This window comes from Herpailurus yagouaroundi, unplaced genomic scaffold (assembly GCF_014898765.1).
Source record: "Herpailurus yagouaroundi ecotype Mexico unplaced genomic scaffold, PumYag 180, whole genome shotgun sequence".
NCBI classification, from domain to species: Eukaryota; Metazoa; Chordata; class Mammalia; order Carnivora; family Felidae; genus Herpailurus; species Herpailurus yagouaroundi.
The window spans coordinates 6,292,849-6,358,223 of NW_024412411.1; the positions used below are offsets into that span (position 1 = coordinate 6,292,849).

Below are 65,375 nucleotides of genomic sequence, written 5' to 3' on the forward strand. Positions count from 1 at the left end.
CCTGCTCATGCTCTGTCTCTGTGTCTCTGTCTCTTTCTCTCTCAAAAAATAAATACACATTAAAAAAAAAAAGTGGAATTGCCAGGGGAAAGCATAAGCACATGTTTAATTTTGTTAGGTAGTGCTAAATTTCTTTCCAGAAGGTTGCACCAATTTGCATTCCGACCAGCTATGTACTCAAATGTATTCAAATGCCTCACCAACAGAATGTGTTGTGATGTTTTTCATTTTTTGTCAGTCTGATAGGTGAGAAATGGTATCTTTCTCAGAGTTGTTTTAATTTGCCTTTCTCTAATTTTCAGTGTCCTTGAACGTTTTTTTCCAAGGGGCCAATTTGTTTGAGGGCCAATTTTTATACCGTTTTTGGTCAATGGTGTGCCATGCCTTTCCCCTCAATTTACTATTGGGTTTTAGGTTTTGTACCTCAATTTCGAAGAGTTACTTATGTATTAGGGAGGTCTGCCTTTTGTTTGTGGTATGATGTTGTGAATATTTTCTTCTAGGAAGTCATTTGTCTGTGGATTTAGTTTATGGTGATTTGTGTCAGGCAAAGTTTTTTTTTTTTTAACTTCCATGCAGTCAAATTTGTCAGTATTTTCTTTTGTGGCCTCTGGGATTTGAAACATCATCAGAAAGTCTTTCCCAACACGACACCTAAAGAGGAAGTCACCCATGTTTCCTTCTAGTCTTTGTATGGTTTCAGTTTAACACTCAGAGCCCTAAACCGTGTACTTTCTTTTTATTGGGTGGAACATATGGTTCTATTTTTTTTCCTTTTTCCACGTGGCTACCCAGTATCATTTATGAGAAAGTCTATCTTTAGTATGTAACAAAGGTGCATCTCAAATCACTGGGATAATGATATACTTGGGTCTATTTCTAAATTTTTTAGTCTATTGCAATTTATCTATTCATGTGTCGGTGCCACCCATTTTTAATTACAGAAGCTTTTGTTGGTTTAATGTCTGCTACACATTTTTCTTAAGTATAGCCTCTACACCCAGTGTGGGGCTTGAACTCATGACTCTGAGATCACGAGTCGCGTGCTCTACTGACTGAGCCAGTCAGGTGCCCTGGAAATTCCATTTTTTAATGTCTGGTAAACCCTTACCGTGTTTCTTTCCCAGTGTTTTCTTGCCTATTGTTGCGTGTTTATTTTTCATATGCCCTTTGGCATCAACTCGTCTCTCTTCATAAAATAGCTTGCCGTTATTTTTAATGGGATTGTATTGAAATTGCAAATTAACATAGCGAGAACTAACATCTTTATGATGTTGACTCATCCCTCAGAGGATGTCTTTTCAATTGTTTTTCTTTAGTGTCTTTCAAGAATGTTTCAATTTTTCCTCCTATGGGTCTTATACATTTCTAATTAAATTTGCTCCTAAGCATTTAATCTTTTTTGTTGTTGTTATCACAAATAGGGTTTTCTCTCCCCTTAGGACCTCTATTTATTGTTTGTATATATAAAAGCTATTGAATTTTATATTTTAACTTTACATCCTGCTACTTTACTGAACTCTTTTACTGTTTGAATTAGTTTTGTCATTGCTTCTCTGTGGTTTTTCAGGTAGTTTTGTTTCTTCTTTACTTATCGTCAGGCCTCCAATTGATTTATCTTGTCTAATTGCATTGGCCAATACCTCTAGTACAATGTGGAATAGTGGTGGAGTGAGTGGCCATTCTTGCCTGCTTCCTCATCTTCATGGAAATGCTTTTAGTGTTTCTTTGATGAAATAAGATGCTGGCTTTAGAACCACATTTTATCATTTGAAAAAGTATCCCTCACTTCCTATGTCGCTGAGTATTTTTATCATGAATGGGTGTTGAATCTTGTTAAAGGCTTTCTTGGTGTCTATAGAGAATATCATATGGTTTTCCTCTTAGATTCATTAATATGGCACGTGCTTATTATGGGTTCACTTGCATCCCCCAGAAGACATTGAAGTCTAACCCCCAGTACCTCAGAATGTAATCTTACTTGGAAATGGGTTCTTTAAAGAAGTGGTCAAGAAAGGAGGTCATTAAAGTGGGCCCTCCTCCAATATGACTGGTGTCTCTATAAAAAGGGGAAATTTGGACGCAGAGATAGATACACACAAAGGGAGAACACATGTGAACGTGAACATATAGATCAGGGTGTTGTGGCTACACGAGAAATGCCAGCAAGCCACCAGAAGCTAGGAGGAAGGCATGGAATGGATTCTCCTTCACAGCCCTCAGAAGGTCCCAACCCTGATGACACGTGATCTTGGACTTCTAGGCTCTAGAACTGTGAGACAATACATTTCTGCTGTTTAAGTGTCCAAGTTTGGGGAATTTTGCTATGGAAGCCCTAGCAAACTAACACAATGGATTCTCTAATATTAAACCAAACTTGCATTCCTGGAATAAATTCCACTTGGTTCTGGCTGGTTCTTAGTAATATCCAGGATACCAATAAAATAATGGCATTTTTCTCTGAAAAAATGTGTCAGAGAAGCATGGAATCAAGGGCAAATCAAAGGTAATCTTGCCCTCTGCATCGCCATTTTCCATGTGTCTGCTGGAAGTCCAACGTGACCCTCCCATCTCTTGTACTCTTTGGAGAATATACCATTAGCAACCATTCCCAGCCTGAAAGTTCTGTGTGTCTGACTCAACTCCCCTCCCTATAATCCTGACCCCATGGCTAGATGGCAGTAGGGGAAGTGGTTGATGCAGTTATTTGAATATTTCCCCCCAAGACACCAGCCACTCACCATGCTGAGGGGCTTCCCTTAGGGTTCTCAAACAATAGCTAACCAATTAGATGTGCTGAGATTTTTGAAAGAAATTATTATTGTACGAATTTCACCTGGGAAACCTGATTACACACAGGAGCAGTCAAGGTAAGGGATGTCTGGTCTGGAGCAGAGAAGATTCTGTGGCCAGGCTCCGGTGAAGTTGGGGAGAGGGGGGCGTGGTATGGAGACCTGCAGAACCATGGAGAGGGAGAAGGGTCAGCTTTGGGTGACAAAAGACTCTCCCCAGAGGAGTTGAAAGGGCTGTCCTGGGAGGGAACGAGCTCCCAGTTGCAGGGGGATGCAAGCAGAGATTGCATAGCCAATCAAGGAGCCCACAGAGGTGAATTTTCCCTAGAGGGAGAGAGGGGGAGGAGGAGGAGGAGGAGGAGGAGGGGGAGGATGGGAAGGGGAAGAAGGGGGAGGGCACAAGAGTGGCATCAGACAGGGTAGGTGTGGACCCCAGTTCTACCATTTCCTAATTGCATCGCTGGGGCATGTCTCTGAGGCTCAGTTCTGTCATCCGCACGATGGGCCTAACGAGGGCTTCTGCAGAGGGTGACCGTGAGAATTAAGTGGGAAAAGCACCTACACAGCAGGCCCCGTGATGGCACCGTTCCGTGACTCAGTTCGTGAAAACTGAGTGTCGCCAGAGCATCACTAGAGCCCCACCCCTTCCTCAAGCTTGCTGGGAGACCAGGTTTTTCCTGACTTGTCTGCAGACCATATACAACTCTCCTCTCAACAAGAGCAGGGCCAGTGCCTCCCCCTGCACCCTCAGCCAGGATGGGTGCCCTGGACAGGTCACTCTCTCTCTCTCTCTCTCTCTCTCTCGGCCCCTTTCCTCATCTGTCCAAGAAGGTGGGAACTGCCAGGGATGGGCTCTGAGTGGGCCCTTGCAGGACTGACCTTCTGGAAGGCCTGGCCTTCTAACCAGCCACGTGTACATGTCTCTGCTTCTCAGGACCCGGTGCCTGCACAGAATGAGAGGGGTGGACTGGATGAAGGTAACCTCGGCTGAACTGTGCTGAGCCTTGACTCTGAGCCCGGGGGCCACTCTAGGGGCTTTACAGGCATGGCCCGTTTAGCTCCTTCAACTCCATGATGTGAAGGCTACTATACTGATTTTATAGGGACGGGACTGTGTTGCAGGATTTTTTTTTTTACCACAATACCCGGGATTCATTGTCCTGCCACTTCGAAGAACGAAGAGGTGGACACAAAATGAGCAGCAGGCAAAAGTTTACTAGAGTCTAAGATTAGAAAGGGAGAATAGTAGGGAAGACCTCTTTCCGGAGAAAGGGAATGCCCGCGACAATAGGCAAGTGTCTTTGTTCTATAAGGTTTTGGTTAGCACCCCCCCCCCCTTCTCCCCTGTTCCCTCTCGGTCCCACCCTTATTGGCTGGATAGCTCTAGGTGCTGGGTGGTCCATTCCTGATTGGCTCATTTCCAATGTATGAGGGGTGGTCTAGGGCCATACCTAGGTCTTTCCTCAGGTGCCTGAGGGAAACTTGAGGGGGAATAGGTGGGGTCCGTTACATTCTTAAGAGGAACCTTAAGCCTGAGGGGGCTGCTGTGGTATGACACGTCGGCCATTGTTCCAAAATATGTGTTTTTCTACGTCTGGGTACCTCAGGTCCTATCCTTTCGCTCTCTGCCTATTTTATCCTCTTTTCCTACCATAACTGGAACACACAGAGGTCAGGTGCCTTGCCCAAGGTCACACCCCTAACACAAATTGAGGCAGTGAGTCCAAAGTTCATGCTTGCAATCATTACATGATACCCGCTCTGAAAACAAAAAGGGGCCCAGGCATCTTCTGAGCTCCACTGTTTGGCAGGCTGAGGCAAATGTCTTCTCACACATGACCCCCGGGCCCACCTTTGACCAGGTGGGAGTTCCCCAGCCCAGAGGCAATACTACCCAATACCCTACATGATGGGGCCTTACTGGGCCCCACAACTTGCCTGTACCGGATCATCACACCTTTCTGCTAGAAGCCCAGTTTACAGACAGGAAAAGGGACAGAGGAGTTGCCTGGATCACACGGCCAGTAACTGGCAGAGCGAGGACTGGAGCCAGACCTGCCTGGCTTCACCAAGTATTACTGTCTTCCCCAGAATGAGCCTCAGCCTCACAGGGAGGCCGGGAAGGGGGCCGAGACTCCACCACTAACTCCAAGAGAGGCAGCGTGAATTTACTGAATTTAGGGCCAGGCAAGAAGCACAAACAAAGGGTGCGAACGCTGAAGAAGGGGGGGGTAGGGCTTCCGAGTGGAGAGGGGCTTGGTGATGGAGGCCATGGCTCTAGAGGCTTGATTATCAGCACTTGCTTCCTGGAGGAAGGAAGAGCTTTCCAGATAGCGGCAGAGCAGCAAAACCACAGTCTGAGGGTGGGGGAGCCAACGGCCTCGCGAGGAGCGCTGAGAGCCTGGGGAGGCTGCAGCCCAGAGCACAGGCCCAGCAATGGGCTATGGTTGGGGGAGTCGGCACTGGGGCAATTTTGAAACATTGTTCTGTGGGTGGCCGGTCATGGTTGCATATTTGAAAGTCTTCCTTGTCTGGATAGGGACTAGAGAAGGGGAAAGGGGGGAGGTGGGGCTGGAGCTACATCCTGGGGAGAAAGAAACTTCTGGGAGGTCTGGGACCGAAGAGTGTGAGGCAGTGGCAGGGTAGTCTGAGTGCCTGAGAATTTAATGAGATCATTAAACGAGACTGAGAATCCGGGTGAGTGGGCCTGAGAATCCCGGTGAGTGGGCAGGAGTTTCTGTATCTGCAAAGTGGGCCAGCGTAGGCCTCGGACGAACGGATCAGTGAGGCATGTCTGCCAGGAGCTCTGAGCCCCTGTGTGCCAGGGTTGGTCACTCACGAACCTTCTCAACCTTACTCCGGAAACATACAGCTCCTGACGCAGTCCTATTGCACACGCATCAATGCTCAATACGGGCCTGGGGCCAGCTTTCCGCAATCTAAGGGCCTTTGTGTGTGCCTCCCCGGGCTCTAGAGCCCCCCTCCTCATCCCGAACCTTGGAAATGGGGAAGAGATGGGAGCTCGCCTCTTCAAGCCCCTCTTTTCCCAGGCCCCTGTTTTGGCCTTGCGCGACTCTCCACACAAGATGCATGCCCGAAGTGGGGGCGGCCTGCAAGCCTTGTGCGGGGCTGGCGCAGAACCTTCGAGCAGAGTAGACCTGAGTTCGGCCCTCGGGCGCTCCGGAGCTACTCCAGAGCAGAACTAGGGCGGCTGGGAGGGAAGGAGGGAGACCGGGGGCCCGATCTAGCCGAGAGAGGTCGGGCCGAGCCATGCGGCCCCCAGGTCCCCTCCTACCCGGGAGAGGGAAACCGGCGGCCACCCCCTAGCGAGCTCGCCCCAAGGCACCGCACCAGTTCGCTTGCGCAGCAAGCCTGGCACGCCCGCCCCGCTGGAGACCACGCCTCTGTCCCCAAATGGGCGGAGGCCGCGGGGCGGGGCGGGCCGCAGCCTGGGAGTCGGAGCTCGAGCCCCCGCCCCAGACCAGCCCCAGCCGGATCCCCGGCCCGAGCCGGAGGCCGGTGCAGCCTGGGTTCCCGCGGCCGCGCGGTGCCCTGCATCCGTGTCTCGCCGGAGCCGCGGCGGCGCGGCAGGTAGGAGGCGCTGCGCAGAGGGAGGCGTGTGCGAGCGCGCGTGTTCGTGTGTGTTTCGGAGGTGTGTGTGCGGGTGCGGCGCGGGCCGGTGCGTGCCCTGTGAGCACGAATAGGTGTGCCGGAGCGCCTTCCGGGGGAGGAAGGAGGTGAGCGCGGTCCTTGAGGCCCGGGGCGGGATGGGGTGGGGGTGGGGCTTCGAGAATCCGGGCCCCCCCCCCCCCCCCGCGGGGGGGGCGCCGCGGGCCCCCCCGCCGGGGGGGGGGGGTGGCCCCCCCTGGGGGGGGGGGGGGGGGGGGGGCGGGGGCTGGCGCCCCCCCCCCCCCCCCCCCCCCCGCCCCGGGCTTGACTGTCTCTTCTCATCTTCCTCACCATTCCTCTTTCCTCTTCTCTTCCCAGTCCTCCATCCGTTCAGTTCCACAAGCCCCTCTGGATGCCCCCCTCAATCTGGCCCTGGAGGCTTGGGAAAGGGGCAGGGCCCAGGCCGATTCCCGCCCTGACCCTCCCTGGTTCGATAAGGGCCTTTTCCTGGGCTGCTAGGCTTCCGCGTGTCATTCTGGGCTGGGGGAGGTGGGGAGATCTGGGAGAGAATGGATCTTGGGCTTCTCTGATCCTGCCTACGCCCCTCAGAGTTGGGGACCTGGGGAAACCCACCTGGCGTCCAGAGGTGAGGTAGGACAGGAGATCAGTAACAGGTGCCGTGTGTCCATGTTTCATTTCATGTGGAGCCAATCAGCCCCAGCCCTCACAGGGATGAGGAGGGTAGGGCAGAGGATGAAGTGAGCTAAAATTGTCTCTCAGGGCTGCTGAGCCAAGATTTGAACCTAGGTCAGCTTGGCTCACAGGTCAGAATCTTCTTCCTGTACTAGCGTTGGAGAATATAGTGCTGAGGCCAACCATTCCAGGGAAAAATCTGGGTAGACTTCCTGGAAGAGAGAGGTTTGAGAGTAGGGCTCAGCCAACCCTGAGTGTGAGGCCTCCTAGGGGAACCCACCGTGTTCTACTGCAAGGATTGAGACTTCCCAGGGACTTTGGGCCTGGTCCCTGCTCCAGTCCCCAGAGTCCTGGGGTAGGAGTGGGGAGGCCTGGCTGCTTTGCCTGGCTGAGGGACTGGGCAGGGTAGGGTGGACACAGTTGCAGCTGCCTCAGGCCAGTCCAGAGCTGGGTGCCAGGACATTGAGGTGGGGTCACTGCCCTGATGAGCCTCCCTTCTGACTGGTGAGGCAGATGGGTCAACAGATAAGCCCCTGTGAGCATACACCCAGTACTGGGGCCCAGGGCAGGGACCTGCCTGGGAGTTGGGGGAGATTTCAGTGCAGACACTTCGGTGCTGGGTCTTAGGATGAACAATTCAGCAAGCAGAAGAGAAGGGGCAGGCATTGCAGGCCCGGGAAAAGGCCTGGAGGTGTGAAACTGAGTGGTAGCCCTGTGGGGAAGGGCCTTAAATGGTCAGATGTGCCTCTGAGAACAAGAACGGTCATCCTTCTTTGGCTCTGTGCTGAGCGGGTTACTATAGAGTCCAGTGAGGAGGAGGCCAGGGCCGCGAGAGGCCCTCTCCCCACTCCTCTGCCTCTCTTCTGCCCAGGCCCCGCCCAGGGCTAGGGAGGGGATCTGATAACAGATTCCCAGAGCTGGGGTAGTGTGAATGTGAGATGCTCAGGGGGTGCACACGGCCCTCGTGCAGAGGGAGGGTGGGTCGGGGAGCCCTTTTGGAGATGGGGCCACCACCGGGGGAAGTCAAAGATGGAAGTTGACTGTGGGAGGCCTGTGGGTTTTGGGCGGCAACGTCCAGGACACTGCCCCCAGGCCTTCTGGCTGCTTCTGCCTTCTCCACAGGCTCTCAGGACAGCCCTGAAGCCCTGGTCCCTGAACAGGAGGCTGGCGTGGAGCCCACAGAGGGCACAGAAAAGCCTCTCTCTACCATCTCCTCCCTGCAGGCCTGTCCTTGTGTCCAGGCTTCTTCTCTGAGGCTGGTTCTGCCCTTACCTGTGCCCAGGGATGAATACTGCTTGATGACAGGGAGTCGATGACATCGAATGACGATGATTAAGGGAGATCGTGTCGCTGAAAGTGCTTCACTAAGGACCTGGTGTTTGATAGCCATTATAATAGTACAGTGGATCCTTGAGCAACCCGGGTTTGAACTGCATGCGTCTACTCCTGCATGGGTTTTTTACAGTACTGTAAATGTATTTTCTCTTCCTTAGGATTTTCTTAATCACATTTTCTTTTCTCTAGCTTTGCGTATTGTACATACAACGTATTATACATACAACGTACAAAGTATGTGTTAACTGTTTATGTTATTGGTAAGGCTTCTGGTTAATGATAGGCTATTAGCAGTAAAGTTTGGCGGAGTCCAAAGTTACACGTGGGGTTTTGACCGTGCGGGAATCGGCACCCCTAACCCCTGCTTCAACCCCCATCGTTGTTCAAGGTCAACAGTAATTGATATTTGGTATCGCCTAGTCCCTTCCCTGGGGGAGACAGCCCACACAGCAAGGAGGGGGAAACTCTGGGAGAAGGGAAAAGGAGAAAGAGTTCCTCCCATTGAAGTGGAAGCCCCTCCTCTCAGTCTTCACTGGGTGTGGAGAGCTAGGCTCAGAAGCTTCCAGTCAGTGGTCTTGCTGCCTATCTGCCCATCCAAGTCCCTGGGCCTCTCAAAGTCTCCTGTCCCCCTAACGGTCATACATAAAGCTCAGCAGCAGGCCTTAGGCTCCCCCAGCTGCAGAGGGCAGGTCTGCACCCCTCAGAGTTGGGGACCTGGGGAGACCCGCCAGCCGCTTTGGGGCCTGTGCAGACACATGGGGACAGCTGTCCACAGCTGGTCTTCTCTTAACCTCCCTACCCTTGGGCTGCCCCGTCCTCAAGTTTTAAGTGCCGTTAGAGCCCCTTCCCTCCACCCCTCAAGTCCCCCCGGAGACCTCTTCTGCCCCTTCATGCCTTGCTACTCAGGACAGTTCTTGGCTGGCAGTGGTCCCCCGGGCCTCTCCTTCAAGACCTGCCCCGGTTTGGTGGCTTCTTTCCCGGTTGATGGTGACGCCCTGGGACTGCATTCAGTTAGGCCAGGCTGCCCACTTCCCTTGGCCTCAGGGCCTGCTTTTCCCTGCTCACTAAAGGCAAAATGGGCTAAGGCCCTTTGGGATTTTAATCCAGGGTGTTGTAGGAAGCCCGCCCTCAGGCTTGGACACAGGAAGCTAATGGAATGTGAGCATTTGCTTGCTGTCCTGGCCTGAGTTACTGCTTCCCATTCTACTTGTTCAGAGATGTGTTTCTGGGGGCCCCAGCTCTCCTGGGGCAGGGCTGTAGAGGTCTGAGGGTGCCAGTGGCTGAGGCTGTGGTGGCCTGGGCGGCGGGGGGGGGAGTGCTGTGGTTTTCTGCCACAGTGGGGGCACACGTGGTCTTGTGGAAGAAGGGGCTAGTGGCCGGAGCAAAGCCCATCCATTGGTACTCAGCTAACCGTCAGTGATGGGGTGTGCTCAGGGGGTGGCCACAGGATCTTGTATCCTGGGGGACAAAAGGCAGAGAGAGCCTGGTGGCCTGCACCCGCCAGCGTGCTGCCTGCTGCTGTATCATTTATGCTGGTCAGGTGCGGTGGGCCCCAAGCGGCTTGTTACCAGTAACTAAGACACAGAAGTTTGGAGTGACTTTGTTTTACATTGAAGCAATTCAGGATGAGTATCGCTAGCTGATTCACTCACTCCCTTGAGCAGAGAGGTGTGAGGCCACATCCATGCCTGCCCACGATCTTCTTCAGGAATGGTATTTGTTTTCTTTTGCTGTGGTAACAGATGAATGCAGACCTAACGGCTTAAAACAGCACCAGTTCGTTCTCTTACGCTTTTGGAGGTCAGAAGTCTGAAATGAGTCGTAGGGGAACCAAACTTGTATCGGCAGGCTGGTTCCTTTTCGAGGCTCCAGGGGAGAATCTGGTCCTTGTCTCTCTCAGCTTCTAGTGGCTGCTGGCCTTCCTCTGACCTCATGACCCCAGCCCCTCTGCTTTCCTTGTCCTGTTGCTTTGTCCTCTTCTGGCGTCACATCTCCTTCTGTCTCCCTTGGATAAGGACACCTGTGATTATGTTTAGGGCCCAGCTGGATAATCCAGGATAATCTCCACAAGTCGAGATCCTTAATCACATCTGCAAAAAAATCTCTTTTGCCACATAAAGTAACATCGTCAGGTTCCAAGGATTAGGACATTGATATTTGGGTGGGGTGGCATTCTTCAGCCTGCCACTGGGACCGATTTCACCGTTGTGGCAGGCCATTCCAATGAGATGCCCCTCCCAGGTACCCACATACACTGGCTTCCCCCCTGTGCTCATCCTCGGTGTTCCATCTCCCCTCCCCCTCCTTCCCTAGCCTAGGAACTTTCGTGAGCAGAGCCTCGGGCTGCTGCACCTCTGGCCCTAGAGCCCAGCCTGAGACCATGGTAGCCAGAGCTCAGGGATTTTTGGAGGAGGGGAGTGTGCTGGCATGTCCCCGTGGGCTGCCCCAGTGACCAGACCCTGTCCTGCGCCTGACAGTACGTCAGGCCTTTCAGAGTGGTGCACATCTCATCGTGGTCATTTATTCAACAAACCCAGGGCTGTGGAGGGTCACTCGATCCTCACCATCACCCTGGGCCTGGTAGGAGCCCCATTTTGCAGATGAGTAGAGTAAGGCCAGTGGGACTGAGTCCCTCCTGGGGCAGAGGTGTGTGGGGGGAGCTGGGCCAGTAGAGCAGACCTTCATTTTACAGATGCGAAAGAACTCTGAGGCACGAAGAAGCGACTATCTCCCCATTTGAGGATGATGAGGGTGTGGATGGGACATTCTGAGGCCCATTCCTCCTCGGTCTGGGCTTTCTAGCAGGCACACGATGTGGTGCGGAGCCGTGCACAGACCCCGTGGGTGTTGCCGGCACACCTCTGCTCCGGGGTGAGGTTGTCCTCTACCTCTGCCTCCAGCGAGAGCCCCAGCCAGAGAGCCCCTGCCCTGCACGCTGCACACCCTGCCTTGGCCAGGGTCTCCCTTTTAACCAACCCCACAGCCAAGGCCGTGCCACAAGAGGCCCTGCTTCTCAGGGTCTGTTCCTATAGTCTGGTCTGTCTGCCTGTGTCCTGGCTTTCTTTCCATCCCAGCTTCCTGTGAGCCTTCCAGGTGCTCAGCTCGGATGCTGGCACCCTCCCGGGGACTTAGCCTGGCTTTCAGGACTATCATTACCCGGCTGTGGCAATGTTTCTGTGCTAGCGCCTTCTTCTCCCTCTCCCTCGCTCCTGGTATTCCAGCCTTGCCTAAATGGTTTCTTCCTCCCAGAATGTTCCATCTTCCTCTTAACCTTCCATTTCCACCTCTCGAAGTCACAGCCACCCCACTCTGAGATCCTGCTGAGATGCTACCTCCTCCGCGAGCCTTTCATGCCCTGTCTGAATGAATCCGTGCCCCTTTCTGAGCCAGATCTCTCAGCCTGGTACTGGGGGCACAGTCTCTCCTCAATCAGGTGGACCTCCCAGGTGGAGCCCTGCCTGATTCCTGCCCGCGTCCTTGGCCAGGCATCGGGCAGGTGTGGGGGAAGGTTGGGGAGGGTGCACTCACTGAGTGGAGCTCCCAGGGGCTGATGAGTGGGTCGCTCGCTGTCTTTGTTTGAGGGAGGGATGGAAGGCCAGGCGGAGCGTAGCCCTGACATGAGACAGGCCCCTGACTCGGTCCGGAATGCATCCTTTCCCTCTGTGAGCCCTAGACCTCATCTGCAATGAAGATAGTACAGCTCTCGTTTCTGAGGTCGTGCAGGAGCTTGACCTAGGAATCGAGTGTCAGTTTCCCCGTCTGAGAAATGGGTACCATCTCAGCATGTTTCCAGCTGGAGTCTTGGAGGTACGTGGTGCCAGAAGCACAGACGGCCTGTTCAGGAAGCAGGAAAAGAGGCTGTCCTGGTGACAAACTCCGCGGATTGAAAAAAAGCGAGAAGTGTCCCCTTTTCCCCCATGCAACAGTGAGAACCGGCAGGCCAGGGAGGGCAGAGGCTTGCCTGGGGTCACACAGCACAGGGGAGCCAAGGTGGCTTCAGTGACCTGATGAACTCTCATTCTGTCAGGTTGTTTCCCTTGTGGGGAGGGAGCTGCGGCTCCAAATATCACCCCCACCCAGGTAGGAGAGAGAACAGCCCCTGGTGGGTGGCTCCCAGCTGCATCTATGCCTCCCTCAGCACCTTCTCTCAGCAGGCAGGGTGTGGTGCGGGGCTGGGAGCTCCAAGCTAGGGTGACCAGTGGCCCTGGGGTTCTCAGTGCCCAAACCAGTGAGCCAGCTGCTCGCCCTGCCTGGAGCCCAGCCCCTGCCCAGGGAAGCCCCCGCCTCCAGGAGTGTGGCTCCTTCCTCTGTCCCAGCTTCCTCCTGTCCCCGCCCTCACCCCAGCAGAGCCCAGGCTGGAACCCCCCTTTTGGAGGTTCCTCTCCCAGGTGTGCCTGCTTGCTGGGGTGCCCGGGCTCCTCAGCACCCTGTCGAGGGACCCACGGCCCAGTGAGGAACAGCTATGCGCCGGAGGCCTCGGGACTCAGCCAGGACCACACGGCGAGCCAGCCCCGAAGCTGGCTTTTCCCTCAAGTGCACTGCCGGGGGTTCATCAGCGCCCCAGGACCAGAGAGAGACCCTGTGCCCCAGACTTGCCTGGCCCTGCCCTTTAGGCCCTCCGTGTACTTCAAGCATTGGGTTTCTGTGTTTGAAAAGATCACCACGGCTGGGTGGAGACTGGTTCGGACGCAGGAACGATAAGGGGAAGGGAGTGGAGAAGAAAGACAGGATTTCCCAGCCCCGGTGCCAGGCTGCCTGGCGTTGGCTGGAGTGACTCACCGGGCCCAGCCCCCTGGCCCTGCTGCTGGAGCCCAGAGCCCTCATGAGCGTGAACTGGAGTATGAACCTGTGGCCCAGTTCGCCTTCCTTACACACTCTCCCTCCCCTCCCCTGCCATCCTTTCCTTGGTCCCCAGTACCTGCCAGAGGCCAGAATACACACAGATGCCTTCAGCTTGTTAGTGAAATGGTAGCTCGGGGGGCAAGAGGAGAACGGGGGAGCGCTGTGGGATAAGAGGGGGTGCATACACGCACAAAGCTAAAACCATACAAACAACCTGGAGGTCACCAAACGCTGAGGCTCTCCCTTTCCAGGCTTCTCCCTTGCACCTGGCCTGCTCTGTGCCGGCTCAGGCCACAGCTGTCCCCGACCGGGTCGCTGCCTCAGCCTCTTTCCTCAGCGTCTACCCCCTCCGCCCCTCCTTGGCTCCCCTGTGGCCTCAGGATGAGCCCGAGCCCAGCAGCCTGGCATCCCAGCCGCGCAGAGCTGGTCCTGCCAGCTTTCCCCATTCACCACTCCACACCCTGGCCTCCCTCCGTCTCAAGTGCATCCTGCCTGCTCTCCCCATGCCTGGTGTGGCCCAGCCTTCAAGCCCTGCTCTGGTTCCCTCTGGAAGGGACACCACCCTTTTTCCTGTCCCTGTGAACCAACCTGCAGCACGCCTTAACTCCTGGGGGCACTGACCGCTGAGTATCTGGCTTGGTTCGTGGTATATGTCGTGTCTGTCTGTCTGTCTGTCTGTGCTCCTCCTCCCCTGGGACATCTTTGAGGATCTGACCCTCTTTGTTAGCTCAGGCCCAGCTGAATGGGTGTCAGCAAAGATCTGAACGTTGGCATTGTCTGTGTCCTTGAATCAGACGCAGCTGTTCTGTCCATCTTTGACCATGTGACGGGGGGGGGGGGGGGGGCCGCACCTGTTGCCTAGAGTGGGCTGTAGTGGGAGGTCGAGGAAGGGAGGTGGGGGGATGGATGAGAGGTTTTGGTTGCCGGGCTGTGGGTGTGGGCATCGTTGGTTCTTTTGGCTGGCGCTGGATGAAGCCCACTGTGCCGGGCTCAGGCTGCAGGATCGGGCTCCCCACTGTGGTGTATGGGCAATCACGGCTCAGAGGGGGAACCCCCAGCGGGCCTTCCTGTGTTCTCCCTTTCACCCCCACAACCAGCTGCTCACCAAGGAAAGTTGAGTCTCCCTCTCATGCAGCTCTAGAAATTGCCTTCCCTCCATTTACACACGAGTCTGTCGTTTCAAGTCCTGTGGCCTGCCTTCTCATTTTACTGCTCTAGCCTTGCACTTTTTTTTTTTTAACGTTTATTTACTTTTGAGAGAGAGACAGAGTGCGAGTGGGGGCGGGGACACAGAGAGAGGGAGACACAGAATCCGAAGCAGGCTCCAGGCTCTGAGCTGTCAGCACAGAGCCCAACACGGAACTCGAACCCACGGACTGTGAGATCACGACCTGAGCTGCAGTCAGACACTCAACCGGCTGAGCCACCCAGGCACCCCTAGGCTTGAACTTTGCTAGTGCCTTCTCCATGTGACAGCCAGACGGGTCTCAGGTCCCTCACCTGCCTCAGCACCTTCCTCACTTCTCTGTCACCTCAGAGGGAGCCCAGTGTCTGCTGATGTTCCAGGACCGGTGAGCCTCACCTGTGACCTCTTCCACCCACACTGCCACTCTGGGTTGACCCAGCTCCTTTCCCTGAGCACCTGCCCCGGAGTGTCTCCTAGGGTCCTGGACTGGCACCCCCTTCTCAGAGAGGAGACCTTGGAGGTGTGTGCCTGGTTGGGGTACAAGGGTACCAACCTCACCTTGTGGGACCCTCTCTTGGGTTCGAGCCCTCCCAGTGTCAAAGCCACAGTGTTCTGAAAGATGGAGGCAGAGGCCCGCGGAAGGTCACAGCCTGTGTGTAACAAGGCCAGGCCAGGACGCAGCACGGGGCTCCTTCCCTGCTCTCCACCCCAGGTTGTCCCACCCACACTGGGTGCCAGACCCCTCCAGGGGTCCAGACCTGGCAGAATCGGGGCCATTAGATTCAGCCAGCCCTTCTTCTTAGGGCCATTGCAGTGGCTTTTTATTAAACATCTTATTAAAGCATAACTGCCCTGTGGAACCGCATGAAGTTCAGGCGCACAGCCCAGTGACCACACCCATGCAGCACCACCCAGATCGAGAAGCAGTATTATCAGAGATCCAGAAGTCCCTGCAGGCCCCTTGCAGTCACTTCTCCCAGAGATAGCCACTGTCCTGCCTTGTAGTCACCAGAGATGGGTTATGCCTGCTTTCCAATTTTACATAAATGGGATCGCAGTGTTGCTTCTCTTGCCTAATGTTTTGCGTGTGAGATCCATCCCTGGAATTGCGTGCAGCAATCATTTGTTCATTTTCACTGCTGGATGCTATTCCATTGCAACGCTGTATTTATCCTCTCTTCTGTTGATGGACTTTGGGGTTTTTTTCCCGATTTTCAGCTGTAACAAACACTGCTGTGATAAACATTCTTGTACAGGCCTTTTGGTGAATAGGTGCTTGTGTTTCTCTTCATTGTATACTTACGAGTAGAATTGCCGAGTGATGCCTTTGTTCAGCTTTAATAGATAGGGTCAGGTGGTTTTGCAAAGTGGTTGTACCCATTCATACTTCCACCGTCAATGTGGAAGAGTTGTGTGCTTAGGAAGTGTGTGTGTGTGTGTGTGTGTCTGTGTGTCTGTGTGGTGGTTTTCCCTGTAGTCATTCTGGTGGGGGTGTAGCGGTATCTCATCGCGGTTTTAATTTGCATTTCCTTGATGACTAGCGAAGTTGAGGGCTTTTTCTTCTCATTTTATCAGTTGAGGGCTTTTTCTTCTCATTTTATCGGCCATTTGGACATAATCTCTTTCTTCTTTTTCTCTTCAAATTGTAATTTAAATTTTGGTTAGTTAATGTGTAGTGTAGTATTGTTTTCAGGAGTAGGATTTAGTGATTCATCATTTACGTGTAACACCCAGTGCTCATGCCAACAAGTGACCTCCTTAGTACCCATCATACATGTAGCCTGTCCCCCACCCAACACCCTTCCAGCAAGCCTCCGTTTGTTCTCTGTTGTAAAGAGTCTCATGGTTTGTCTCCCTCTCTCTTACCCCCCTCTTCCCATCTGCTCATTTGTTTGGTTTCTTAAATTCCACATCTGAGTGAAATCGTGGTATTTGTCTTTAACTGACTTTATTACTCTTAGCGTAATACACTATAATACACTCTAGCTCCATCCACCTCGTTGCAAATGGCAAGGTTTCACTCCTTTTGGTGGCTGAGTAATATTCCATTGTATACACCTACCACATCTTTTTTATTCATTCGTTAGTCGGTGGACACTTGGGCTCTTTCCATAATTTGGCTATTGTTGATAATGCGGCTATACACATTGAGGTGTACGTACCCTTTCGAATCTGTGTTTTTGTATCCTTTGAGTAAATACCTAGTGGAATTACCGAATCATAGGCTTGTTCTATTTTTAACTTTTTGAGGAACCTCCATGCTGTTTTCCAGAGTGGCTGCACCAGTTTGCATTCCCACCAATAGTAGAAGAGGCTTTCCCCTTCTCCACATCCTCACCAACATCTGTTGTTTTCTGAGTTGTTAATTTTAGCCATTCTGACAGGTGTGAGGTGATAATCTCATTGCAGTTTAGATTCGTCTCTTCCTGATGATGAGTGATGTTGAACATCTTTTCATGTGTCTGTTAGCCATCTGGATGTCTTCTTTGGAAAAATATTCATGTCTTCTGCCCATTTCTTAACTGGGTTGTTTGTTTTTTGGGTGTTGGATCGGATTTGATAGGTTCTTTATAGATTTTGGTTACTAACTTTTTACCAGATATGTCATTTGGAAGTACCTTCTCCCATTCCATAGTCTGCCTTTTAATTTTGCTGATTGCTTCCTCCCGTATGCTCTTTTTCTTCTGTTTTCTTCAAAAAGCTTTATTGTTTTCCCTTTTGGTTAGATTTGCAATCTACCTGGAACTGTTTTTTGTGTATAATGGGGGAGTACGAGTCAAGATGAATCTTTTTCCATATGGCTAACTAGTCGACCCAGCACCACTCATCGAAAAGACCATCCTTCTCCCAATGCACCATGATGTCCTTTGTCATAAACCTGGTGTCCTACTTGTGGCCTTTTTCTGGGCATTCCATGTTCCATTGGTTTGTTTGTCTCTCCTGTGCCAATACTACACTTTCTAAATTATTAGAGCTTTATGATGGGTCTTTAGGTCTTTTTTTTTTTGTAAATTTTTTTAAATTTTTTTTTTTATTTTTGAGAGAGAGAGAGAGAGAGAGAGAGAGAGCACAAGTGGGGGAGGGGCAGAGAGAGAATGAGACACAGAATCCTAAGCAGGCTCCAGGCTCTGAGCTGTCAGCACAGAGACTGACGTGGGGCTCGAACCCACAAACTGTGAGATCATGATCTGAGCCAAAACCAAGAGCCGGATGCTTAACTGATTGAGCCACCCTGTGCCCCTGTGGTAGGGCTTATTAACTGCTAGTGTTGCTCTAGCATGCTCTTCTTCAAATGGCCGTGGCTGTTCTTGGCCCTCTGTGTGCTGGCTTCATTATCCTACCTCTTAGAGGAGAGGCCCAAGGCCCAGAGAGGTCAGGTGACCTGCCCCCTGCCGCAGGGCTCTGGACCACTGTCCTGCTCCTTCCTCAGCTGCACCCTGCCCTCCAGGGCTCCGTGTACTGCTGAGGCTTCCCCGACACCACTGTGAACTTCATTGTTTTCTTTAAGTCAACTTCCTTTGTCCTTAGTATTTCTTAAAGGAAACCGTCTGCCGTAAATGGAAAGACAGTAATGGGGCGCCTGGGTGGCTCAGTCAGGTAAGTGTCTGACTCTTGGTTTCAGCCCAGGTCATGATCTCAGGGTCGTGAGATTGAGCCCTACATTGGGCTCTGTGCTGGGTGCAGAGCCTGCTTGGGATTCTTTCTCTCTCTGCCCCTTCCTTGCTCGTGGGTGTGTGTGTGTGTGTGTGTGTGTGTGTGTGTGTGTGCGCGCACGCGCGCGCGTGCATGCTCTCTCGCTCTCTCAAAATAAATAAACTTAAAAAAAAAGAAAGTCAGTATTACTCTCCATAGGTACAAGGTAACTGGTACTTAAAAATAAAAGAAAAACAGCAGAAAAATCCATTCACTTTTGGCCAGATGCTGGTGTTCTGAGCCCGGCCTGATCCTCCTTCAGCAAGTATAGGTGCGCAGAGGCCACAAGGGATTGACACGCTGGACCAAACCGAATTCTCCTTCAGAGAGAGTCCTTGAGAGAGAACGGGATGGGGAACAGCTTTCTGACTGACGTCTTTACTGCCACGTCAAAGTACCCCCTAAAGTGATCACAGTGTTAATCGGGGCCCTGCTTTGAAAAGCCCTGGTGTGATAAGGAGTCTGGAAGCTTGGGATCCAGCTAATGGGTGGCGGATTTGGGACACATTCCTCGATGTTCTCATCTATAAAATGGGACCAGACTCTCTCTCCGGTTCCTCCCTGGCTGTGGTGGCCGTAGCATCGAGGGAAGGCTCACTGGCGTCAGCTTCCTCCCGCAGCTGGCTCAGTGTGACCTCAGATGAGCCCTCACTCCACCCTGTGCACAGCGGGGCTGTGCCCACCACCTCTCGAGGCCCAGGGAACAACAGCAGCCGGGGCCACAGCCGCCTGGGAATGGGTACACACCATTTCCAAGGTGAGGTGCCCAGGGCACCTTTCCCTGTCTTTCCCTGTCACCTGAGAAGCTGGGACGAGGTGGGGCTGATACATAGCAGCTCAGAGGCGTTAACAGCTTGTCCAAGGATATGCTAAGTGGTGCGGTCAGGACTCGAGCTCAAGTCTTACTGACCTGCCAGAAAAGTGGTTTCTCTGAGCTCCCTGGTGAGTGCTCTCAGGCCCTCGTTCTGACCCAGGTTAGCACCCTGTGCTCAGTCGGCAGCCCCCACTGTGCCCGGCTGCGTCTGAATCACCTCGCACTGCCTGCCGCTGACGCTTTGCTTGAGCTGCTCCCTCTGCCTGGAATGGCCTTTCCTAAAGAACAACTGACTTCGGGGACCAGGCCTCTGTGAAGGCCTCCTTGCGTCGCTCTTGCCGGAATCTCCGAGGTGACCTATTCCACGTGCCTTGTGTCTTCTGGCCACACTCGACCATGAAGCGCTTTGGGGGCGGAAGCCTGAATTGTTCTCGCCCTCCTGGCAGGGCTGTGGACACGTTGTAGGTGCATCCCAGACGTCAGCATCGACATCCCTCAGGAGCACATGCATCGAAGCATACAAAATGCAGTTCTGTGCGGCAGTGTCTCCTTTGGTCCTCCCAGAGACCCTGGCACGTGAGCACTTCCTTCCAGATGAGGACCATGCAGACCAGAGACGTGTTGTGGCCTGTCCAGGGTCTCACAGCGTAGGATGTTGGGGAACTAGAGCCAGCTCTCCGCCGAGAGCTGGAGAAGCGCTGGCTGCCTGGAGTGTCCGGGTGCAGCTGTGAAGCGCCCTCAACAGCAGGGGTGACGGTGCTGCAGTGGGAGTCGGAGGGAGGGGGGCCGTGGGAAGGGGCAGGCCCTGCCTTCAGGACCTGAGAGCTGGTGCGGCTCAGATGCGGCAAGCTGACCCTCTCTGGTAGTCCCTGCCACGCTTTGAGCCTGTTTTTCCCATCCACGAAGGGATTCCTACATCCCCCGTGTTGGCTCTCTCTCAATACAGATGTATTGAACCTGCCCCCAGTGCTGGACCCTGAGGTTACAGAGAGGAGCCAGACACGGGCCCTGCCCTGCAGGGGTGTAGGCTGGGCCGGGGAGGTGGATAAGTCCTACGCAGATGGGGCATGATGTAATGGGTGCCGTCACAGACTTTCCCGTCCTGTGGAGGGGGAGAGGAGACGGGCTGGGGGTGGGAGGGAGGCACTTGGGCTGAGCCTTGAAAGATGACCGGTTCCCCGGGTATGCACATGTGGAAGGAACGGTGCGTGCACAGGCTCCGAGTAAACAGCTACAGGAACTGCAGGGGGTTCGGAGCACTGAACGTGGCGTGGAGAATGGTAGGGGTGGGGTGAGCTTGGCAGGGGCAGAGGGAAGAGGGCTGCTGAAAGCAGCTGGGAAACTCGGACTCTCCTGTCAGTGCGGGTTCACACACAGTGTGAAGACGTTCAGAAGCGGGGTGTGCCATGCTCCAAACTCAGGCCCAGAGAGAAGAGCCCCGAGAAGAGCCCCCAGATCTGGAAGCCGGCTTTCCTGACTCTTGGTTTCCCCGCGGCCTTCAGCAGTGATGCCTGCAGCTATGGGGAGGGGGGGGGGGGCAGAGCTCATTTTGACTCCATGACCCCGTGGGAGTGTTGACTCAATGCGTGGAGTGGGAGGTATTCTTGGGGCATGCCGAAGGTGTGAGAGGACAGTCGCCATGAGGTACAAGCTGTGCAAAGAAAGGCTGGGGCTGAAGAGCCTGGCCTAAGTAGGCTGGGGCAGCCTTGCTGGCAGGGGTGAGGCTGGAGAGATGAGCCAGGGCTGGACCTTCAGCCAGGCCTGGCCCCCATTCTCCTGGCCTGGGCCCAGCCAGGCTTTCCTGTTTCCGGCCTCCCTGGGAGCAGAGCCTCCTGGGAGTGTTGACCACCATGTGGCCTGGAGGGCCACCAGAATCTTCATTCTCCGTGACCTGGCTGTGCCGCCTCAGCCAGCTTGCTCCCTCTCCCTGGGCCCTCTGGGCTCTGAATTCGGAATTGCTAGAGCTGATTTCTGGGATCCTGCTTTCAGCTTCTTTGATCTCATTCTTACAGCTTTAATTGCTTCCTGACCAGGCCCTGCTGGAAGCTGTGATGCTAATGACTCCCCTGAGTGGCTGTGTGTCAGAAGTCCAGGGGCTGGCTCTCCAGGCTCCCCTCTTCTTTCCCTAAGGCCTCCCAGGCTGAAAGTGTTTGGGGCCTTCCTGGAAGAGGCGGGGCCAGAGAGGTTAAGTGGTTGGCCTGAGGTCACACAGCAGCGGAGCAAGCAGGCCCCGTATGGATGAGGGGCAGAAGGTGAAGCGGCCGTGTGTCCTTCCCTGCTGCCCCTCCGAGTTCCACACTCACCGCCCATCTCACCTCCTGCCCTTCCTGCTACTCCCTTCCCCGTCACATCCCTCGGCTTTCCCTTCCCGTGAACTTGGCGCAGCCATAGTGTGTGGAATCAGCCCTTTCTCCTGTGCCACGGGGTCACCAGACCAAGGTGGAGGCACCAAAAGATGTGAGTTCAAGTCCAGGCTCTGCCATGGAATGTGGGCAAGGCCCCTCCTCTGAGTCTCAGTTTTCTTTCCTGAAAAATGGACGCGATGAACGACTTCCCAGCACTGTTTTCCTATACTGCCTCTTGCCTGCTGGGTTGCACGTGGCAGGTGCCGGAGAGACGGAGCTGCTCCCTTGGCAATGAGAGGTGACTTGTGTCCTCCTCTTCTCATCCCCCTCTCTCTGGCCTGCTAAGCCGTTTTCTCAGCAATGGCATCTTCCAGTTCTTAAAGCAATATCGCTCCCATTGTGGAGCTGAGAAAATGCGCACTCAGAGAGGGAGGCTTGTTCAAGGCCACACGGCAGGTGAGAGGCGCAGTTGGGACTGGCATCCACGTCAGTCTTGTTTTCAAACTTGTGTTCACCCCAGAAGCCAGCATACCTTGCCTCGGTTTCCCTCAGCTGGGCCGGGAAGTCAGGGCCTGTGCCCCAGTGGGATTGCAGTGTTGCCTGGGCAGGCCCCAGGTTGCGTAGACCCGGACGGCGGGGGTGGAGCTCTGCCAGCAGCCCAGATAGAGTCTGAGATACAGGGGCTGTCAGATCCTGGTCCTCTGAGCATGCGTCAGGCCCCTCCCCACCCTGCCCCCCCCCCCGAAGGGCTTCTCTGGCCCTGTCGCTCCGGTCAGTGGCCCTCCAGTTTGGTTACCTGTGGCTACAAGCTTGAGGGGGGTTGCAGGGAGGATGCTGACGTGTACAGCCTCCTTCTGTGTCGATCTCGGTGCAGGGGCCGCATGCACAGGAGGAGCAAACCAAGTGGACCCTGCTCTCTGGGGGCTTCCGGTCTAATGGGTGCTTCCGGTCCTGCTTCCTGGGACCGGAATCCTGGGGAGGTGTGGAGGGAGGCGAAGGGTTTAGTCTGGGATTGATGGCTGTGGGCACCCCGGGACCTCACAGGGGTGGCCCGGTTGGGGGCCTAGAAGAGGGGCCCAGGCTGAACACAGGGAGATGGGGGTCATCGGGCAGAGATGGTGAGCAGAACACGGCTTGGTGCAGCCCCTCAGAGCCCCCAGGGGAAGAGGGAGGCCAGAGGTGGGGGAGGAGCCCCCCAGAGCCCCCAGGGGAAGAGGGAGGCCAGAGGTGGGGGAGGAGCCAGAAGCAGTGCCGTCGCCCCTGGGGACCCAGATGAGACTGTTCAGGAGTGAGCCTTTGTGAGGTCTGGGAGGTCATCAGCGAGAGTCTGGCTTGGGAGGATGGGAGGTTAGGAGTGAGGGACGGGGGGCCTCAGGGGAGGTTAGGTCAGTAGGATTGAGGAGGAGGAGATGTTTATTCCAGAAGGCAGTGCTTGCTGGAGGGTGGGGCTGACAGAGAATGTAAACGATGGATGGCTGGCTGGAGGGGGGCGCCCTCCACGGGGGACAGAAATGTGCCTTTACCACGCGGGGAGGGTCCAGGGGAGAGAAGCTTGGAGGCAGTGCTGCTGCTTTCCTGCGTGTGCGGCACCAGCTAGGGAGCTGCTGAGTCGGCCATGAGCCTGACTCGGCCCTGGCAGGTCTAGGAAAGGCTGGTGACAAAGGAAGGAGCAGGTGGGTGTGGCCAGGCAGCCCCAGCATCACTGTGCTTGTGCCCTTGGCCTGCCTGTGGGCTGGCGCCCCCTCTAAGCATCAGAAATGAGAGGATTCAGGATGTGGAGTCAGGTCAGTTGGTTCCTGTCCCTGTTGTGCAAGTAGCAGCTGTGTCTGTCCCTGCTTCTGAGCCTCTCGGCTCCTGGCCTGTCATCTGGGGATGAGGGGGCCGCTTCACAGGGCCACAGGGAGGGCACACAAGGGTCACCCGACTCCATGTGCCTTGGGTCCTCCAGTCCTCGGTAAGTGATGATCTCCTCACCTTCCTGTCCTCCCAGGTACCCCCGGAGCCACCCACGTCCCCACCTAAGCTCTCTGCTGCCTTGTCTCGGCCTCCCCTGCTGGGGTAGCTGCCACCATGTTCTCGTGTGTGAAGCCCTACGAGGACCAGAACTACTCCGCCCTGAAGCGGGCCTGTCTGCGCAGGAAGGTGCTCTTCGAGGACCCCAACTTCCCGGCCACCGATGACTCCCTGTACTACAAGGGCACCCCGGGGCCCACTGTCAGGTGGAAGCGGCCCAAGGTCAGTGTCTGGTCGCAACCGGAACTGAGGCGAGCAGCCTGCGGGGGACTGGGCGGTGGCTGGTCATCCTGAGGCCCCGGGTGGCTGAGAAAGTGGAGGACCCTCCTGCTGCGGGGTTTCACCTGGATAGGGAGCACGAGCACGGGCCCTGACCCTGTGGCCATCACTGCCTGGCCAGGATTTCGCCCCCTCTCTGGGCCTCAACTTCCTCACAGGGCAAATGGGGCCCTCCGCCCTGCCACCCTTCTCCCAGGGTGGTTTTGGGCCAAAAATGAGGTGAATGTGGATGTGACCTATTTTTAGTAAAATGTAGAGTGACAGTGAAGTGTAAGGAGTTTGCTGATTATTTTTGTGATGGTTTTGGAACAGTCATTTGCTGCAAATGAAAGTATTTATTATGGTAAGTAGTTAATAGTAGTGAAAAACAATAGCACCTGGGGCGCCTGGGTGGGTCAGTCAGTTAAGTGGCCGACTGCGGCTCAGGTCATGATCTCGGGGTCCGTGAGTTCGAGCCCCGCATCGGGTCAGATTTGCATTTTACAAATTTCCCTCCAGCCTCCTAGACATCTTGGGAAAATGGAATTTAGTTTTCATGTCCCTTTCCTAGGCTATGATCTCAAGTCCCTTCCACTTCAAAAAATCCTGTGTATTTTCTTGGACTGGGGTACCTGAGAGGTGGAGAAACTGAGGCCAGAAGGGGGAGGCAATCCCCTGATTGCCCAGGGAGTCGGTAACAGAGCCAGGCTGGGACCCAGGAGTCCTGCCTCGCCTGGCCCTCCACCCTGACACCAGACCTTTCACTTTGGCCCTGTGAGCTGCCTTGATTCTTCAGAACTCCCAGAAGCCTCCTGGCCACAAGATTCTTGCCTCTCAGAACCCCTACCCCCACGCCTTCCTCTTCCTCCTTTGTCTGGTGGGTGGGGAAGGAGGCCAGCCTCAAAGGGCCTTTGTGAGGCCTTGGGTGTGTGTGTGTGTGTGTGCGCGCGCGCACGCGCGCGCGCGCGCACGTGTGTTGGAGGGGGAGACACTTGAGCTCTCTGCCTTCCTCACTCCACCCCTTTGCTGCCCTTGTCCTGCCCTCTGGCCAGCACCCAGACATTTTAGATCTGCGCCTCTGAAGGAGGCTGGCGAGGCATGGCCGGGGAAAGCTGGGCTTGCTGTGCTAGAGGAGGAAATGCCAACATGGCTGGGCTCGGCCTCCCCCTGCTGTGTGATCCTGGTGGAGTCACCTGCCCTCTCTGGGCCCCTTTCCCGGCCAGTTTGGGAGTCCTGCCATGCTGCCCCCTTCTTCACTGCCTTCCCCACTGGGCTTGGTGTCCGGTCCTTTCTAGACACTGAAAGAGGAGGAGCAGAGCTGCCCCTGCCGTGGTGGTTGGTGTAGGCTGGGAGATGCCCGAGTGCAGCTCGGAGGTGGCTGTGGGGGATCAGTTCTGGGTTTGGGAGGCGGTTCAAGGCCAGGCACGGCCGAGTGGTGTTGGATGAGGAGGCCAGACTGTGTGGATCGGGGTGTGCAGGATGGTGGGTGTGTGAGCGGTGCCTGCTGGGTGGTGCAGGCTCGAATATCGGGCAGGCCCTCACCGCACCGTCAGGATGGGCGGTTGGTGGAGCAGAAAGTCAGGCCCGGCTTGCCTCAGGTGGGTGGGGCGAGACTAGCCCAGTGGGGTGACCATGAACTCCCAGCTGTTTGGTTCTTGGCCAGTGAGATGGAACTTTGTCCTGAGGCGGCCGTGTTTCCATGGAGTCCTACTTCCTCGAGCCTGTGACCTGACTGTTTACAAATAGAGCAAAGAGCCCTTTCTGGGCAGCCCCTGGGAAGGCCTTCTTTCTCCCATGTCACCTTCAGCCCCTCTCGTTTAGGTTGGTCAGTATCATGGCCTCTCTGTTCGTGAGGATCTCCTCAGTCAGCCTCCCTCCCTGCTGGCTGCCCTCTTGCTTTCTCCCAAAATGGAATGCGGAGGCTGGTTTTTCATTCAGGTGGACTTGGCCCTCCCTCCCGGCAGGGTCGTGGGAGGTATGACCTTGGCCTTAGTTGCCCCATCTGTAAATGGGGAGAATAACTTGCTGATCATGGTTGCTGGAGGTTGAAAGGACTTGAGGTATCTGTGGTGTCAACACAAGGGGGACACATGACAAACCGGCTCCCTCTCTCACCCACCTGCTCCTTGCCAACCCCGGGTTGAGGACCCAGAGCTCGCCCTGCCTGGAAAGACCCCTGTCTTGTGGGTGGGGCCAGGCCTCGTCCGCCTCATTACCCACCCAGGGCACCTGTCTTATGGCTCACTCCTCTGGGTTCGTTGTTTCTTTGTTCCTTCCAGTTTGGCAAGGCCTGCTGGCCTCCCACAGTCCTGGCCAGGGAGATAAGAGAGGAACACTGTCAGCGAGGCCTGTGACTCAGGGGGAATCCCGAGAGTGTGGAGGTATGAAGGGCTGCCTCCTCTCTCAGGCTCAGGGCCTTAGTAGGGGCCCCTTTTCATCTCTGTGGGGACAGAGTACCTGCTGCCCCATCCAGCCTCTCCCCATCCCTGGAGGATAAGTTTGCATGTAGGTCCTTTGGTGGAACCAAAGGGACCAAAGGGAACCAAAGGGAACAAGTAGGGGTTCCACAAACAGATGTGTTTTAGAACCTCCCTGAATTCTCCCAAGGTGGCCTGGTGGTCCCCAGCCCCGAGCCCTGGGCTCATGTTCATCACGCAAGCACTTGGCGAAGACCCCACTCCTGGGCTGTGCTGGATGGTAGGCCCCTGTGCCATGGAACAGGTAGATTCACCAGGGCCAGCCGTCTGGGCCTCTGCACCACCCCTCCGGAAAAATTCCCTTCTGTGCATGTGCTTGGGTGGCCTAGCAGGAGGGGACTGCTGTGGGAAGAGAGGCGAAGCAGGGGATGGGGGATGGAGAGGCAGGTCTGTTGCAGAGGGGGTGGGGCACAGGCTAGTGCTCCTGAGAACCTGCCCTTTTTTCCTGTGTCCCAGGCAGGCAGAGGGACTGCTTCCTTCCCGGGCCTTTCCCCGGCCGTGTGGTCGATTCCTATCGCGATCTCAGATCCCCAGAGGGAGGTGACAGATGAGCAGGATGGAAGGGGAGGCAGAATGTGCCCTGGGTCCACTGTCTTGCTGCATTCCTGTTTGTGCACCGGGCCTGCAAACCCGAGGTTCTTATTGTGCCCCAGAGGGAGATGGTTCTGGGCTCTGAACTGTGTCCGGTGGAGCCGGTCTGACTGGCTGAAGGCTGAGAGGCAAGAGAGGTGACTGCAGGCGTAGAAGCCGTAGAAAGCGTAGAAGGCCATGCCCCAGAGAGAAATGTGTGGAGGAGAGGAGCTGTCACCTCCTAGCCCTGGGGGACGGCTTGGCCTGGGGCTCACAGCAGTTGCCTGACCGGTCCAGTCCTGTGTGCCACTTTGCCCTCTCTCGCCTACAGCCCCAGCAGAACCTGCCGAGCCCTGCTCCCGGCCCTGGTTGTGGGGTGGGCGGAGTCGGGCCTAGGCCCTGCCCTGGAGCTCGCAGGCCGGTGGGGTGGCCCAAAGGCAAACCTCAGTGTGGACCGTGTGGACGGGAGAGAGGTGGCCGGGAGCCCAGAGGAGCATGGTGTCAGAAGGCGTGCGTCTCAGCACTGTGGCTGGATCCCATCTTGGGGTGAATTTGGAGTCGAGCCTCCCTAGCCACCAACCCTCTCCATGCCTGCTGTGTTGGCGTAACCGCCTCCCGGCAGCCTGGGTTCCTGCTGTCCTAGCTGTGGGCACATGACGGGGTCAAGCTCTTCCTCCTCACGGGCCCTCCCCCTGGCCCGGAATCTCCCTGACTAGTTCTGTGCTCTGTGCCTACTCGATAGCCCAAGAAAGGTGGAAGGCTAGACATAGGTCTTGAGATCCTGGCCCTGGTGACCTTGAGTGTCACTGCCTGCTGGGCCTCAGCATCCTCCTCTGAGAACGGATGGGCCGTCCTGTCTCTGTCCAGGGCCTTGGCGGGAAGATCTGAAGGGGAGGGGTACTAGGAGGTCATCTCTGCAGACCCTGGTGACGCCAAGTGGTGGCTGTCTCTTCTCCCGTGCTGGGGCTGTGGCTGGGATCTGCGGATATGAGGCGCCCTTCCACTCCCACCCTGCCTGCCGTTCTAGGGAGGCAGATGCTAAGTCATGGCTCCGTCTGGCTCCAGTCTAGCTGGGTGTGGGCCAGAGACTAGGAAATAAGATAAGGAGGGGAGCGGGGAGGGAGGCAAGGCTTCTTGCTGCCCTTGCTTCCTGATAGCACAGCCTTGCCGTGTTTCCGTGACCTGGGGCAATATTACTCAGACCTGTGGCATCCCACAGTCTGTACTGTGGGGAAGCCATAATTGTGGCTTGGCTCTGGGTCACCCTGGAGTCCTATCTGGAGCTGTTCACACCCTCGGGGGAGTTTTGGCCTTTAATCTGGCCCTCCAAAACCCAGGTTTTCCCAGGCAGAGGTGACAACCGGAGTCCCAGATGCCTTAGTGAGGACCGATAGCCCTTTGCCCCGTTTTCCCTGCTGAGTGCCCAGCTTCCATAATCCATGGAGTCCTTACACAGCCCTGCAGGAATAATCATCTGCTTCCTTTGCACAGGTGAGGAAATGGAGGCTGAGAGAGGTTGAGCCACCGGCCTAAAGTTGCACAGCCAGTAAATGGGAAACAGGAATTTGACTTCCATCTTCCTGACTCTGCTGACTTCTACTGGCTGCGTGCGGTAGGACCTCAGTAGCTGGGTTGTGATTGAACCAGCTGATAGGGAGGCAGACCCAGCTGTGTGTCTGGGGCGTGTTGTTCAACCTCTCTGGGCCTCAGTTTCCTCATCTGTACAATGGGCACAGTACCCACCTCTCAGGATCAAGGTGAGGATTGATCGTGGTGCCAGCAGGATGCCTGGCACATGGTAGGTATGTCTCAGTGTTTACCACCTCCCACTCCCTCCCAGCTCCGTGGAGTATAGATGCTTCGGGACACAGGCGGGCACACGCATGCCCCAAGCAGAGACCCGGACTGGGAAGGGGAAGGAAACTGCCGTCATGCCCAGCCCCTGCCCCTGCTGACCCGTTGGGCCCACACTGGACACACGAAAGGCATTCCAGAAGCTCTGTGGATGTCTGCTCAGCGGCTCTGCTCAGTATTGCGTGCTGTGTGCCCTTGACAAATCACTGCCCTTCTCTGAACCTTCATTGCTTATCCATAGAATAGAGTAACAACCCCACACTCTTGGGGTGGGTTGAGGATCCAGCGAGGTAGCCTGAGGATGTGCCCGCATGAGGCCTGGCACGGTCAGCTCCCAGCTCCTCCCTGCCTTTGCCACTCGTTCATCACCTGTGGGGTGTTCGTCTCCCCCCTGGGGCCCCACCCTCTTTGTGAGGGGGGCCCTGAGGGTGGGCTGGTGTGGGTGCTGCAGGGCTGCTGATGCTGGAGGATGAGGAGCATGATGGGAACCGACCCCTGGCTGGTTGGGGAAGACCATGGAGGGCAGGAGAAAGGGGGTACCCAGGGTCCAGTCCCCCAAAGACCTTCCATAGCATCTGATCAATTTGAACCTCTGGGAGAAGGGCAGAGTTCTTCAGTCGGGCGATGGGAGAAGGGCATTCCAGGCCGCACCTGCTGTGAGCGGGGAGCTGGATTCGGAGAAAACCAACTGGCTGCTCAGGGGGCCCCCCAGTCTGTCAGGGGAGGTGGCGAATCTCCACGCTGACAGTGAGGTCTCCTCTTGGCTTCTCCGCAGGACATATGTGAGGACCCCCGCCTTTTTGTGGACGGCATCAGCTCCCACGACCTGCACCAGGGCCAAGTGGGCAACTGTTGGTTTGTGGCGGCCTGCTCGTCACTCGCCTCCCGGGAGTCACTGTGGCAAAAGGTGAGGTGTGGGGTGGGGCCCTCACCGCTTGGACAAGGGAGGTGCAGCCTGAACTTGCAGAGGTGACTTTATGAACACTTGTGCAGGGGTGGGGCGTGGGGTGACACCAGGGCTCCCGGCGTTGGCTGAGCAGCAGAATCACCTTTCCCTCACCTGCCAGCTGAGGATCCCCAGGCCTAGGTGCTGGCAAGCGGTGTGGCTCCCAGGGGATGTGTCCCCACCTGACATGTGGGGGCCCACAGCGTCCCCGTAGCCACTTGGTGGAATATTCACGTGTGAAATGTGGAAGCGACCTGAATCATGTGCGGTGTGGAGACCCCAGTCATTGGGGTTCAGGAGACCCCCTGCCAGTACCTGCTGTCGAGACTTGGCCAGTCCTTGCCCTTATCTTGGCCTCAGTTTCCTCACTTGGTCAGCAGGAGTGGTTCAGATGATTTTGTTCCGTGATTCTTGGTTCCAAGCACTGATGTTCTCGAGCGGCACCGAGAGTTTAGGCTGGGAAGAACTGGCTCTCTCGTGACGCTCCGCCCGCTTGTGACAGCACTCGGCAGTGCAGCCCCTTACCCCCACACTGCACGGTCCCTTCTTGGGGAGGCAGGGCTGCTGGAGTAGACGCTGGAGTGCTGGTCTCTGAAGAGTAATCAGCTGGGACTGCATCCTGGGTTCCCGTGTCAGCAGATACAGGTCGTTGCCCCTTGCTCACCCCGGCCCTTCCTGCTCTTCCTACGAGGAACTGACGGCAGGGCTGACCAGCTCCGGGCACCTCGGCCTTGTGGCTTGGGTTGGAGCCCCCGCCTCGCCATGTGGTCGCTATTAGCGCCGGTTACTCATCCGGAAAACCAGGATATGAGGGTAGCTCCCTCTCAGGGAGTTTGTTAGGGCAAAACGAGACACTGTTCTCAGGGTGCAGTGCTCAGGGAATGGTGTCTGCATTGCCAGTGTTATGATAATTAATATTCATACAACATAATGGGTATTCCCAGGCAAGCAGGGACCAAGGAGCAGTGCGTTTGTTTTTATTGTCTGTGGCGTCCCTCAGCCATCAGAGGGAGCTGTGCCCTTAGCCGAGGCTGGGACTGTCGCAGGTGCTCTATTTTCGTGTCTTCTGGACGGGGGGTGTGACCTTTCAAAGCCACCCTGGGGTGGGTATTCCTGGAGCCTGGCTCCTGATGGTCTGTAGGGACACAGGTGCTGTAGGGCCCTCAGCAAAGGCCACTGCTGAAGCCTGTAGACATGGGTAGTTGTAAGATGTCCACGTTGGGAGGGCCTCAGAGAGCCACACGTGGGATCGTTTCACTGGGGTTGGGGCTCAGTGCTGTTCGCTGGGTATAGAGCTATCCTTGCCCCCCTGATTCCAGGCTCCAGCCCCCTTCTCTGAGCCCAGAGCAAGGTCCTCCTGCCTCTGAGCCCACCCCTAGTCTGGTCAGGGCTCCGTCTGGGGCTGGAGGTGGCACACAGGGATCCTTCAGGGCTGGCCCTATACTTCCCACCTGCCCTATAATCACCTGTTTACCTGTGGTCTCCCTTCTTGAGATGAGCTCCCCCTGGGCAAAGCTGGCCCGACTACATCTTGTCGGTGAGCCCAGCAGGAGCCTGGCACAGAGAATGCTCAAGAAAGTTTTGAGAGCAGAGCCCTTCTCCAATTTGTTGGACCCAGCTACTGGCCAGCAGCCCCACAGCCCGCTTTCCTACCCTGTGTCTCGTGGGGCCAGAGCCTGACCCGCTGTGTCCCCTCCTGGGGAATGGGCTCTCTAGCCATTGTAGGGAGGAGCCTCAGCTTGCTGTGTGCTCTGTCCTGGGCCTGGCCTTAGGCAGTGCCCTGGGGCAGCTCCCCATCTAGTGAGTGGAGGAAGGGGCCCCAGACCCACAGGCGGGAGGTCTGTCATCCATGCTGTGGCAGGTCTGTGTTCGTCTCTGGGCTGAAGGTTCCTCCTGCAGGATGTCAGGGCACCGGGCCTGGCTGGTCTCGAGCCTTCAAGGGCCAGGAGGCAGACCTCCAGGAGCTTGGGTCCCCAGGGGGCTGGAGCAGAGCAAAGTGCTCCTGGCTAATTGCACTCTGCCTCCGGGTGCTGTTGTGGTGACAGCTCCCGGGTCCTAGAAGGAGGCGGGAGGCCCTGGGGAGCTTATTACTGTGCCTTGCCTCCCCTCCTGTCCCTGCTGACCGGGCCCTGTTTGTTGTCACCCCTCACTTTAGGGCACGTGACCCTGCAGGGCCTCCCCTGCCCCACCCTGTTTCCTCCATGGAACAGGGGTGCTCGGCCTGAGCTGCACCCCTCCTCCCCCAGCCTCCTCACTCTGGGGCTGCCTAACCTCACATGCTGCTGCATCGGCCCTCAACACCCGTACCCCCTCCTCGAGGAAGCCACCCCCTTACCTCTAGTTCTTGGTGCAGCCTGGGGCTGGCGGGCACAGGATTTGAAACCAGCCAGGCCTGGGTGTGATTCTGGCTGGGGTCCATGTCGTTACATGCCATCGGGCAGGTCAGGTTCCTACCCCTTGCCTTGGTGTCAGCCTGACCTTTCTAGTCCCCAGGGTTGTAGGAGGAAGAAAGAGCCTGTTGGTGGGGGGGGAAACCTGTGGCATTTCACGGCAATTTACACGTGTTAAATCCTCCTCCCTGCCCCACCTCTGTGTGCCCCGCCTGTTTCTCTGTTCTGTGATGCACCCCTTGGCAGTGGGCCTCCCCCTCCTGTGGGATCCCTGGTAGGGGCATATTGGTCTTCTCACCTTGACTATGCATTCTCTGAGGGTGGGACAGTGGGCTTTCGGGTGACCAGGTTTTGTGGACCAGAAATCAGGATGTGACAGTGGGACAGGGCGTCTGCTATCAAGCGTGACCTGGCCCAAGCCAGACCCAAGGTCCTTTGTGAGCTCACCTCCCCCAGAGTCTGGTGCAGTCCAAGGCCTGATCCCTGCCCCTAGCCTCTCTGGCCGGAGGAGAAGAGAGCAGAGAGAAAGTGAGGGCCTGGATGTCTGAGAGGGGAGTGTTGGGGGGTGGCCGGTCCTGGGGCTCGGCCTGGGAGAGGCACCTGGTGGCAGGGCTTGGGCTCTTTTTTAGTTCTATTTAAAATGGTTCCCATCCCACCCTTGCCCCTGTTACATGTGCATTTCATGCCCTTTAGCGTCGTGGCAGTTCGCTCATCCCAGTTTAACTGAGCACCAGCTATGCCCCGAGCACCATTCTAGGTACTGGGGACAGAAGGTTTGAATAAATACAACGTTGCTTAAGGTTTCCTTTAGCCAGAAACAGCCAGCATTAAGGGGTTACTGTATTTCCTTCTCGTCAGTTTTTCCAGTTGGGGTTAAAGGGGTGTTTGTTTTGTTTTTCAGTATGTAGTTTTGCAATCACATATGCAACTTGGACCCTTGCTTTTCTCCTGCGTTCATCCCTATGCCAGGCTTTAGTGGGTCTTCCCAAGGTGTCTGGGGGCGGAGCAGAGATCTGTGGATGGCAGTGGGCCCAGCCCCACCTGCAGCCTCCTGCCCCCTTCCTCTCCTCCCTTCCCACTCGGGCCTTCCTCACCTCTCGCCGCCCCTCCCTCCTGCCCTGTGTGTCTGAGGCCCAGACGACTTCCACCTTCAGCCTCCTCCGGGGGGTCGGTAACCCGGCCAGGCTGAGACCAGGCTCTCCCCAGGGTCCCCACCAGTAGAAACTGAACACCTCCCCCAGCATCCCACAGGTCCAGAGATGGGGCTGGCATCCTCTCTTTCCTCAGTGCTGCTTCCAGACCGCACCCTCCACTCGTAAACCCCTCCAGGCTTATGCCATTTGCTCCCTACGCTCCACAGCGACCCAGCTGCCACCCAGGCACCGAGGGCTCGGCACCACCAATTCCCCAGCCTTTTCCACCCCAAATACTGCTGTGTCCCAGGGATTCCTCTGCCTGTGCGGCTGGCACCCCGCCCTCACCATCCCAGCCTCAGATCCTGTCTGTATCCCCATCAGCCTTCACCCTCAGCCGCCCTCACCTTCCAGGCATCTCCCTCATCCTGCACTTTGACACACACCTGCCCCCAAACCTCATTTTTGGCTTCAGTCATGACTCCGTTCTTTCCCATCTACGCAGATGTCTTCCTCTGGTCGACCTTGGCCCCTAACACATCGGTTCTCTTATCAGTGTTATTTATTCATTATTCATTCAACAAGCATTTTCCCAGGACCTCCTGTGTGGCATGCTCTGTTCTGGGTGCTGGCTTAATTTAACAGTAATTCCTCAGCCGTGTTGCTCCCTGCAGCTAGAAAGATTCTTTGAGGGTCAGGCAGTTTGACTTCTTGCATTCTCTCGAATACCCTCGGGGAATTGCCACCAGCGACCCCCAGAGCTGACCTCACGGCTCGAGGTGTTATCTTAACAGGACCAGATGCTCTGTCTCCCTTGGTGACCTTGGTGACACTCTTGTTCATGTAGCCCAAGATCCCACTGGCTGATTTAGCCTCCATCTAGCAGTGGTCTGTGCTTGTGGTCCACTAGACCCTTCTGATCGTTTTCAGCTCTTAACACTTTGGCCTGTGCCTCTGTCCTCTTTTCTGTGTGTGGCATGTCATGGCACCTTCCCCTCTCCCCTACCCCGCTCCCAGATGCACTCACGTATTCCACTTCTTCCATTGACCGGAACGTAATAGCTGAACTGATTCCACCTCAGGCACTGGAGATAAGGACGTTTGTCAGATTCTTCCTTGGCCTCAAGTCCCCCGGGGGAGACTGAGGCTTGATATAGGTGGAATAAGTGGTGGGATTCTAGTGGGAGGAGACCTGGGCGTGGGGCTGCCGTGGGGTGCAGCGTGGAGGCAGGGCCGGCAGGCAGGAATCACGTGGGTCAGTGATTCTCCAAGCACCGTCCCTGGACCGGCCACATCAGCATCACCCGGGAGGCTGGTCGAAGTGCAGATTCCTAGGCCTTGTCCGCCCAGTTAAGTCAGAAGCGCTGGGGCTGGAGCCCAGCAATCGTGTTTCAGTCCTGCAGCTGATTCTGATGACCTCTGAAGTTTGGGAACAAGGGTTTAGGTCAGAGATGGTGGTGGCCAGGCCAGTCCTGGTAGTGGGGCTGGGGGGAGGGTTCTCAGGGACCCTGGGAGTGGGATCGAAGGCCTTGGGGGTTGAGTGTGGAGTGGTGAGGGTGACTCTGGGTCAGAGTGGCTACAGGGTTTGTCTAGGGTGACTTTACATCTCAAATCAGTAGGCCTCTCCTTCCTTGCTCCCCCCTACCCTCCTGCCAGGGTGTCCCCAGTAAAGCCTCTCTCCTTACAGCGAGCGGCTGCTCCCCACCTCCCGCCCCTTCTTTCTGCCCCACGCAGCCTCCCTCCTTCACAAATGAGCGCTCCCAGCCCTTCCCTGGGAGTCAGGTAGTCGGGCGGTTACCACAGCAAGTGACATCAGCAGTCTGGTCCCCAAGGAGCCCTGCCGCCTCCCGCCTGCCTGCAGTGCCTGTGTTACGGCCTCTTCGAGGCGTAGAGAGGAGGCGTTTGGGGACTCCCACCCCCATTTTGAGGGTTGGGCAGGGCCGGGAAGGGCCAGTGGCCAAGAGGGGAGGGGACGGGGGAGGGCGGAAGGGTAGGTGGGGCGTCTTTGGTGGCCTCTCGCCCTGGCAGCGAGGCCCCGGCACACCGGGCTCCCAGACGGCGGAGGAACAGCAGCAGCTGGGCATGGCGGAGGACGGGCCCAAGCCACTGCAGCTCAACATGCCCCTGGTCCTGGACCACAACCTGACCAGGCAGATGCGGCTGCGCGTGGAGAGCCTGAAGCAGCGCGGGGAGAAGCGCCAGGATGGCGAGAAGCTGCTGCGGCCGGCCGAGTCTGTGTACCGCCTTGACTTCATCCAGCAGCAGAGGCTGCAGTTTGAGCGCTGGGACGTCGTGCTGGACAAGCCGGGCAAGGTCACTATCACGGGTACCTCCCAGAACTGGACGCCCGACCTCACCAACCTCATGACACGCCAGCTGCTGGACCCTGCTGCCATCTTCTGGCACAAGGAGGACTCGGACACCATGGATTGGAATGAGGCCGATGCCCTGGAGTTCGGGGAGCGCCTGTCGGACCTGGCCAAGATCCGCAAGGTCATGTACTTCCTCATCGCCTTCAGCGAGGGCCTGGAACCCGCCAACCTCAAGGCCTCCGTGGTCTTTAACCAGCTCTGACGGCAGCTGCTCGCTGCTGCCCCCTCCCCGTGCCAGCCCTGCCCGTGCCCCCTGCCCCGAGGTGTGTGTTTGAGGACGTTCTTCTAGCTGCTGGCCTGTACTCAGCTCGCCCGGGACCCCCTGAGCCTGTGTCCTTCCTCCTCTCCTCTGCATGGTGCTGGCGCTCCTGCTCACGGGAGGAAGACGCAAAGGACTTGTAGTCTAGAAGCTGGACCGGTGGCTGCTGCTTCTGCTGTAGACCACGAAGCCTGGTTGACCTTGTGTGGGCAGACGGAGGGGGCCGAGCGCATTTATTTTCTCTCTGCTTCGCTGTCCGGACAGAGACTCAAAGAGACCGAGAGAGGCAGACATAGACACGCAGAAAGAGAAATCCAAGTTCCCTGCCATCGGACTTCCTCTGGAGATGGGAGATGGGGAGACTGACGACAGAGCGGCCTCCTTGGGGAATCCACACAGGGGCATTTGGTACCCTCCTGGCGACAGAAGTCCAGAGGTGAACACTCAGCCTGAGGACCCAGGAAGGCACTTACTCCTGGCCCGGGCCTGGTGTGGTCCCATGACGCCCCAGGGGCCTCGGGACTTCAGGCAGGGTTGCTGCGGGGCTTGATTTGGGCAGTGGGGAGTGACTGGCAGGCTAGCAGCTATGCTTGCCAACTCTTGCTCTTTGGAGAACGACTTCAGGAGGGAGAAGTGACAGGGAGAGGACATATAACATGTTACAGAGGGATGTCTCTATCTGTACTTGTGCATATATATTGAGAGAGAGCACGCTATATTCATAAGGCTATATTCTAGAGTCTGTACCTGCTCTGTGTGCAAGTCTGATTTTAGATGATCTATTATGTAGTTGCCCAGCTGGTTTGCGGGTGGCCCTTAGCAGGGGCTTGGCCAAGATGGCCTTGGGGAGGGGGACCCCCTGAGCTGAGAGCCTGTGAGGTTCATACAATGAAGTGGGGAACAGTATAGTGAAGGGGTCTCCCTCTGCCTGGGGAAGCTAGATAGCTGGGAGCTCTGGAGCAGGAGACAGTAGATTCTTTGCTGGGATGTCAGGTTTCTTCCAGGTTCCCAGGCAGGGAAGGCACAGGCCCAGTGAGCCTTCTTTGAGGGAGGGGCAGGCCTGGCTGGCACCTCAGGAAGTGACCCCAACACCCTGTCTCCAGGCCAGCCCTGGTTTGTTCTTGTCAGAAACAGGCCCATTTTCCTCACGAAGCAGAGCCATCGAGGGCTGCAGGACCCTGTGAACAGACACCCTGAGAGATAAAGGTTGAGAGCCATCCCAGTGGCTGGGGCTGCTGGGAGGGCGAGCCCCCACTCTGGAAATGTGCAAAGAGGAGCAGGTATTGGAGTTGGGATTCTTTTTTTTTTTTTTTCTTAAGTTTTATTTATTTTGAGAGGGAAAGAGTACACAAGTGTGGGAGGGGCAGAGAGAGAGAGGGAGAGAGAGAATCCCAAGCAGGCTCTGCACTGTCAGCACAGAGCCCGACGCAGGGCTAGAGCCCGTGAACCGTGAGATCGTGACCTGAGCCGAAATCGGACGCTTCATGACTGAGCCACCCACGCGTCCCTTGGGATTCTTTAGGTGGGAATTGGCTGTGGTCGTTTCTGACTTTCAGCTCTGGGGCCTGAAGTCCCAGCAATGCCTGCCTGCCTTCTCTGCTGACAACTAGGGGAGTCCAGACCCCTGGAGATGGCGCTGCCCTTTGCCTTTTTGCTGCTCTGGGGACCCTCATGGTGCAGACTACCTGTACCCCCACTCTGCCCTACCGTATCCACCCCATGCGCTGCGTGTCCCCAATAAAGCCTCTATTCCCCTGCCTCGCGGTGTGCAGTCTCTCACCGCGAGCCACCCCCACCGCTTCAGGAGCTCTGACAGCCCTCTTCAGTCCCTTCCTAGCCCTGAGCGCCCCTCCGGGGCCTTCTCCCACATTCCCATACCCGCCTTGCGGCTTTCAGAGATGAGACCTAGAGCAGTTAAGTGACTGGGCCAAGGTCAGACATCAGGATGGAGTTTGGAAACAGATCTCCCGACACCCAACCAGGTACCAACACCCCTGAGAGTTTTTTCTCCAGAGGCCCCCAGACCAGCTTCTGTATGGGACGTGGAGAGAGCCATGCTGGGGCCCCAGGGAGGCGGCATCTGGTCCTCAGCAGGTGGGGCCCAAAGGGGATGGGTGGGAATGCACCAAGCCACGCACAATCTCCCTCCCTTGTAGGGTGGCTGGGCAGGGGGCGGATGGGACAGGGAGTGGCGGGGGGGGGTGGTGAGACCTAGGCTTGGGTTTCACTGAGCCTCTGTCATCCATTTAATACAAGTCCATCGGGCAGCCCCTGCCCTGATGACCAGATAAGACACCACCTTAGTGCCCCACTTGACCCTTCATTAGGACTCTGTCCCCTTGTCATCTGTCTGGAGCTCACTCGTTTTGGGGCAGAGACAAAGAGGCCCAGAGGATGAGGTCACTTGCCCAAAGTCACAGAAGGTATGGAGGGGCCAAAGGAGGGGTACATGTGTGCACCAGACTTTGTGGCCCCCTGGAAGGGGCGGGGACGGTGCCCCCACCCCTCCTGAGGGCCCAGGCCCTGGCAAGGCCAGCTTCTTCCCAGTGACCACGGTCAGGTCCTGCTTCAGGGGCCACACTTGGTGTTTTGCTGGGGAATGACCTTCACTTTGAAATGCTCCCCGCAGCCAGGTCTCACATCCCCACCCTGCACCCTGGAGCCCTCCCCGGGTCAGCTGTGGCCACCTTGTTTCTCTTCCCCAAGCCCTGCCCTTCCAGCCACAGCCTCCATCCACTCCCAAAGATGCCTCTGGAAGGGGTGGGGGCAACGGAACCCAGTCCTTCCACCCCTATTCTCCTCCCCGGCAGAGACAAGACTGGGTCAGGAGGAGTGCAGTGGACGGGAAATGAGGACCCATTTTCCATGGAACCCACAAGAACACAGAGTGAAGACACTTGCCGTTTCCTGACCTTCGCCACCCCCCCGCCCCCGCCAGGCAGTGTGTGCGGTGGCGAGGGGCCTGCCACTGACCACCTGTGACCCTGGGCAGCCTCTCTGAGCCTGTTTCCTCGTCTGTTGGCAGGAGTTAATGACGGTGCCTCCTTGTAGGGCCCGTATGAAGCTTAAATGAGTTAGTAAAGCACTCAGAGCCCCTCATGAGCTGGTACACGACGCCCTCTCTCCGTTTGCTCATTGTTACTCTCCCAGTCACTGTAGACACATGGTCTCACTTTTCAGTTATTCTGAGAGGAGTTCAGGACAACCTGTGTACAGAGGAGGAGCACAGAGTTCAGAGAGGTGAAGGGAGTTGTAACTGATGTAACTGATGTAACACAGCAGCCCAGTGCTTCTGGGAGCAGACAGTGTGGGGAGGGATGGGCAGGGGCCAGGCCTGGCTCTGGTTGGAGAGTGGACAGGAGGGTGTGGATTCTTCTCCGACACTGTCACCAGGCTCAGGATGGGCACAGTTGAGGGGATCTTTAGCCCTCACAATGTAGCAGGGAGCCCAGCAGGGGTGGGGGGGGCTGCCTCAAGGCTGGGGTCCCACGCAGGTCTCTGAGGGCAGCTGAGTGTCTGGCTGTGCCCTGTGAACAGGAAACCCTGGGCCCCTGCAGGTGCATCACCTCCTGCTTTCCAGCTGGCGAACGACGCGGCTCTGCTCTCCGAAGGGTGTGGGGGGGAGGAGGGCAAACTTCCTGGCCTCGTCCGGTCATGGCATCTGAAACTCGGGAATTTGAGACTCTTGGAATCAGAAGCTGCGAACTGAGGAACCAGGAACCTTCTGGTTTGGGGACTCCCCTCACCTGACTCGGGTAACACAGGAAGCCCCACTGTAGCCTGACAGCCTGCAGCCCTGCTGGCCTTTTACAGAAATGCTCCCAGTTAGCCCTCTGGGGTCGCAGGCAGAAATCTGTGAAAAGCTCCTTCCCTGTGGGGGGGCGCGCCCGCCCGCCCCCCGCCCTGGTCACTCTCTCTCTCTCTCTCTCTCTCTCTCTCACACACACACACACACACACACACACACACACACACACACTGGTGCTCACACACATGCATGCTGTGTGCACCCCCATACACTGACTGTCATGCACTTGCACACTCACACCTGCGTGTCCCATGGCTCAGTCCCAGGAGGATTTGAGCCTGGAGTGCTCCAGGCACCAGGGCATCAGGGGGTGCTGTGGCACACCCGTCGCCTGAGGTTTCTGGGCTGATTTTGTAGTGGTGCCAGGGGGCCTACAAATCCCACACAGTCCTTTCCTTGCTGCTGGGTCAGCCCAAGTAAGTGCCCTGACCCCTCAGGCCTCTCTTTTCCCATCTGCACAGGGGGCTGCTGCTGATGTTTCCCCTCTTGGGAGGCTTGACCAGGTACCTGAGGTCCGTGCCAGTCCCAAGGTTTGCAGATTGTTGTGTGAGTGCACGCGCTTGTCCCACATACCCCAGCGGGGATGACCCCTCACATGTGCACAGCCCTCCACGGTTAAGGCAGCACCTCTGAGGCCACTGTCCATTTTGGTTTGCTTTTCTTTCTTTTTGTTTTTAATTTTTTTAATGTGTGTTTATTTTTGAGAGAGACAGAGCGTGAGCGGGGGAGGGGCAGAGAGAGAGGGAGACACAGAATCGGAAGCAGGCTCCAGGCTCCGAGCTGTCAGCACAGAGCCCGACGCGGGGCTCTAACTCATGAACCGTGAGATCATGACCCAAGCTGAAGTCGGACCCTTAACCGACTGAGCCACCCAGGCGCCCCCATTTTGTTTTTCACATCAGCCCTGGAGTAGGGTAGGCAGATGCCTACACTGAGGCTCAGAGCGGTGGCCTAGTCGGAACCTAAGTCTTTGCCGTGCACCGTGATTGGCAGTGTGTCCTTAGTGGGTACAAGGTCACCAGCCGGTCAGGGCTGTGCTGTGGCTGGCACTTGGAGACTTTCCTTCCGGAAAGACTTGGCCGGCTGTGGAGCTGGGCCAGGCCCTATGCTGGGTGGGGTGCTGGGTGGGTGGGGGGGATCTGGGTGTGAATGGAGCTCAGCTTTGCCCTCCAGAAGCTCCCTTCCCAGGATCAGGGAAAGAGCGTGCGGGAGCACCAGGCCTGGAGACCCCTGCAAGCTGCTGCTGAGCTATCCCCTGAGGGACAAGGATTGGGACAGTACTGCCAGCGGGAGCCACATGAGCAGAGCCGAGGTGGCCTGAAGCAGCATGTGTGTAGATTTCCATGGGGCCCGAGGGAAGGAGGCAAGTGTTCAGCACGAGCCTGAGAGTCAGCGGAGCCCCAGGGCTGTGGATGCCAGGCTGAGGAGCTGGTGGCCGTGGAGATGGGGCATTTCACTTGGGAGGCGAGAGATGTCTTCATGTGCTCCCTCGTACCCATCCCTCGGCCTCAACAATTGTCAGCTGGCAGTCGGTCTTGTTTCCTCTTATTCCCTCCCACGCCCTCCAGGCAGCTTCCCATTTCATCTGTAAATATTTCTGGATGCATCTCTGAATGATCAGGAGTCCTCAAAAACAAAAACAAACAAAAAAAAACAAAGCTCTGTAACCATAATCCTCTAACACAACTCAAATCATTTTACGATACTTCCTTCATAGCGTCAAATACCCAGTAAGTGTTTTGGTTTCCAATTTCTGCCATAAACGTGTATATGTTTTAAGCTTTGCTGGAATCAGATCCAAACGAAGGTCCGCGACTCCAGTGGTTTGTTTCCCTTCATCTTTTATTGTTTTCCTTGAGATTTCTTTGCTGAAGCCACCTGGCCTGTCGAGTTTCCAGCTATCTAGATTTTGCTGCCTTTGTTTTTGTGGCAGTGTTTAACGTGTTCTCTGTGCCATACATTTCCCGCAAGCTAGGACTGACCCCTAGAGGCTCGATAGGGGTCAGGTCCAAGTTTTTTGGCATGACTGCTTCATAGGAGACATTGTGTGCTTCTCTCCCAGGGCCCGAGATATCTAGTTGTCTCTGTTTTTTGTGGTAGGAGAAGCCACCAACGACTATTGCTAAATCCATTATTTGTCGGTGGTAAAATAGTAGGAGTCTAATATTCTAATTTCGTCCTCATTTCGTAGCTGCAACTCACCTCCAGATATACACCTCCCTTCCTCTGTTGGTTACCCTGTGGTACAGTCTGTATAGAAAAGGCGGGATAAATCCTGATTCTTGCCCTTAATTTTCCAGTTGTTAAAAAAAAAAAAAATGAGTCTATTTCCCAGCTGTTCTCCAATAGTGACTAATTATTTGTAAGTATCGCTGTGGTCTCATAGATAGGAACGTATTTGATGTGTTTTCATCCGTTGCAGTAATCATCCTTACCGAAGCTGAGATTGGCCCCTCTTTGGCCAGTGGGAGCCTCTTTAGGTTGGTTCCTGAATCCTTTGATGTGGCCCCAGGGTTTTGCTTGCTTCCTCGATTCCTGGGATGACTGGATGTGGTGTGCGAGGGTTTGTGTGCCCGTGAGAGCACACCTTCCTGGACAGTCTCCTCCCTCTCACTCAGTACCCTGCTGGCAGCAGAGGGGTTGTGGGGGTAAGAAGCTGGCCATGCTGGGCCCACTGGCCATGACGTAGGAGGGGAAATTGAGGCCCACAGGGATCCCTAACTCAGGATCTGCAGGCCTTAGAGCCTCATTAGCTGCTTCCGGAGCCCCAGAGGACCCAGAGCCAAGCCCTGGGTTTGGCTAATGATCCCCCTGCATCCCCAGAAGTACCTCCCAGCGCCCTGTGAGGGCTCCTCTTCCTCCCTCCCTGGGCCCCACACAGTCCAGAGCTTTCAGAGCAGGGAGGAGTGGAGGAGGGTGCACTGGCCAGGCCGGCGTGCTCAGCTTCAGATTCCCCATACCTCTGTGCCCTCGGGCAGCTCCTCATTCCTCAGCCTTCCCGTCTGTGCAGTGGGGATGATAACCCATCCTGCAGGTGCCCCGTTTTTGATACAGCTTTCTGTCCTGAGCGCAAAGTGGGAGAGAGAGCCAGGGGGCTGGGGCAGAGGCTGGCCTAGGAGGTTTCAGAAAGGACACAGAATTGACTGAAAATGGAGCAGCCAGGATAGAGCCTTTTCTGGGTTGCAGACACTGTAGAGGGCCCTGAAACCCTGAGTGTGAGTCCTGCCTCCCTCACCAGTGCCCACGGGCAACATTGTGCCAGCAACTTCCCATAGTATTGCCTCAAAAGGTAGCGATAAAGGTCAGGGGCAACAGAGAGAAAGGTGTGCCTGGCACCGGGCCGGGCTCCGTGGATGGCAGTGCGCCTCTCACTGTGGTTGGCATTTTCATTTTCTTGGTCTCCAGTGTCTCGCAAGGGACCATTTGTCTTCGCCAACATCCTTGTGGATGGTAAGAAGTTTGTAAACAAAAGCCTTCTTAATGAGCGTGGGGGTTGGAGAGTGGCTTTTGGCAGAAGAATCTGGTCTGGGCCTTGGGATTTACGGCCGTCTGCGGCATCTCTGGGTCCTCAGCCTGGATGCCTGGGTGCCCACCCCCATGCCTGAGGGTGGTTTTCTTCCAGAAGGGGCTGCCTCTGGTCGCAATGGGTTCAGCCCCACTTGGTCCCAGGCTGGGAAGGGCCGACAAGTCAGCCTGGCTTGAGGGTGACAGGCTTTCCCTCCTGTGCCCACCTCCCGCTGCCCAGATGTGCCGCGTCTGCTTGGGGGATGCCCACAGCCAGCTGTCAAGACACCTGCTGGGAAGCAGCTTCTGGCCCTGCAGGGTCGGGCCCACCTTTCCCTTCTGTCCATGCTCCCCCATGCTCCCCCTGTCAGCCTCAGCATTTGCCTCTCCCACCAGACTAAGAGCCTCCTGAGGGCAGGGACCATGTCTGATGTGTCCGGGTCCTCGGTGTCAGCACAGACCCAGTGCAGAGCGGTCCACAGGTCACAGGTCTGAACCTGTCCAACACAGTCTGCCTGACTCCAGAGAATGTGTGTTTTCTAGCTGTGTGACCCTGGCCAAGTTACTTGCCCTCTCTGAGCTTTAGTTTTCTTAGCTGTAAAGGAGGGATGGTTGATAGTAATCTCTGCACAGGGTTATCCTGCAGATTAAACTGGGATAAGCCATGGCAGTCCTGGGCACGGCACCTGGCATGTCCGAGATGTTCCATAAATACTATTGTCAGAGACCCACTCAATGCCTACGAACTTTTTCACTTGGTTGACACGTATGTATTAAGTATTATGTCTGGGCCAGGTCCTGGACCGTGTATGTGCTGGGCATGTACCAGTGACAAAACCTGATGCATCCCATGCTTTTAGAGAGCTAACATTTCAGTGCGAGTAACAGAATTGAACACAGTGTCACACAGTTGTTTAATTATAATTGTGGTAATGGTCTCTGAGAAGAAGTGCCAGGGGCCATGAAATGGACTGACAGGGGTCCTGGCCTATAGTCTGAAGAGTCAAGGAGAGCTTCCTGGAAGAGGAGGTGGACCCTAAAGGGCAAGTGAGATCAGCTGGGTGAAGAAGAGAAGGAAGAGCAGGTGCGAAGTTTCTGAGCAGAGGAAGAGCCTGGAGCAGGAGAAAACAGGGGTGGGGGTGGGTAAGGGGTTAGAAAAGCCAGCCTTGGAGCTGGGGGTGGGGCAGCGCACATTAAGGGTTTGGAGCTCACCTCCTAGAAAGGCGACGTGATCAGAAAGATTACTGTGCTGCTGTGTAGGGTGAGGGCACAGGTGGTTGTTGATGCCACAGGTTATAGTGTTCTGGGACGAGGAGATGGGGTCTGGGCCAGCGTGGTGCTGGGGACAGAGAGGAGAAGGAGTTTAGCGGAATGTAGGAGCTCCGAGTGGCCTCACTGGCCCGAAAGAGGGAACGGGAGGAGGCCGATGTGGCCGCCTGCTTCTGGCCGGTGCTGGACGGGGCGGTGGTGGCACCCTTCACCAGATAGGAACCGGAATTGGTGTAATAGATTTCTGAGTGCTGGAGGGTGCACAGGGAGCCCCGAGGAAGGGAAGGGGAAGCCCAGAGTGACAGCCTCCAACCACTGTAGAAAAGGGAAGCTGAGGCCCAGAGAGGAGAAGGGTTCGCCCAAGTCCCACACTGGTTCGTGGCAGAGATGAGACCTGAACCCAGTATTCCTTTCTATTTTGACTCCCTCGAGGCATGGACCCCCATTTCCTCAGGAAGCCAGATATGACCGTCACTGCGTTCTTGTCCTGTCCTCCTCCCCATCCAGGTCATCCCAGACTGGAAGGAGCAGGAGTGGGACCCTGAGAAACCCAGTGCCTACGCGGGCATCTTCCACTTTCACTTCTGGCGCTTTGGGGAGTGGGTGGACGTGGTCATTGATGATCGACTGCCCACGGTCAACAACCAGCTCATCTACTGCCACTCCAACTCCCGCAGCGAGTTCTGGTGCGCCCTGGTGGAGAAGGCCTATGCCAAGTAGGTGCTGGTAGGGTCGGTGGGCAGGTGGCCAGGCTGGGGCGGCTCACCTTGTGGGCTCCACCTGGGTGCTGCTCTAGCCGGGGAGCCCAGGGCACAGCCAGCGGAGCCTACTCTGTGGCAGATGAAGGTCTGGGACCTGGTGTCCAGTCCCCAAAAACCAACCCACAAAGGGAGGAATGGTTCCTTCTTGTTCTAGCTGAGAGGGCAGAGCCAGGGCTCACATTCGGGTCGGTGGTTTTTCCCCCAAGATGCAAGCCACCCAGCCCTCCCTGGCAGCCTTGCCGAGGATGTGATATCTCAGAGCCAGGGCTGGTCGTGGTGGGTGGGCCCTCCCCGCCGGCTGGGCTCCCCTTCGTCCACTCATCCGTCTTCCTGACTGATTGTCCATCCATTCTGTCTCCACTGACCCCTCCTCCTGTTCTGTGCCAGGCCCTGGGTCCCCAGCAAGGGCACAAGCAGAGGTTTGCTGAGCTTTGGAGGGCTTTGGGGCAGAGAGACCTGCTCAGGCCCCTGCAGGCCTGGAGCAGGAGGGCCAATGGGGTCAGAGACCAGCCCACCAGCCCTGTTGAGAATCCTTCCCTGGTTCCTCCTCCCAGGCCCATTGGTTGGTCTCCTTGGACTGTGCGTGTGTGTGTGTGTGTGTGTGTGTGTGTGTGTGTGTGTGTAAAGGAAAAAGGAAAAACAACAGCTCCCAACATCAAAAACAAACTTAAGGGGTGCCTGGGTGGCTCAGTCAGTTGAGTGTTGATTCTTTTTAAAATTTTTTTTTTTTTTAACGTTTATTTATTTTTTGAGACAGAGAGAGACAGAGCATGAACGGGGGAGGGGCAGAGAGAGAGGGAGACAGAACCGGAAGCAGGCTCCAGGCTCTGAGCCATCAGCCCAGAGCCCGACGCGGGGCACGAACCCACGGACCGCGAGATCGTGACCTGAGTCGAAGTCGGACGCTTAACCGACTGCGCCACCCAGGCGCCCCAGTTGAGTGTTGATTCTTGATCTCGGCTCAGGTCTTGATCTCACAGTTCGTGAGATTGAGTCCCATGTTGGGCTCTGCACTGACCGAGTGGAGCCTGCTTGGGGTTCTCTGTCTCCTTCTCTCTCTCTGCTCCTCCCCACTCATGCACTTTCTCTGTCTCTTTCTCTCTCTCTCAAAATAAATAAAGTTAAAAAAAAAACCAAAAAACCTCAAGGAAACACATTGACACATTCCATTTTCAGTCCTAAGAAAGGAAAACCCGCCCCCTGGTGGTCACTGAGTCTCCATGGTCCTAGGTGCAGACCCCTCTCCCAATCCGTGAGAGCCACTTAGTAGGCTTGCTCGTATTTAGGTAGCAGTTTTATTAATTTTTTTTTTAATTGTGGTAAAATATAGAAGGTATGGAAATCCAGGCAGAAGGTAATAAAAGTCACCTGTATACTCCTGCATATTCTTTTGGGTCCCTCTGCTCCCTTTCCCTGTTTGAGGCCACCTGAGTTAACCAGGCCTCCTCCCCCTTCAGGAAACTTTGCTGCCCTCCCCTCAAGGCCCTGCCCCCACTCCTGTCTCCCTCCCTGCGCTCCCTGCATCCTCTCCACACCTCCCCGCTCCTTCCCAATAGCAACTCGTATCTATCTATCTATCTATTTATCTATCTATCTATCTATTTATGAATGAGACAGAACGAAAACCAATGGGAGGTGGGTAGAGGGAGAGGGAAAGAGAGAATCTTAAGCAGGATCCATGCTCAGTGTGGAGCCCGACACAGGGCTCAATCCCACGACTCTGGGATCATGACCTGAGCTGAAATCAGGAGTTGGATGCTCAATCGACTGAGCCATGCAGGTGCCCCCACCAGCAACTTTTAATATCTTTGATGCCTCTTTTTGTTTATAGGTTACCGTCCAAAGCTTGTGTTGCTGTTTTGTGGGCCTGGATTTTCAATTTATGTAATCTGTTTTGTTATATGTCCCATTCAGCTGCTCACATCCACATTCAGCACTGCCTTTAAGACCCCAACCCTTTCCCTAACATTTAAAGAAGAAGCCACAGTTGTGGCCCTTAGCACCTGAGATGTTGCACATAGTAGATGCTTAATGTTTTTTATTTTTTATTTTTATTTGTGATTTTTTTTTTTTTTTTTTTTTTTTAGTAATCTCTACACCCAACACGGGGCTTGAACTCACAACCCCGAGATCAAGAGTACATGCTCTTCCACCTGAGCCAGCCAGGCACACCCCGATGCTTAATGTTTTTTAAATAAATTATTGCATACATTTTAAACATCATTGAAATCCAGCTGTATTGTTTTTTCAAAAGTAACAAGCTAGTAATAGTATTTTGCCTGCTGTAGGAATTCCTTTACAAGGCTTCTTTCAATGGCTACCTCATATCCCAGAGCACAGAGGCAACATTAGTTTTTATTTTTTTTAATGTTTTATTTATTTTTGAGAGAGAGAGCTTGCACAAGTTGGGGAGAGGCATAGAGAAAGAGGGAACAGAAACTGGCTCTGCACTGACAGCAGAGAGCCTGATGCTGGGCTCGAACTCATGAGATCATGACCTGAGCTGAAGTCGGGTGCTTAACTGACTGAGCCACCCAGGCACCCACAGCAGCATTAGTTTTTTTTTTTTTTTTTAATGTTTATTTATTTTTGAGAGAGAGAGAGTGCGAGCAGTGGGGGAGCAGAGAGAGAGGGAGACACAGAATCCGAAGCAGGCTCCAGGCTCTGAGCTGTCAGCACAGAGCTTCACGAGAGGGCTTGAACTCACGAATCATAAGATCGTGACCCGAGCTGACTTTGGACACCCAATGACCTGAGCCACTCAGGTGTCCCTAACAGCAGCATTAGTTTTTAAAGTCAATTCCCTGTTGTTAGACATTTAGGTGATTTCTAGTTTTACGTTGTTATAAATAACATTAATTATTTATAATTGATGTTTCAAAAGATACATGAGTTTTTAATACTTTGCTCGGTTTCTGGACAGTTAAGTGTTGGAGACAGACCGCTAGGGCTAAGGAGAATTTGCGTGATAAAACGGGGTGGTTCAGGGAGACAAACGCTGGCCTGGGAGCCAGAGACAGGGATTTCAGTGTCGGCTCTGCCGTGACCTGCTGTGTGACCTTAGTTTGCTTGACCTCTCTGAGTCCCCCAGATCTCCCCTGTAAGGCGAGGGTTTTAGACAGGTTGGGGAGCATGAGCGGGGAATTCTTTCCACATTGCTCCCCAGGCTGGCGGGCTGTTACCAGGCCCTGGATGGAGGCAACACGGCGGATGCGCTGGTGGACTTCACAGGTGGCGTTTCCGAGCCCATCGACCTGACTGAGGGTGGCTTTGCCAATGATGAGGCCAAGAGGAACCAGCTCTTTGAGCGTGTGTTGAAGGTGCACAGCCGAGGAGGCCTCATCAGTGCCTCCATCAAGGTGAGAACACAGAGGCAGCCCTCCCCATCATCAGCCCTTACTGGGGTGTCCCAGGCAGAGCCCCTGCTCAGACTAGCTCATAATCTGGACGTCCAGCCTCATGGGGGGAGGGGAGCAGCTGGAGCGTGCAGCCCCCTCCCCGGTGCTGGGCAGCACGAGCTGTAGGTCCCTTGCCCTGACCCCCTACACTATGAAATACCTTGCTGTTTGACCAGCATCCCCCTTTTACGGGCATCTTGTATTGGGGCAGTAGGTGTCTGTGCATCTGAGGGTCCCTTAGTCAGGGTCGCTACAAGGCGACTGGAAGAGGGGAGGGAGACTCTGCTCCTGGCACAGGCCCAGGTGCCTCAGGAGGGTTGTCTTGTTTCATCGACTGCTTTTATTTCAGGTGGGGGAGCTGGGGCACCAGTGCAGGCACCAGTGGTGGGTCCGTAGTCTGGCTCTCTGGAAAAAGAAAAAGCCCTGCTTTGTAGCGTTTGCTGATTTCTTTGGCGTAAATGCTCCCACCATGTTGATTTCAAGCTAATGTTTTAACAGTTGTACAACTGAGCCTGTGCCAGTTAACGCCAATGCACTCCTGGGCCACCCCACTTTAGCTGCCCCATGGGGGCTTTGTGCACACAGAGCCCACCCGCCTCCCTTTGTGTGGGGCTGCCATTCCTTCCCTGTCCTATAGAGAGTGGTGTAGGCACACACCATCCCTGCCCCTCCAGCTAGAGCCTGACCAGACCCTGCCTCTCTGGGCAACTGTGTCCTCCTGCAGGCAGTGACAGCAGCAGACATGGAGGCCCGCCTGGCATGTGGCCTGGTGAAGGGACATGCATATGCCATCACTGATGTGCGCAAGGTGCGCCTGGGCCACGGCCTGCTGGCCTTCTTCAAGTCGGAGAAGCTGGACATGATCCGCCTGCGTAATCCTTGGGGCGAGCGGGAATGGAACGGGCCCTGGAGTGACACGTGAGGCCCGGGGATGGGGGTGCGGGCACAGGGCAGACCCCAGGTGGGTGGGCCCCAGTATGAGAGCTTGGGCAAGGACAAAGGTGGGTTTCCTAGAGGAGGTGACACCCAGGCTGGGCCTTGAAGGATATGGGAGGAGGATGACATTGGGAGACTTACTTTGCAGTGGGCACGTGTGTGGGGGTGGGTGGGGGGTGGATTCTGCAGGGAAGAGACCTGGAAGTAGGGATAAGCTGATTCCTGTAGAGGACAGAGAACCCAGTCTGGCGATGAGTGGGAAAGAAAGCAGGGAGGGAGGCCACCAGGGGTGAGAATGGGGGTGACTGCTCTGTGTTTGGCTCATGGCCCTGGTGAGGAGAGGGCCGGAGCCAGGCCCCTGGTGAAGGAGCCCCCTTCCTTGAAGGTCATCCCGCCCTTCCCCCGCCAGCCTGCAGCCTTGTTCTCAGACCTCCAGCCCCTGGCATGGTGGCAACCCACGCTTACCAGACAGGCTTTTTGGAGACGGGCTGGGCCTGGCCCTGGGTGCCCCCAACTATACCCACACTGATGGAGGCCTGGTTCTGGGCTGTGCCTCGGGCCTCCTCTCCCTTGCCAGGGTGGCCCTGGTGGGGTCCCTCCTCTTACACTCCTCCCTCTTCCCTCCCAGCTCAGAGGAGTGGCAGAAAGTGAGCAAGAGTGAGCGGGAAAAGATGGGGGTGACCGTGCAGGATGACGGGGAGTTCTGGTGAGTGTGTCCGTGCCCCACGCGGGCGTCCAGGGCTGGGCGGGGGCCTCCTGTAGCAGGGAGCACCAGATGGAGGGAGGCAGATGCCTCACCACCAACTTGCTCTGTGGCCTAGGACAAATCACGCCTATTTGCTTCTCTGTGAAATGAGTTGGGCAGTAACGGGCCCGTTCATCCCCGTAGTCCCCAGTACCAACCTCCGGGGACCCTGAGCTGCTCCAGCACGCAGGTTGGGCCCTCAGCAAGTAGGCCGGGATGCCGGCAGATGGGGATACGCGAAGCAGGGGTAACGCTGGCAGCCTGATTGCCGAGAGCTGCCGAGAGCAGCTGGGGAAGAGGAGAGGCCTCTTGGAGCGGCTGCCTCCTAAGCTGGGCCCCAGGGTCAGGGGAGCCCTTGGTGGGCAAGGAGAGAGACCCAGCCCAGTCAAGAGAGTACGCTTAGGTTTGAGAAGAGGGAGTTCAGGGAGGCCAGGGAGGCGAGGGGAGCTAAGGGGGCACGTGGGTTGGGGTTGGGCTGGGAAGATGGCAGCAGCCTTGCTTAATACTGTTGCTGATTGTCACAGCTAGTCTTTGCCGGCTCCCGTCTGCCGGGAGTTGTACTGCGTGCTTTTACTGCATTACTTAATTCCCACGCTACCTCTGTGAGGTGGGCAGCTGTTGTTAGGTTCATTCCCATTTTACAAATCAGGAAACTGAGGCCAGAAGAGATGTGAAGGGGCCAAGTGACGCCACCTCCACACTCACTCCCGTGTGGGTCGTGCTTCAGAGCACGCAGGGTGAGTAGGCGGGTGGCCAGCCAGGGGGACCTGCCCAGCCTCGCCCCCTGCCACACCCAGGATGACCTTCGAGGACGTGTGCCGATACTTCACCGACATTATCAAGTGCCGTGTGATCAATACGTCTTACCTGAGCATCCACAAGACGTGGGAGGAGGCCCGGCTGCGTGGCGCCTGGACGCGGCATGAGGACCCCCGGAAGAACCGCAGCGGGGGCTGCATCAATCACAAGGACACCTTCTTTCAGAACCCGCAAGTGAGTGTTTTCAGGGCCCCTACTCCGCCCCTTGGGCAGCCACGGGGGCCCTCGCCACTGCCCTGCATGGGCTCCTGCATGACCTTGGGTATATCCCTGTTCCCCCGTGGGCCTCTGTGCACCTGTCTGCATAGTGGGGGTTGGGTGGGTGTGTTTGGGTGCTCCTGGGCAACCTGCAGATGGTAAAGATGAGGAAGCTCGTCCGGAATTACAAGGACATATAGAGGGAGGCTGAGCTGAAGGCTCGAACCCCTTGTTTCCACACACACGGGCTCTCCTTCCAGGGGAACTTGGCCGGATTGGCTCTTCCTCAGGGAGGACCTCTCCCCTGCGCCTCGTTTGTTAGGACCCTGGCAACTGTTTACCTTTCGTTTGGCACCGACTGCGTGTGGACCCAGAGCTGAGCATCCGCGATCTCAGAGTCCCCCCGCCCCTCAGGCAGCGTAGGGAGCGTAGGCCCATCTCACAGATGAGGGACTGAGGCCCAGAGAGGTGCTGTGACTCACCGAGGCCCGGCTCTGGCCCAGCTTCCAGGAGCCAGCAAGCCTGTCTCCGGCCCGGTCTCACTGCCGTGTCTGTCTTCCCTGACCTTCTCTGCAGTACATCTTTGATGTCAAGAAGCCAGAAGATGAAGTGCTGATCTGCATCCAGCAGCGGCCCAAACAGTCTACCCGCCGGGATGGCAAGGGTGAAAATCTGGCCATTGGCTTTGACATCTACAAGGTGAGGCCAGCTGGGACCCCTGCTCTGGGTGAGGAGAGCGAGGGAGCTGGATTTTAGGCCACCTTGGCGTGGGGGAGAACACTCTAGAATACTCTGGCCACTGACATCATCCCTGCCATTCTGGCCACAATGGCCGATGCCATGGGCATGCTGTGGCGTGAGCCCTATTTGGAACACCCACAGAGGCCCAGCCTGCCTGGGGTCAGTGGCCATGGAAGCCCTCAGCCTGATTTCCTCCTGCCACAGACCCACTGGCTAGTTGGTGGATGGGAAGGTGGTCAGGGCCAGGCCCTGGGAGGCCCCTCCCTCAGGCCTCTGGGTCCCCCTGAGGTGGAGGCCTTGCTGGGCCCTGGGAGGAAGGATCTTGGGCAGAGCCAGGTGGGCTTGCCGCTGGCCACTCCCCCGGGCCTGGGACCCGAGGCCCTCCTCGGGTTGCGACACCTGGTATGTGATGGCACTTGGCATAGCGGGATGCCACGGGCCTGCCAGACACCGAGAACCTCGGGAAATCACGTGGCCGTGCTGGGCACGTGGTCGGAGTTGAGCCCCTGCATTTGAGGCGCTCGGTCACATCATGACACTTTGTTTGTGTCCTTGGGTTGGTACATCCATTGCGTGCTGAGGTGTTGTGACTTTGGCATGTCGTGACCTAAAGTGACATGGCTGTAGCTTCCCATGCCACTCGTATCTGGAGTTGTCTGGCATGTCCTGGCAGCTGGTGATGTCATCTCCTGGCCACGTGCTGTGTTGTGGGCAGATAGTGACACGGCCGCTGTTACCAGGGGGCTGCCCGTTGCCCCCCTCCTCCTAACGGCTTTACTGAGATATAACTCACATACTATGCAGTTCACTCATTTAAAGTGTGCAGTGACCTTTAGCACGTTTGTAGGGTTGTGCGGCTGTCACCAGTCGATTCTAGAACGTTTTCATCACCCCAGAAGGGAAGCTCGCACCCTTTAGCCGGCACCGCTCAGTGCCGTCCGGCTCCCCGCCACCCTCCACCCCCGAGCCTTAGGCAAGCACTCGTCTACTGCTGTCTCTGTAAACTTGCCTTTTCTGGGCATTTCGTGTAAATGGATCAGGTCGCTCTTCTCACGGCAGCGAGGGCGCGATGTGCGAGGTAGGTGGGGGGACCGGGGGCTCCGTGCGCACCAGCCTCCCCGCTCCCCGCAGGTGGAGGAGAACCGTGAGTACCGCATGCACGGTCTGCAGCACAGGGCCGCCAGCTCCATCTACATCAACTCGCGCAGCGTCTTCCTGCGGACGGACCAGCCCGAGGGCCGCTATGTCATCATCCCCACCACCTTCGAGCCAGGCCACACTGGCGAGTTCCTCCTCCGGGTCTTCACTGACGTGCCCTCCAACTGCCGGTGCGTGGGGGGTTGGCTCAGGGCCGGGGCTGGAAGGGCCGGATTCCATAGCAGGCTGACCCGGAATCTGCGGAGACGTTGAGGGTCTGCCCGAGGCGTGGAGCCCAGACCTCCAGCCTCCCTGGGCTGACGTGAGCACCCACGTCCTTCCCCTCCTTCCCCTGCTCCTCTGTCCCAGCCTCTCTCGGCTATATAAAGGGGCAGTATTTCATATGTGCATAGCACTTCACAGTTTACAAAGCTTTCGCTCTCTTCGTTTGCTTTTCCTGGACCCCAAGCGGGGGCCTGACCTTTCCATTTTACAGATCAGAATTGGGGATCGAGGTTTGGGGTGGGGGAGGTTTCCAAGGTCATGACCCCAGTGGTCGAGTTGGCCTAGGCGGACTGCTAGAGCCATCCCCTCCCTGCTGGGGTGCAGGCCCCGTGAGCCCCCACACTGTCCTCCTACCCTGGTAGTCAGGCCCGATTCAGTGCTCCTTGCACACAGTGCAGACCTGGGAGGCAGCACGTGTGGTGGGCTCTGGGGACCTGGGTCCTGCTGGCCCAGGCTCCACCTCTGTCCAGCTGTGGGGCAAATCCCCTCTCCCGTTGAGCCCAGCTCAACGCTTCGTAATCTGTAAAATGGGCGTGATCACCCAGGGCTTTGGGAAGATCACAAATAATACCTGTAACATCCCAGCAGGGGGCTTGGCACACAGTGGGTGCTTAGTAAGTTGCTTTTTCTCTCCGGGAGGACGGGGCTCCCTGCAGTAGAGAGAGAGCAGCAGGAAGCCCGTGGTGGTTTGCCCAGGATGAGCAACGTCTGGACTACATACTGCTCCCCTCCCCTGCCCTCTTCTCGAACCCCCTCACCTTCCATCTCCCTGGCCCCCTCCACCACCTCACCCCTCTCCTCCTCTGCCCTGTACCAGGGAGCTGCGCCTAGATGAGCCTCCCCACTCCTGCTGGAGCTCCTTGTGCGGCTACCCACAGCAGGTGACCCAGGTGCACATCCTAGGGGCTACCGGTCTCAAGGACTCCTCGACGGGTGAGCTCGCCTGGGGAAAGCTCTGGGACCCACCTCCCCAAGGAGATGGCCCATGCCCCCTCCCCACTGCTCAGCAACAGACACCAGCCTCCCAAGCTCTCTTGCTCTCACTGAATGAGCAGACCTTTCCTAACATCCACTCGGGACCCAGCCTTGGAATGAAACTGGGTGCGTAGAGAGGACCGGGCTCTGCTGCCTGCTTTGGGGCAGCTTCCCGTGGGGTGGGGCAGTCCGACACAGGGACAGACAGCTGGGAGGCAGGGCTTACAGAAGGCTCCCTGGAGGAGGTGGCCTTTCTCCAGGCTGAGGCGGCATTAAGATATGAAGCCCGATAAGGCGGGATAGGGAAGAAAAGTGCTCTGGGCAGGGGGAGCAGCATGGAGGCCAGAGATGACCAGTCTGCCCCGTCCTGTCTCTGGAAGTTAGGAAGGGAGTCAGGCTGTGCTGTCCCTTCTGAATATATGAACTCTGTCCTCTGCTTTGGGAAGGGGAATCACCTCCCAGACTTCTGTCCCACTGGGTCCTGCCCCAGGCCCCATCATCACCCCGTGGCCCACTCAATTTCTCTAGGGGCCAACTCTTATGTGATCATTAAGTGTGAAGGGGACAAAGTCCGATCGGCGGTGCGGAAAGGTACCTCCACACCCGAGTACAACGTGAAAGGCATCTTCTACCGCAAGAAGCCAGGCCAGCCCATCACAGTCCAGGTGAGCCCCACCATCCTGAGGGTCTCCCCTGGGCCCCCTGCCTGATGTTTTCCCACTCATGGGGGCTGGGCCCAGGGTGGCAGAGCTTTTGTTGGGGACCCAGGAACACTAAATTCTGGTTCCCACTCTGTCCTTGACATGGTATGCATGGCCTTGGGAATTCTCTTGCCGGCCCTTCCTCGTGCCCCAGGGTGCCCCCTGTGGGGTGAGTTGTATTAGATGGTGTGATTTTGAGACACAGTAGGGTTAGTCTCCTGGCTGGGGACAGTGGTCATCTCTGCCGGCTTTGCCCCCTTGGCTTGGGAGTTGTTCCTTAAATCCCACTGGAAGTGGGTCCACCTGGAGAGGTTGCACCAAGGTGGCATATAGTGGGGGTGGCTGTTTCCCCAGAGCAAGGGGCCAGAAAGCCACGGTCCTGGACTTGGGCTTTCTTCCCTTCTCAGGCCAAGGTGGCCCGTGGATGTTGATTTTGGGCTCATTAGTGGGAAGTCCTCTGTCCTCCCGGCACAGGCCGGGGCCTCCCCGGGGGGGTGGAAACCATCAGTAAACAAATGCCCAGGTACCCTGGGGAAGCCACTGTAGGATTTCCAAGTTTTCCTAACACTGGGCCCCACTGGATCAAATCACAGACCCATAGCTGTTGGGGCTGAAAGGACTCTTAGGGGCCGTTGATCCAACCCTCGTATTAAACGTGGGGAAATCACTTGTCCAAGGTCACCTAAGGTCAGTGGCAGAACTAATAGTAACAGACTAGACTGTATATGGAAAGGAGTTTGACAGATGGGAGGAAGCCTGAGGCTCCGGAAGGGGACGGCCTTGCCCAGGGTTCACGGTGAGGCAGAGGCAATGCAGGGCTCCTCTTAGCCAAGGCTTGCACTGCAAGAAAGGGGTTCAGGGCCCTGCCACCAGCACCCCCACAGACCTATACTCCTGCTCTTAAAGATGCCCCCCCCCCCCCCCACCCAAACCTTGTCTCCTCCCAGATCTGGAACCACCGAGTCCTGAAGGACGAATTCCTGGGCCAGGTGCACCTGAAGGCTGACCCGGATGACCTCCAGGCCCTGCACACCCTCCACCTCCAGGACCGCAGCAGCCGGCAGCCCAGCGACCTGCCAGGCACGGTTGCTGTATGTGTCTTTAGTAGCACGTCCCTCACGGCCGTCTGACCCCTGTCCCTCTGCCTGGCCTCCACAGTTTTACCGCCATCTGCATGTCCCCAGCCAGGCCAGGGACTAGCCTGGGAGCCAGGACACTGGGGGCCTTTTCCCAGCTTTTCTGCTGACTTGCTGTGTGACCTTGGGAGGCCTCTGCCCCTCTCGGGGCCTCAGTGTCCCAAGGACCCCGAAGCATTCCCTTCTCACGGAGGAGTCTTCCTGCCTGAGATTTACAGTAGCTCTTCCGACCCCAGCTGTCACCACTGCTAAGGGACTCTATCCGTTGAAAACGTTTTCTCAAGGCTCTGCTGTCTGCCGACGGAGTGCCAACCTGTCACTTGTTTACACACGACCTTTCACGTCCCCAGGCCCCACTCTTGCCCCTTGTGTCCCGGACCCGCCCCCGTGTCCCAGACTTTGCTTTCTCTGTCACCTACACCTGGTTTTCTAGCCACCTTGAAAGGACTCTTGGCTGTTGCCGGGTTTCTGCTTAGGCTGGAGTTAGGAAAATGTGCAAGTGACAGTCATTCATTCTCTACTCCTGCCCACTTGCCCATTCATTTATTTACTCAACAGAGATTTGCCAAATGAATAAATGATGCCCATGAGACGCCCGCTGGAGCTGGGGCCCTCCCTGCAGCTCTGGGAGACCTGGCATCCACCCGGGGCCTCACCCCTGCCCGGGTCCTCTCAGAGGTCGACGCCCAGACACGGCTGCGGCCTCACCCCAGGTTCCGATTTCACGCCTAGCCTCTGGGTGAAGGCCCCTAGTGGGATGGTGGCATCTTCCTGCCTCCACTGCCTTCATGTCAGGAGGACACCCCCCTTTGGTCGGCCAGGAGGGTGTGGCGGGCATGGGGACCTGAGGGGAGGCACATGCTTTCAGGCCCCCCTCTGCTGCAAGACCTGGGCTTTTCCTGGGAGGAGGCCTGGGGTGGCAGTCTCAGGCCCACTGGGCTCAGATCACTTCTTGGGCTTGGCAGGAGACCGGTAAATCCGTCACCTGACCAGAGGCCCCTCTTCCAACATTCCCTGCAAAATGCAGCCCTCCTCTTGCTGCCTGGACCAAAACGTTCCTTTAGTCCTCAATGTTTTATATTCTTTAGTGTTAATCAATCTTAACCAGGGGTTTTTAAAGGGAAACTGAAAGCCTGAACCCCTTTTTTCATCTTAAGCTCCAATTCCTGTGGTTCCCCTGATTTTATTTTCATTCTGCTGGGGGAGGGGGTGAGAAATCACATCTTCTCAGAGGAGGCCTGCAGGTGGGTGAATAAGAGGGTATTTTTTTTACTTGGACGTATCGCAAGCCGGCACCACCCGTGTTCTTGGTGAGCGTTGGCGCCATGACCTGTTTCGGGTCCCTTCTTTGCCCTTCCCTGGCTCCAGACTGGGCACCGTAAATGAAAAAGCCCAGGTGGTTCAAGAACAAGAATTCCTGTGGCCTTGCTGGGAATTCCTTTTGGGCACCCGAATGTTTGGCTCCAGATCTGGCTGTTTGCTGCAGTGTCCTGGCTGGAGGTGCTGGCTTCTCGACTTTGCCCCCTCACTCTGTGGCCAGCTCTATTCCTGTGCCCTGGTCCCCGGGCCGCACGAGGGGCCAGGAACTGAACAAGGAGGACAAGAGGATTCCTTCTCGAAAAGCTGGGACTTGCCCTCGAGAACCTGGGGCTGGGACATGACCACATGACCAGGAGCAAGTCACTGAAACCTGCTGTGCCTCGATTTCCCTTCTGCAAAGTGGGGCTAATGGTTCTTGTTCGTCAGCACTCTCGCTAACAAGTGCTGAACAAGGGCAAAACCGTACCCTTTATGTATCTCTGTATGCGTGCACACTATATCCACTCATGTAATCACTTCCCAGTGTCTTTTTCAAGTGAAGGCTCCCAAGTTGGGGTGGAGACGTGAGGGCCAGCCTGGGGCTTCTGGGGCGGAAACATGGGTCTTTGCTCAGCCGTGCCCCCTTGGGCTAGGGGGCAAACCAGGATCAATTGGCAGGCCTATGTGGGCTTCAGTCTGAGGATTGGGCACTGCCTCTTCCCCCCCCCAACATGGGTTTGGCAGCCCTCTCCTTGCTTCCTGCCCCTCTGAGTGGGCCAGGCTGGCTCCTGGCTGTGCGAATGTCCCTCCCTGACCCCTGGGCGAGTGAGGATAGATTTCTTCCGGGCTGGGACTGGAGGGTGGGTGGGGAGAGCAATTGCTCTGCTCACCTGATGCACCCTTCAGCCTGTGGGGCCCACGGAGTCCCCATTTGCATCTGGGCGGGGCCTCTGGTCCATACCACCCGGATGTGGGCTTTACTCCCCTCAGGGCCTACCGTGGGGTCAGGAGTGGATACCTGTTCTGTTCTCAGAATAAACATTACTACAGTCCCAGAAAACTTTCTTGTATCTGTCTGTCCCTCTGGGGGTGAGGGACAATGGAGGGGATATTCCCAGGCTTAGGTAGGTGACTGCCCTCTGGTCAAGAGGCTCGTGAGGGAGGACTTGAGAGTTAACAGCTGAGGCTGGGCCCCACTGCCTGCCCGGTGCATCTGTGGGCAGAGGTCATTGGGATCATCCCATCATTGCTTCAGCTGGCCTCATCCCAAGCCCTGTCCCGGGCACTGGGGATGCAGGGAAGCAGCCACAATCCCATCCATTGGGCAGTCTACAAACTAGCGGGGAAGGCCAATGGGAACACTCCAGTCCTAACAAATGCCACCCAGCGAGTGACTGGTAAGGCAGTGGGAGTTCTGGGAGCTTCCAGCCTACCTGGGAGGGCAGGTCGAGGCCCCGATGCAAGTGGGAAATGGAGGGAGGGAGACAGCCACAGGAAGAGGACCTGGGTTTGTGGGGCACAGGCGGATGTGGGAGGCTGTTGAGAGGAAGATGCTGGCAGCTCCAGTCGGGGTTAGGGGCTGGGGAGAAATAGTGGACAGAGCTCAGTGATGACTGGGGTGGAGTGGGGAGTGAGGGGAGATGAATTAAGGCCAATTTGTAGGCTTCTGGACAGGACTGCGAGCAAAGGACATTGTGAATTCTGAGCCCCGCTTACACTAGATGATGGTGGGTGCTGAATACACTGTTGCTGTTACGTCAACTGGAGATCACTGCGGACCTCTACACTCCATACCACGCTGGGCCCGTCCTCGCAGATCAGGCCTGCATTCTGCCTCAGTGTTCCTCTGGGGGGGCTCAGTTTTCCCATCTGCAGGCTGACAGCCTGGGAGGCTCCGCAAGAGAGCTGACTGGGGGAGTGGTGGGTAGCAAGTGTCAGTGGCAGGTGCTCCCCCAGAAGTGGGGGCGGCGACCTGCAGCAGCTCCTGCTGGGGCCCCCTGGCCAAGCCTCTAGCAGCCGGCTACCTTGTAAGGGTCAGGAAGACGGAGTCAGAATCCCGGTGCTGCCTTCCTTCACTGCTCCAGACGGGGGCGCTCTGGAGGGCAGCGGTGCCCGTGCCCAGCAGGTGGCGCACTCGGGCCTCCCGCCCCAGTTGCGGACACACCTCCGACACACCTCAGATAGAGGATGGGGATCTCAAGGAGTGCCTTCCTCTGCCGAAGCTGAAGTTCCCCCTAGAGAGGCGTGCACTGATGGGGCAGCTGCCACGTGGCAGGAGGCAAAGGATGGTGACAAGCACCTGCCAGGTCTCAGCAAGGAGTCGTCGATGTTACCCTTTGCCAGTGTTCGTAACATTTTGTGTGCTCCTCCTGTTCATGTCCAGCCCACACTTGTAAGTCACATTATTTTACTTCAATGCGTCCCTGGAATAGACAGGGCTTCTCCAAGTCAGTTGATTTGAAAGAAAGTTTCCTGGGTGATTATGGACAAGACCTGCCCACCCCCAGAACAGGCTGTGAGGACAGTGTTGAAGTGAAGAGCTTGAGGGGTTGCATCTGAGGGGAGCCCTTGGGAAGTGGATCTGGGGTTGTGTGTGTATGGGGACTGGGGAGAAAGGGCCAGAACATGGGGCTTGTGACCTCCTGCCGGGGCCCTGCCCTGCCCTGCCAGGTCCCTTCCTCTCAAGACTGTCAAACAGCCATTTACAGAGAAGAAAACAACTTGGTGGAGGGCAGGCAGGTGCCAAGACTCAGCAAATCAGTGACCAGGTCAGGATTAAGAGGTTTTCTGCCCACGTGCTGGGAGCAGGTGGTGTTACCGCATATAAGAGCAGGCAGCTGAAGCTGGGCTGGGTTGCTTTCGCCTGAGTCTCGCACGGCTCAGCAGCACAGTGGAGGGAGTCCAGGGCCCCCGGCTCCCCACTGGGCAGTACAGCCTGCCTCCTACGCTGATGTCACGGCACCCAGGTCTCGGAGGCCTCTCCGACTCCGCCTCCTGAGGGAAGGTTCCGGAGCAGGGCGTGGGGAGGGCAGCAGTGCCACTGGACAGCCATCCTGGCCGGGAAAGGAAGGGAGAGGCTGAGAGGCAAACAAGACAGTCACACAGTGAAAACCTGACACATCCAGAGAGACACCCCCCCCGCCCCCCCACCCACGGAGTGACTGGCCTTGGAGCAAGACAGAGGAAGAGGGGACGTGTGTCTGCATATTGTCCCAGACTCGTGACCCCAGCTCTTGAGCTCTTCGTGCAGGTGGCAGCTGTGTGCGGTCCGGTGAGCAGCTGAGAGTGGGGAGCTGGGACCCCGGTAAGCATGGGCTATACCCACTGTCCTGGGCACTGGGAGAAGGGGGATCCCGGGCTTGGGCCAGCCTGGAACACCTGCCCCCCATAGCCATTCACTCCTGGTCTGGCCTCCTGCCACCTTTGGGATTCCAGCCACAGTAGCCACTGAATGAAACTGTCCTGAGCCTGGACAGATGGAGGCTCGTAGCCTGGAGAAAGGCATGGCATCCAGTGAATTGTCTGTGACCAGGGCTGGGGCACCAGGGCAAACTACCGGAGTGGCAAAGAGAGAGAGAGTCTCTTTTGGCCTCTAATACTTCCTTTATCTCTCTTTCTTTCTTTCTTTCTTTCTTTCACTTTTTTTTTGTTTGTTTTTTAATTTGAGAGAGTGAGAGCAAGTGTGCAAGCAGGGGAAGGGCAGAGAGAGGGAGAGAGAGAATCCCAAGCAGGCTCCATGCTCATTGTGAGCCCAACGCCGGGTTCAATCTCACAACCATGAGATCAGGACCTGAGCCAAAATCACGAGTCGGACCCTTAACCAACTGAGCTACTCAGGTGCCCCTCTTTTTCTCTCTTTGAGTAAGTGACTTCCTTCCTCTGTGCCTCAAGCTTCCCATCTGTGAAAGGGGAATAGGAAGCCCTACCACCCAGGGTTGTTGTGGGAACAAGGTAAAGCCGGGCACGGGCATAAACTATAACTACAGTTTTGTTTTCCCTCTTGTCAAGTCAAAAAGCAGTCAACTTAAACATGGATTAGTTCTTCTTTTTAGGAAAAGTTGATCCTTTTTTTTCTTAGGTGTGGCCATTAAATTCCATGTTCTTGCCACCCGTCCACCTTCCAGAGCCCTGAAGGCCTTGGCCCTCCCCAGCTCCCGAGGCTCACACTGGTGCAGGAGGCCAGGGCGAGGCTAGGCAGCCTCTACAGATGCGGCTCCCCATGGCAGCTGCCTGCCGGCCCTTGTTGAATCGCCTTCCCTGCCAGCCGGGCTGGGTGCAGGTCTCCAGAAGGACCATGCGCCTGCTGTGTTCCAGAGCTCTGGGGCAGGGGTCAGGGCTCAGGTGTCAGGCAGTGTCCTGGGCAGAGGATCAAATGCCCCAGCGCCTCTGAATGGGCCTTGTGAAAAATTGATGCTCGCCCTGGGGGGCAGGTTGGGGGCCAGAGTGGCCTCACACGGGGCCTGTGGCTGGGGCTGCCGCGGATCACCACGCTTGGCCCCACAGTTCCTTCCTGGGCATGGCCCTGGCCTTGTGCTGTGTGAGGCAGTGGCTGAGCCCACCCCCAGCCCTGGATCAACCCCCAACTTTGCGGGGAGAGAGGTGGGGATAGACCCAGACCTGATAACATAATGCATATAGTCAGGGCTGGATAGACAGGAACATCAGGGCTCTTGGCAGCCTGGGGGTGGTCAGGGAAGGCTTCCTGGAGGAGGTACTGTCTGAACTGAGCCATGAAGTGTAGGTGGGAATTTACTAGTCGGAATTCCAGGCAGAGGGGTCAGTGTATGCAAAGGCCAGGAGGTATGAAAAGGGTTGGTGTATTTCAGGAGTTGTGGGTGCTGAGGATGGCCTAGGTGCAGGGACAGGGAAGGAAGAAAGCAGTGAGAGGCAAGACTAAAACATCAGGAGCCACATGGTGCTGGGTCTTAAAAGCCAGCCTGGGGGGCTTAGAGCCCCCATCCTAAAAGCAGGGCATGCATGAGCACGTAACACTTAGCCGGTGACCCTCCCCTCGGGCCAGGCTGCTCCCGTCACCCAAACTGCTCGGGCAGCCCTCAGCTGGGAGGCTGGAAATCAAGTCCTATTCCTGAACTTCCCCTGCCCTGCTGTGTGACTTCGGCAAGTCTTGGTCCCTCTCTGAGTCCCTTTGCCCATATGTCCAGGGGAGGGGGCTCCTACGAGCCCTTTAGAAATCTCTGAATGACTGTAACCAAGAGAAGAGCTCAGCTGCTCTGGGCAGTGGAGCTGGTGACGGTGGCCGAGGCTCAGGTCACGCAGGCTGGGCTGTGGCCAGAGGGAGAGAAGCCAGGGAGGGAGTGTTCCCCAGGGGGAGGAGTAGCTGAGGCTTTGGGAAGAGCCCAGGTGACCCCAGCCAGGCTCAAGGCTGCCAGGACTGGCTTTCTCAGACACTTCACATGGTCTCTCCCTCTGCAGTACTGTATCTGGCCAGGCAGGAAGCAAGAGCATCTGACAAAGGACATGGTGATTCTTCAGCAGGTGAGTGTTCCCGGCACCCCCATTGACCTTCATCTTTCTACGCCAGGAAGAAGCTGTTGGGTGACTCATCCTCCCCCATCCCATATTCTCCCATCCATATGGTTAATGGTAGGGCACCCTCCCCAATACTTACTCTTAGAAACCTCCTATCTATGCTTCAAAACCCAGCTGTGAAACTCCCGGACTCTCGCAGGCCCAGTCTAGAACTGCTCCCTCTGATGTGTCTGCTGGGGCTTCCCTTTCTCACTACACTCACCCTACTGGATAGAGATTACTTATTTACGTACATCTCCGAGTTCCCAGGCATGTGCAAAGGCCCAAATGTGGGAAAGCCTTTGGGGACAGGGAATAGGAAGTTGGTCAGTCTGTGAAGCCAGACCAGGAAGGGTCTTGAGCCTGACTGGGGAGCAGTGAGTGGGGGATGGCCTGGTGGGAGCTGGAGCTCCCGGGGGTAATATGGAGAGAAACAGAGGTGCTGTGCCCGGCTGAGTCCTCCAGCCCCCTTTCCTTCCCAGGGCCACAATGGTCCCTGACCCTCAGCCCTTCCCCGTGATCAGCCTGAGGCTCTAATGAGCTCCTGGTCTCCACAGCCAGGAATGTGGGCCCTGAGCCAGGTCGGTCTGGCACCAAGCCCTAGGGCTGGTGGGAGTGTGTGCCTTGGGGGCTTGGCCAGCAGCTCCACATCTTCTAGGCCCGTCAGAGGCCAGCGGGCAGCTTTGTCCTGCAGCCGTGTGTGTGTGTGTGTGTGTGTAAGAGTAGTCAGGTTTCTGGTTTCCAGCAGGGAGAATCCGAATAGATGGTCTTCCAGCAGTAGCACTGCTAGGAATTTACCCAAGGGATACAGGAGTACTGATGCATAGGGGCACTTGTACCCCAATGTTTATAGCAGCACTTTCAACAATAGCCAAATTATGGAAAGAGCCTAAATGTCCATCAACTGATGAATGGATAAAGAAATTGTGGTTTATATATACAATGGAGTACTACTTGGCAATGAGAAAGAATGAAATATGGCCCTTTGTAGCAACGTAGATGGAACTGGAGAGTGTGATGCTAAGTGAAATAAGCCATATAGAGAAGGACAGATACCATATGGTTTCACTCTTATGTGGATCCTGAGAAACTTAACAGGAACCCATGGGGGAGGGGGAGGGAAAAAAAAAAAAGAGAGGTTAGAGCGGGAGAGAGCCAATGCATAAGAGACTCTTAAAAACTGAGAACAAACTGAGGGCTGATGGGGGCTGGGAGGAAGGGGAGGGTGGGCGATGGGTATTGAAGAGGGCATCTTTTGGGATGAGCACTGGGTGTTGTATGGAAACCAATTTGACAATAAATTTCATATATTAAAAAAAAAAAAAAAGAATAGATGGTCTTCCATCCCAGGGCTGGAGGAGACCCCCTCTAGAGCCCCTTGGCTTAACAGCCTGTTCAAAGGCCTGCCCGCCATGGCCAGAGCCAACAAGAGAAGGAAAGTCATTGTCTCTGAGCATTTGCTGGTGCCAGGGCCTTGACTGCAGGCAGGGCTGGGGGGGCGGGGGCATTTACAGTCCCCAGAGGGGCGGCCTGGGCCACCCACAGCTCCCAGGGGGATTCTCCCTTAGGAAGCTTGTGAGGCAGGCCTTGGGCTGACGGCGCCCCCTCCCCCATCGCTCTCTCTGAATGCGGGCTGATCGGCCCCTGTGGGAGAAGGTGTCGGCAGGTAAATGCCGGCTCTGCCCACCCCTCCCACAGAGAGTACATTTCTGTTACTGCTTTGCTCCCAAGAGGGTCCCAGCTCTGGCATCCAGCCAGCTATGCAGGCCCATGGGCACAGCCCACCCACCTGGGCTCCCGTTTGGGCTTCACTTTTGATGAGCGGACAGACCTGGGGCATGTTCTTCGGCCTTCCTGAGCCTCCGTTTCCTCCCCTGTAAAACGAGGGGTGGGGGGAAACCCTCTTTCCTCGGATGGTTGTTGCGAAGATAAAATGCAATGGGGGTTCCGTCAACGTGCTGCTTCCTTCACCTGCCTCTCAAGCCCACCTCTCTCCTCCCTTCGTCCTGCCTCTCCCTCCCATCCTGAGAGACCCCGGTTCTCTCTCCCCCATCAGGTCTGCCTGCCCTGAGCACTTCGCTTCCCATTTTCCTCAGGCCTTCAGGTGGCCGCTGTTCCCTTCTGGAGGCTTCCCTGCTCTGCCCACGGTAGAGTCTGATCATACTCCGTCTTTTTCCTCGGCTTACCTGAGGCCTCCAGGTGAGCCTGGAAGTGGGGGGCAGCCCTCATCCTGCTCCCCACGGTCTCCTCAGCCCCTCAGCCCTGGCACCAGCCCACTCAGATGAGGCTGTACGCTAAAGAAGGAATGACTGTTAGGACACCCTCACTTGGTCTGAGGAGCTAGGCAGACAGTGGTGCCCACCTCAGAGGAAAGCTTGAGAATGAAATGTCCCGGTGCATATACAATGCTTAGTCTGACGGAAGCGTGCTCAGGGATGGTTAGCCGCCATGATGACAACCAATGAGATCGTGTTGGTAGTGTTCCTGTGCATGAGAATTCCCTGTTTCTCTCTCTCTCTCTCTCTCTCTCTCTCTCTCTCTCTCTCTCTCTCT

At 56.3% G+C, this 65,375-nt stretch overlaps 3 protein-coding genes and 2 long non-coding RNA genes across 7 annotated transcripts in view; 3 read left to right on the forward strand and 2 right to left on the reverse strand.

Annotated features, from left to right (window-relative positions):
* The first annotated feature begins 6,271 nt into the window (after positions 1-6,271).
* Positions 6,272-58,353, forward strand: CAPN5 (calpain 5). 3 transcript variants are annotated; one of them, XM_040489437.1, is made up of 13 exons: positions 6,272-6,383; positions 23,300-23,544; positions 29,257-29,388; positions 44,670-44,878; positions 48,090-48,282; positions 49,046-49,239; positions 49,886-49,963; positions 50,800-50,995; positions 51,596-51,718; positions 52,892-53,088; positions 54,000-54,115; positions 54,686-54,822; positions 55,806-58,353. In XM_040489437.1, the coding sequence occupies exons 2-13, from the start codon at positions 23,380-23,382 to the stop codon at positions 55,986-55,988; spliced, it is 1,923 nt and encodes a 640-aa protein (XP_040345371.1). In that variant the 5' UTR covers positions 6,272-6,383; positions 23,300-23,379; the 3' UTR covers positions 55,989-58,353. The 3 variants fall into 3 exon arrangements, with proteins under 3 accessions (XP_040345371.1, XP_040345373.1, XP_040345372.1); XM_040489439.1 differs by lacking the exon at positions 6,272-6,383 and adding an exon at positions 6,509-6,529; XM_040489438.1 differs by lacking the exon at positions 6,272-6,383 and adding an exon at positions 23,003-23,093.
* Positions 24,558-31,846, reverse strand: LOC121039323 (uncharacterized). Its single transcript, XR_005794694.1, has 3 exons — positions 31,763-31,846; positions 25,700-25,889; positions 24,558-25,582 (listed from the first exon to the last, which is right to left on the reverse strand). It is a non-coding gene; the product is annotated as an uncharacterized LOC121039323 (long non-coding RNA).
* OMP (olfactory marker protein) lies at positions 34,960-36,320 on the forward strand. Its single transcript, XM_040489440.1, has one exon. It carries the CDS (start codon positions 35,033-35,035, stop codon positions 35,522-35,524), a length of 492 nt encoding a protein of 163 aa, XP_040345374.1. The 5' UTR covers positions 34,960-35,032; the 3' UTR covers positions 35,525-36,320.
* LOC121039324 (uncharacterized) lies at positions 48,642-49,879 on the reverse strand. Its single transcript, XR_005794695.1, has 2 exons — positions 49,399-49,879; positions 48,642-48,726 (listed from the first exon to the last, which is right to left on the reverse strand). It is a non-coding gene; the product is annotated as an uncharacterized LOC121039324 (long non-coding RNA).
* A 1,790-nt stretch (positions 58,354-60,143) lies between the features above and the next one.
* MYO7A (myosin VIIA) overlaps positions 60,144-65,375 on the forward strand; it is an 87,724-nt gene continuing 82,492 nt past the window's right edge. The window contains exons 1-2 of the mRNA XM_040489445.1: positions 60,144-60,597; positions 62,727-62,789. Of these exons, the coding sequence (XP_040345379.1) occupies positions 62,772-62,789 (18 nt within the window). The 5' untranslated portion in view covers positions 60,144-60,597; positions 62,727-62,771. The remainder of the gene's footprint in view (positions 60,598-62,726; positions 62,790-65,375) is intronic.

Excerpts from the sequence above, each read along its gene's own strand:
- CAPN5 (XM_040489437.1), top strand. The coding sequence starts at position 23,380 with ATGTTCTCGTGTGTGAAGCCCTACGAGGACCAGAACTACTCCGCCCTG. Across the intron at positions 49,964-50,799 it reads CAGGATGACGGGGAGTTCTG|GATGACCTTCGAGGACGTGT; the intron begins GTGAGTGTGTCC and ends TGCCACACCCAG. Across the intron at positions 54,116-54,685 it reads TCTCAAGGACTCCTCGACGG|GGGCCAACTCTTATGTGATC; the intron begins GTGAGCTCGCCT and ends CAATTTCTCTAG.
- OMP (XM_040489440.1), top strand. The coding sequence starts at position 35,033 with ATGGCGGAGGACGGGCCCAAGCCACTGCAGCTCAACATGCCCCTGGTC.